The 63,892-nt window shown below is 32.4% G+C and overlaps 9 protein-coding genes and 1 pseudogene across 12 annotated transcripts in view; 5 read left to right on the top strand and 5 right to left on the bottom strand.

The window, feature by feature from the left end:
• LOC11419884 (hydroquinone glucosyltransferase) overlaps positions 1-1,243 on the top strand; it is a 1,740-nt gene extending 497 nt beyond the window's left edge. Inside the window, exon 1 of the mRNA XM_003626736.4 lies at positions 1-1,243. This exon is cut by the window's left edge and continues 497 nt beyond it. Coding sequence (XP_003626784.2) covers positions 1-979 — 979 coding nt within the window. The 3' untranslated portion in view covers positions 980-1,243.
• An 8,259-nt stretch (positions 1,244-9,502) lies between these two features.
• On the top strand, positions 9,503-11,293 carry LOC120577300 (transcription factor bHLH18). Its single transcript, XM_039828423.1, has 3 exons — positions 9,503-9,789; positions 9,905-10,420; positions 10,602-11,293. The coding sequence occupies exons 1-3, from the start codon at positions 9,754-9,756 to the stop codon at positions 10,644-10,646; spliced, it is 597 nt and encodes a 198-aa protein (XP_039684357.1). The 5' UTR covers positions 9,503-9,753; the 3' UTR covers positions 10,647-11,293.
• A 5,597-nt stretch (positions 11,294-16,890) lies between these two features.
• Positions 16,891-20,216, top strand: LOC11424313 (transcription factor bHLH18). The gene is made up of 3 exons (XM_024772326.2): positions 16,891-17,376; positions 19,643-19,906; positions 20,169-20,216. Exons 1-3 carry the CDS (start codon positions 16,891-16,893, stop codon positions 20,214-20,216), a joined length of 798 nt encoding a protein of 265 aa, XP_024628094.2.
• Positions 20,217-24,986: 4,770 nt separating this feature from the next.
• On the top strand, positions 24,987-34,965 carry LOC11431108 (protein ENHANCED DOWNY MILDEW 2). 4 transcript variants are annotated; one of them, XM_024773333.2, is made up of 19 exons: positions 24,987-25,125; positions 26,371-26,793; positions 26,879-26,975; positions 28,110-28,160; positions 28,247-28,662; positions 28,798-28,894; positions 29,014-29,112; positions 29,507-29,754; positions 29,888-29,977; positions 30,089-30,610; positions 30,717-30,864; positions 30,992-31,093; positions 31,943-32,035; positions 32,437-32,478; positions 33,055-33,165; positions 33,617-33,688; positions 33,789-33,907; positions 34,207-34,270; positions 34,363-34,965. In XM_024773333.2, exons 2-19 carry the CDS (start codon positions 26,384-26,386, stop codon positions 34,687-34,689), a joined length of 3,108 nt encoding a protein of 1,035 aa, XP_024629101.1. In that variant the 5' UTR covers positions 24,987-25,125; positions 26,371-26,383; the 3' UTR covers positions 34,690-34,965. The 4 variants fall into 4 exon arrangements, with proteins under 4 accessions (XP_024629101.1, XP_024629099.1, XP_003626780.2 ...); XM_024773331.2 differs by having other exon boundaries at positions 25,002-25,125; positions 26,356-26,793; XM_003626732.4 differs by lacking the exon at positions 24,987-25,125 and adding an exon at positions 25,189-25,974.
• Positions 34,966-35,527: 562 nt separating this feature from the next.
• LOC11428585 (hydroquinone glucosyltransferase) lies at positions 35,528-37,225 on the bottom strand. Its single transcript, XM_003626731.4, has one exon. It carries the CDS (start codon positions 37,051-37,053, stop codon positions 35,635-35,637), a length of 1,419 nt encoding a protein of 472 aa, XP_003626779.1. The 5' UTR covers positions 37,054-37,225; the 3' UTR covers positions 35,528-35,634.
• Positions 37,226-39,395: 2,170 nt separating this feature from the next.
• On the bottom strand, positions 39,396-40,617 carry LOC11431106 (hydroquinone glucosyltransferase-like; annotated as a pseudogene).
• On the bottom strand, positions 39,396-42,836 carry LOC120575783 (hydroquinone glucosyltransferase-like). The gene has a single exon (XM_039828530.1). It carries the CDS (start codon positions 42,648-42,650, stop codon positions 41,226-41,228), a length of 1,425 nt encoding a protein of 474 aa, XP_039684464.1. The 5' UTR covers positions 42,651-42,836; the 3' UTR covers positions 39,396-41,225.
• Positions 42,837-46,687: 3,851 nt separating this feature from the next.
• LOC112417186 (uncharacterized) lies at positions 46,688-48,393 on the bottom strand. The gene is made up of 2 exons (XM_024772389.2): positions 47,269-48,393; positions 46,688-46,757 (listed from the first exon to the last, which is right to left on the bottom strand). Exons 1-2 carry the CDS (start codon positions 48,288-48,290, stop codon positions 46,688-46,690), a joined length of 1,092 nt encoding a protein of 363 aa, XP_024628157.2. The 5' UTR covers positions 48,291-48,393.
• A 649-nt stretch (positions 48,394-49,042) lies between these two features.
• On the bottom strand, positions 49,043-49,957 carry LOC112417166 (glutathione S-transferase T3). Its single transcript, XM_024772319.2, has one exon. The coding sequence runs from the start codon at positions 49,955-49,957 to the stop codon at positions 49,043-49,045; it is 915 nt and encodes a 304-aa protein (XP_024628087.2).
• Positions 49,958-54,157: 4,200 nt separating this feature from the next.
• Positions 54,158-57,443, top strand: LOC11434481 (1-aminocyclopropane-1-carboxylate oxidase homolog 12). The gene is made up of 3 exons (XM_003626727.4): positions 54,158-54,839; positions 56,470-56,791; positions 56,993-57,443. Exons 1-3 carry the CDS (start codon positions 54,316-54,318, stop codon positions 57,242-57,244), a joined length of 1,098 nt encoding a protein of 365 aa, XP_003626775.1. The 5' UTR covers positions 54,158-54,315; the 3' UTR covers positions 57,245-57,443.
• Positions 57,444-63,892: the final 6,449 nt, after the last annotated feature.

The following is a 63,892-nucleotide window of genomic DNA, read 5'->3' as shown; positions in this document are numbered from 1 at the left end:
GATCTTCTATTTGCCTAAGTTGGATGAAGAAACATCATGTGAGTATGGAGATATACCAGTGCCTATAAAAATACCAGGTTGTGTACCAATCCATGGCAGGGATCTCATGAGCCCAACTCAAGATAGGTCAAGTCAAGCTTACAAACAATTCCTCGCACTTCTTAAACTTTTAAGTTTTGCTGATGGTGTTCTTGTTAATAGCTTCCTAGAAATGGAGATGGGTCCTATAAGTGCAATGAAAGATGAAGGAAGTGAAAACCCTCCTGTGTATCCTGTTGGACCCATCATCCCGACGATAGAAAGTTCCGGTGATGCTAATCATGGGTTGGAATGTCTAACATGGTTGGATAAACAGCAACCTTGTTCAGTTTTGTATGTGTCTTTTGGGAGTGGCGGTACACTTTCACAAGAACAAATTGTTGAGCTGGCTTTGGGTTTGGAATTGAGTAATAAGATATTCTTGTGGGTTTTGCGAGCACCAAGTAGTAGTTCATCTAGTGCAGGATATTTTTCAGCACAAAATGATGCTGACACTTGGCAGTTTTTGCCATCCGGGTTCTTGGAGAGAACCAAGGAGAAAGGTTTTGTCATTACATCATGGGTGCCGCAGATTCAAATCCTAAGTCACAACTCAGTCGGCGGGTTCTTGACTCATTGTGGCTGGAATTCAACCCTAGAGAGTGTGGTGCATGGTGTGCCACTAATAACATGGCCTCTATTTGCTGAGCAGAAAATGAATGCGGTTTTGTTGAGTGAAGGACTAAAAGTGGGATTGAGGGCAAGTGTTAATGAAAATGGCATAGTGGAAAGGGTAGAGGTTGCTAAGGTGATCAAGTGTCTCATGGAAGGGGAAGAAGGTGAGAAATTGCGCAATAACATGAAGGAATTAAAAGAATCTGCTTCGAATGCTGTCAAAGAAGATGGTTCTTCTACAAACACTATTTCTCAATTAGCACTCAAGTGGAGAAATTTAGTGTAGGAAAACCTAAAAAAATCCTTGGTGCATATCTTTATGTGTTGTTCCTCTTCAACGCGTTCACATCAAGATTCATGGTGCATCATCTCCTAATAACTTGATAATATAGTCAAATTACAAATCTATAGCAATAATAGCAGAATGAGAGTAGTCAAAATTACAAACTTAATCTTTGTAATTTACAAAGAAGGGATTGTTTGAAAATCAAATCCTAAGTGTATATCTTTCTGTTTCGTTGCTAATTGATACATTTGGGATTTCATCAAATTTGATTTGATTCTTGAAAGGGAAGGCCAACATTGTTTCTTCCCTTTTTACCTCTATTTTGATGTGACTATTATGTAATTCAAATCCTTGTTGTTTTGCCTAATTAGCTTACTTTTTTATGATCTTAAAGCAGAATTAACACTTTTAAGATAATTAAATATAAAATAAGATTCATGAGACTAGCCCATACAGTAACTTGTACAATAAATCTTCTCAAACTCCTTCTGTTCAATCTCACTTGAGCTACGGCTTAGGGACTATTATAATCTGAATTTGACAGCTTAAGACAAGTGACCCTACAAATAGATTTTTTGTTGACCAAAAGGCTCCATATCTTTCATTCACTTAATCTATGTATCTTTAAAGGGATTTCAATCTATTCTATACTCCATACATACTAATAAAGATCATGTACATCATTAATCAAATTATGTTCATAACAGTGTTGATAAGAAAAATTATTCGAGTCATAAATTTTTAGTGTTTGTACCTTCAAGAGAGATTAAAGAAATATAGCAAACAATGATTGATCGGAAGCTTCCATCAACCACGGCAACCACCATGGAACCCTCCCGAGAGCCACCGCAGCAACTTTGGACACGAAATCTAATAAGGCCCAAATGCTTCTCAATCTCATACATATGGGAATTTCTTTTCCCACCTTCCATGTTTTTTACACACCCTTCAAAATTTAAAAATTGCGCTTGAATTTTTGGATTTTTTTATTATCCGAAACAAGGTTTTCTCCTATTTTCAAAGTTGTAAAATGCCCTTAAATGTTGAATAAGATACATAAAATTTTGTTAATGAAACTCTATTTTGTATTAAAGATCAAAGGGAGTACTACGTACTATACTCACATTTTCATCATTTGTTTGTAGAAAGAGTAGTGAATGAACTGTTTGTTTTGCTCAATAATCATAAAGCCATCAATATTTTGATTGGACCTTCTTTACTCACTCATTCAATACGAGGTCTCCCAAAGTAGTGATAGCAGCGTGACATGTTACTTTACAACCATTCTAAGTCCTACCTACAGGGGCAGCAAATTAACGTTCCCACCCACCAATTCAAAGGCACATGACCCCGCACCTTCTGGAACTGTAACATTTCCACCAATTCTTCATTTTAAAGGTCCGAAGGTTAGGAATCCCATTCGAGATCATCTCATAGTCAGATCCTTGTCTCCGCTATAAATATAGAGAAATGCTAACAAATGAATTTTAAAAGAAACTTTTTTAACATAAAATTTATCAATTGTTAGAATAACCTATAAATAAATATATTGTTCAAGCTTAGTGATGAGTACAAGTTTTCTATCCTTAAAACCCCCACTACTTCTAAGTGTTTGCCTCAATAAAGCATTATTTCACTTGCATGTTCCATAGTCTTCTTATGGCATCCTTCTTGATCCACTCTGAATCAAAAATATACCAATTGACATATTTAATTAAAAAATTTACATCTCAAAAACAAGAAATGTAAAATTTAAAAAAAATAAATAAAAAAAAATCATTATTAAAATTAAAAAGACTTCAATTTTTTTGTTCTGGATTCTTTTAAATATTAGATTAGATTGACCCAGCCAACCATATCATAGAAAAGCTAGCTAAGCTATGCCACTGGCCACTGCACTCATAGGTCATGGGGTGTCTGCCATTATGCGCCAACATCTCCTTTCACAACCTCAGCATCACAAAACAAACCATAACACACTTCAAATCACAATAACCAAATTTATTTGAATAATCTCGTAACATTCAATAATTGTGTAACTAAAACATAAGAGAAATTATATTTATGCAACCATTTTATAAAAATTTTGGTACAACTTTATTTATCATACTCTCCTTGTGTTTTTACCTTCTTTCTCTTTATTATTTTGATTTTCATGTTAATATCTACATTTTTTATATATATTTTGTTGAAACAAAAAAGTTCGTTTAAGATTTTGAGAGAAACAATAAAAAAAAATCATTGTTGTATGAGGAGAAAAACAAAGCGTTGTCCATATAGTTTGTGAAAGTTTCTATTTTACTAAAGGAAAATGTTATTTCTCTAGAAAAATAGCATCAAATTTTTTTCAAGACACAGCTGCCAAGTTTTAATTACATGATTTATTTGTTCACTATCTATTTTCCAGCCACACCTCCTTAAATTGTGGCAAATCGTGTATTTGATTGACTGCTCTTTATTCTTGAAGAATTCTTGGGGGGTGTTTATTTCAAGGTTAAGAATGACATTCGCGGGAATATATGGCTAGGGAATGATTATACCCATGTTTGTTACGAGGTTGAGAAAAAAATATTCCTGAATATAAAGGTTCCTAGGAATGGAGTAACTTCTCATAACTTCCATTATTCCCATAAATTTATTCCCATGAAAAGATATGAGAATGTGCATTCTCATGATATTATGCATAGATTTTAAAAAAAATTTGTAACTTTCAATTTTTCTAAGAATGTCAAGTTATTTACCAAACACTTTGTAAAGAAGGTCGACTAGTATAGTAAATATGGCATGGCAGTATTGATATCAGAATTGTGTGTTTTTTTTGTTCTTATTCATGTAAGATCTTATATATACAAGAATACAAGAATATTACCTAATAATGACTAACCTATAATATGATTATAATATAAAAACTATTAAATACATTACATGAGTCAACTGCTGTACAAGGAATATGTCATGATGTGCTTCTTTAATTCCATAATATGCATTTATATGTCAATGATCATTAGTGTTGACCACATTCCATGATATACTCTCAACACCCCCCCTCAAGTTGGAGGTGGGATTGAAATTTCAATGACACCCAACTTGCCGAGTATTCGTTTATAAGCATCACCTCCAAGTGGTTTAGTAAAAATGTCAGCTAGTTGGTCAGAAGAACGGATATAGGAAGGAGCTATGAGACCTGATTTAATTTTCTCACGAACAAAATGACAATCAATTTCAATGTGTTTGGTGCGTTCGTGAAAAACTGGATTTTCGGCAATGTGAATGGCAGCTTGACTATCACAATAAATTGTGATCGGCTGAGGATGATCAATACCGAGATCAGAGAGAAGATATTTTAACCATTGCAACTCAGAAGATAGAGTTGCGAGGGAACGATATTCTGCTTCAGCAGAAGAGCGAGAAATTGTTGGTTGTTTCTTGGTTTTCCATGAGATGGGATTAGAACCTAACATGGTAAAATACCCAGTAGTAGATCGCCGAGTTGTAGGACAACCAGCCCAATCAGAGTCTGCATATCCAACTAAATTAATGGAGCTTGATGCCGAAAGAAATAAACCTTTTCCAACACTACCTTTAAGGTATCGAAGAACCTGTGTGGCCGCATCGAAATGAGAGGAATATGGGGATTGCATGAATTGACTAAGAGTATTAACAGCATATTGAATATCGGGTCGTGTCACTGTTAGATATAGGAGACGACCTACGTGGCGACGATAAACTGTCGGATCAGAAAGAGGGGTTCCGTCATTTGGACGTAGACGAAGATGTTGCTCCATAGGAAAATCTGATGGGCGGCAACCAGTCATACCAGAGTCAGATAAAATGTCAAGTGTATATTTTCTTTGACATAAGAATATTCCCTTTTTAGAACGAGATACTTCAATGCCTAGGATATAGCTAAGATTACCAAGGTCTTTGATAGAAAAAGATTGAGCAAGAAATTTCTTTATTTTTGAAATGGCATTTTCATTGTTGCCGGTGATGATGATATCATCAACATATACAAGGACAAATATGGTTGTTTGATCACAATTATAAGTGAATAAACTATAATCAGAAATTGATTGACGAAAGCCTTTTTGAATAAGAGTGGTGGAGAATTTAGAAAACCATTGGCGAGAAGCTTGTTTAAGACCATAAATTGATTTATTTAGTTTACAGACACATGGTTTCTTTTTATGAGAGAATCCAGGAGGTAATTTCATATAAACTTCTTCACTAAGATCTCCTTGAAGAAATGCATTGTTAACATCAAATTGATATAATGGCCAGTTTTTTATGGCAGCAATGGAGAGAAGAAGCCGAACTGTGACTAGTTTGGCGACAGGTGCAAAGGTATCATGATAATCGATGCCTTGAACTTGAGAATAGCCTTTGGCAACTAAACGAGCCTTATATCTATCAATGGATCCATCAGAGTGATATTTGATTTTGTAAATCCACTTACAACCAATTGCAGATTTACCTTCGGGGAGTGGACATAAAATCCAAGTGTTATTTGACTCAAGGGCTTGAATCTCCTTAGCCATAGCGTCACGCCATTCAACTGATTTCATGGCTTGAGAATAAGACTTTGGTTCTTTATTTTCAATGATATTAATGAGAAAAGCTCTATGGGAATTACTTAGATTGGATAATGATAAATAATTTTCCAAAGGAAAATTAATTTTTGATGTAACATTATTAATTTTACATATATAGTCCTTGAGATGAATTGGAGGATTACGAATACGTTGAGAATGACGATGATTTGGAGGGTTCATTTCTGTAGAAGGAGGATTATTTGAGAGAGATTCTGCAGAAAATGACGGAGGATTAGATGAGGCATCATCTTCAGGAGTGGAAATAGTCACAATTGTATCATTTGAATTATCATTGTGACTATTTTCAGGAGGAATATTAGGATGGGTTGGTGAACCAGTAAATAGGTCATCAAATTCATTATCAAGAATTTGAGTGTTAATGCTTATTGCATTATTAAATGGAGGGGATTGAATATCTTGATAGGGAAAAACAGTTTCATGAAATTGAACATCGCGAGAAACATATATTTGACGAGTTTTCATGTCATATATGCGGTATCCTTTTTGATTAAAAGGGTAACCAACAAAAATACCAGGTTTAGAACGCTCATCGAATTTATGTTGAATATTCATATTTTTAGCAAAACATAGACATCCAAACACGCGAAGTGATGAGTATGAAGGAGGAGAACCAAGTAAAACTTGATGAGGGGATTTAAATTTTAGGATTGGAGTTGGAAGTTTATTTATAAGATAGGCTGCAGTAAGAACACATTCACCCCAAAATAGAAGAGGTAAGTTTGCTTGAAAGCGTAAAGCTCTTGCGACATCAAGAAGATGTCGATGTTTTCGTTCCACAACTCCATTTTGTTGCGGAGTTGCAACGCAACTACGTTGATGAATAATTCCATGATCATGAAACCATGTTTGCATTTGTTTGGACAAAAATTCTAAACCATTGTCAGAACGAACAGTTTGGAGTTGAGGAAGAAAAATGTCTCCATTACCAGAGTTGATTTGATCAATTTTGATATTAAATTGACGATTGATTTGATTAAAAAAATGAACTAACATAGTGAATGTTTCTGATTTATGTTGCATTAGATACAACCAAGTACATCGCGAGTAATCATCGACAATGGTTAGAAAATAGCGTGATCCATTATTAGATGGAATGGAGAATGGACCCCAAATATCAACATGAATTAGTTCGAAACAATGAGATGAATTAGTTGTTCTTAAGGAAAAGGGTAAACGTGGTTGTTTTGCACGTGGACAAACTTCACAAGAAAAATCTTTGTTTGCATTAATTTCTGGTGAATTTTTAACAATGAAATTGAAACGAGACATAGATGGATGACCTAGGCGTAAATGCCATAGGTCAAACTTATTACAATGCTTAGAACTAAACAAGGAACTTAATGGATGACTAAGGCAATAGTGATCCTTGTCATGCTTATTTGAGACTAAATCTTGATTCAGATAGTAGAGTTCGTTGCGAGCACTACCCCGACCAATCATCTTCTTCGTTGCTTGGTCCTGAAATACGCAACCAGAAGATGAGAAAATTGCATCACAATTAAGTGATTCTGTTAATTGTGTAACAGACATTAGATTGAATTTGAAAGTTGGAACGTGATAAACATTCGTGAGTATAAGTGATGGTGAACAATTGATAGTGCCTATGTGTTTCACAAGCGCTTGAGAGCCATCAGGTTGTTGAACTGAGATTTGATTATTAACGGGATAATATGAAGAAAAAAGGGAAAGAGATGTACATATATGGTTAGAAGCACCAGAGTCAATAATCCATGAAAACGGAATACAAGTAAAAGCTGTACCTGCTAAATTCACAGATGATCCCACATTGTCCTCTTTGGCTAAGAGAGTCAGAAGCTTGTGATATTGTGCACTTGACAGTTGATTAGCGGAAGTGGATGGTGATGTTTCTGTTTTCTTTTGTGGCTTACTTGGGTTACTTGGGAAGCCATGAATTTGATAACAAGTAGTGATGGTATGGCCATGTCTGTTGCAATGTTCACAGAAAGGACGCTGACGTTTTCCCGGTGTGCGATATGGCGCTTTAGAAGTTTGGAGTGCAGCAGATTCTACAGCAGGAACAGGTCGAAAATTGATCTCTTGCTGTTTTTCTTCTTGGCGTACAATATTATAGATACGCTGAATCGAAGGGAATGGATCCATCAGGAGGATTTGACTACGAACAGCAGAAAAACGATCATGAACGCCTTGAAGGAATTCCATGGCACGATCTTGATTCTGTTGATCAAGGATGCTTTTAGCATTACCACAGATACAAGGATTGACAAGAGCAATAGAGTTGAGTTCATCCCAAAGAGATTTGAGTTGGGTGAAATAAAGAGAAACATACATGCCTTCTTGTTTGAGGGCAGAAATTGATTGTTTTAATTGATATATTTTAGGAGCATTTGATTGAGAAAATCGATCTTGTAGATCGGACCAGATCTGTTCTGCAGTTTCAGCATACAAAATGCTGGGACGAATCTCAGTTGAAACTGAGTTAAGAATCCAACTTGCAACCAAATCATTGCATCGTTGCCATGTAAGAATGTCTTCTTTCTTCTTTGGAATGGTTAGTGATCCATCAACGAAACCAAATTTGTTTTTTGCACGAAGTGCCATTGTCACTGCTCGACTCCATGAACCATAGTTATCACCTGTAAGTAAAGGGGTGACAAGAACAGTTGAAGGGTTGTCTGAGTGATGAATGACACAAGGGTCTGGATTTGTGGTTGAGTGGACAGTTATGGGTGAGGAGATGGAAGAAAGTGGAGAATTTTCTGATGGTGGTATATCAGACATGATGGCAAACAGAAGCAAAGGGAAAAATATTTGGAGCAAAGTGATGATATAAAGAGGACAAACAACTGATACCATGTAAAGAAGGTCGACTAGTATAGTAAATATGGCATGGCAGTATTGATATCAGAATTGTGTGTTTTTTTTGTTCTTATTCATGTAAGATCTTATATATACAAGAATACAAGAATATTACCTAATAATGACTAACCTATAATATGATTATAATATAAAAACTATTAAATACATTACATGAGTCAACTGCTGTACAAGGAATATGTCATGATGTGCTTCTTTAATTCCATAATATGCATTTATATGTCAATGATCATTAGTGTTGACCACATTCCATGATATACTCTCAACACACTTTTTTTAACAAAACCCAAGAATCAAATTTTCATATTTTCGTTCCCGGATATGTTATTCCTGAGAATAATTTGTGTTTCCCAAAAACAAACGCCCCCTTAATGTTCTTTTTCTAGAGATATAGCATTGCTTTACAAAATTGTTTTTGGAAGTATTACTTTGATTAACATGTTGAAGTTTCAGGTCTATTTATGATCAGATGGACATTTTGAATAAATATATTGTTTATATAAAAAATTTAAGAGATCGTGTTTATACAAGTTGGAATTTAAATTTTATGCATTTTTTTAATAATTCTCTCGTTTAATTTATTCATAAAAAAGGAATATTTTTTATTTTTTATTTGAAAAGTAAATCGCGTTAACACATTTTTAGGGAAAATCAAATTAACATTGACCGAAATTGAGCATAACATAGATTGGTTTCATAATAAATCCTAAAAATCTAAATATTTAAGGATACTCTACAGACACAATATGAGCTAAAATCCTTAACTAACTTCGATTGATTTCTTTAAAGAAATGTTAAAACTCACATGATTTTCTACATTAATATGTTATTGTACTCACGCGATTTCAATCGTCTATTCTTAATCATACAATTCATATTATGAGTTTACATATCATAAATCTAAACATACAAGTCAAAATATACACAATCATATCATATCAAAATTGAATGGTTCATATCAACACCAATATTATAAATGCACAATTGCACATAATTTATTTCCTCAAAGTCATGGTCTCCCACCTTTTTGCTTAAAGCATACTGAAGTGAGCCCCATATATATAAATTATTGAAATCATACATGTTTCTAAAGTAGACAAAGATATATTGATTTGTTTGGGTTTGAATCCCAATGTACATGTTTGGAATATTATCCATCTAACGGTAGAAATTAAAAGTTCCACATTTGAGTGTATGTTTCTTGTCCGGAATTCTTAGATGATTGGTCTAGTTAAAGCTAGAAGCCATCTTTGAATTGGGCAGACACATAACCTCCTAGCTAGAGTTCTCTCAATTTTTCTTTGGATGGAAAATTTGTGGGAAAATTGGATTTCTTCTTTGGTAATGAGACACACATTAGTTTGATTATTTTATACAATCTTATTTTATTGTAAGAATAAGATATGATATAATGATTAATTTGTACATATAATATGTTTACTTTTCCATGTTATAGGAAATGGGTGGTGACAAATCTCCCTCATTGGATGAAGACAAGTTTCAACTAAAGAATATGCAACAATCATGTTTCTCTTTTGAGGGTGATAATTCTATTTCTCAATCTTCAACCATACAATATATCAATAATAATATTTTTGATAATGTTTGTGTCATCCCCACAATTCAAGAGAACATTCTCAAGAGTAGCAATAGTTCCAACTCTCTCATTTCTCAAGAATATAATTGTCCTACTAATTCACAACAAATAGCACCTTCTCAATACATTTTGTCATTTGAAAACTCAATTATGAAACCTTCCCCTAATAGTGCCACATTTTCTTCTATTATGGTCCCAAAAACAACCTTGAACAACAATATTGTGAGTGAATTACCAAAGACAATTAAGAAAAGAACCAAGAATCTTAGAAGCTCTTCAGAGATACAAGATCACATTATGGCTGAGAGAAAAAGGAGACAAGTTCTTAGTGAGAGGTTCATAGCACTATCTGCCACTATACCTGGATTGAAGAAGGTTAGTTAATTTCTTATATTAAACCCACAATATCATAGATAAATCAAAGATTCATCATAATCAAGTCACAAGTGTTCAATAATTTATTTCTTATAAAACTTTTGAAGTTATTTCAATATATTTTAGTAATATTTTCTTCCTTTCAATTAGTTTTATAAACTTTCTTTTTGTTCAATGGTAGCAAGGAGGTGCCAACTATAAATTCATGTTTGAGTGGTTTCTATGAAGTTTTGCTTGATACAACTATAAGGTAAAAATGAAGTTTATAAAACTAATTAAAATAAGAAAATTAGAATAGGTATCGAAAGAATTTAGGAAATTATATAAGAAATAAATTTCAGTTATAAACATTAAATTTGTGAGATTATTAATTCTATGATTTGAAGTTGAATGTTATAGCATTCAATGCATCTAGCTAGCTAGTCATGACTCAAGACAGAGACGTTTAACGAACCGAAATCATGTCACTGAAACCTTGATCAATGAATGTGGTGATAAAATTTACTAATTTTAAATGAATTTTATTTTGAACAAGATAAAATGTAATAATATATTAAAAACCGATAAAGAAATCTTAATATGCGTAAAGATAATTAGTATGCATAAAGTGAGTTAAATGTAAAATTATTTTTTTATTTTTTTTACTGCAAATGTAAAGAGGGGTTTTTTTTTTTTTTGAGAGAAAATGTAAAGTGGTTTATATTTAGATAAATTTATATGTAAGTGAGTTAAACAAAAATTTGGGTTAAATATCAATCGTAGATGTAAAAGTGCTCTAAATTTTAGAAAAGCTTTAAAATCAATTTTGGTTGTGTTTGAAACCACAGCGTCTTGTCACTTGACGCATTTTTTTAACTTTTGAGTTTCTATTAACTTTTTGAGTAGTGATACATAGACCACCTTAGGTGGCATGTATCACTTGTACACCCACACACAATTTTGACAAGTGTCCTTGTGGTCTCCCCACACATAAAAAAAACTCACATGTATTGTCTCTCATACACTCTCACATGAAATGGTACAATGTGTGTATGAAAAAAAGTGTGTACACGAAACATTATCCTAACTTTTTACAGGAAAACAAAAGTTTTCAATGGTACTCTTTTTTTCTTTAAGGATCCAATGGTACATTTTAAAAGCAAAATCAAGTCTACTTAAAAATATTTAAATATGTCAAAATCAATTTCATACATTTAATATTAATCTTACTAATTTCAAAAGTGAAACCAATCAATCATACACAATGTCATTGATGCACTATACACATTACTAATGTGTTAAGAACCACTTTTTTTTTTTTTTCTTTTAAAAAAAGAAAGCACAAAACCTATCCCATTACAAGGGAACTGAGGTCTGGTGTTAGAAAAAGGTTTGCAAAGAACCTCAATTTTAACAAAGCGTCACTTTCATGCACATACACCACACATCACATGTTCTGAAAAAGTTACCAAAAAAAACATATTCTGAAAAGGTCGAAGAATGTACTTACTTCCCTTTCACCATTATGACAAATTGCTAATTGCCATGTGCTAGCATATATTAATATTAATATTGAATATATTTACGTATCTTTATCTCTTTTTGCTTTTCTTTTCTATTAATCATTGTATGCCTTTTCCTTGTTTCTTTATATATATAACTTTAAAATTCAAGTATATATATAATTCAAATATATATTTTCTCATTTACATGTAGACCGATAAGGCCTACATACTTGAAGAAGCTATCAACTATGTGAAACAACTTCAAGAAAGGGTAAATGAGCTAGAGAATCATACCAAAAGGAAAAGAGATTCAATAATATTCATCAAGAAATCTCAACCTTGCATAGTAGACAAGGAAAAAAGTACTTCATGTGAAGAGAATTCTGATAATGATGACCATAGATATTATTCCAAGAAGGAAGTACCTAGGGTTGAAGCAAGAGTCATAGACAAGGAAATTCTCATTGGAATCCATTGTGAGAAACAAAAGAATATTGTGGTCAGATTAATGGCTTTGCTTCAAAATCTTCATCTTTCTCTTGCTAGTAGCAGTGTCTTGCCTTTTGGAAGTTCCACTCTAAAAGTTACAATCATTGCTCAGGTAATAATTAAACAATACATAAACATTTCATTTTCCAAAATAATTTTTTTGAGGGAAACTTATTTTCCAAAATAATTGGAGGTCAACATTTTAATATTGAAACAATTTCTTGCTTTGTATTAGCACTTTTTAACTAATATTAAAATGATTTTTTTGTTCTAGTATTCAAATTATTTTAATACGAGTTTTAATGTTTTTGAAACATAAACTTTTAAAAAAATGTTGTATTATGCAAGACAAAAATGACAAATAATGCGAATGAGTGTGACAAGAGAGAGGGCAAAGCAAGATATGAGAAAAGCTGAAAAGGGGAAAAGTGAAAGAAAGATATTAGAAAAAGAGAGCTTCCATGGTCATCTTGAGATTTGAATCGTCCTTTCTTCTTTTTTTGATGAATGAAAATTTAGGATTATAGAACGAATAATAGGTCCATAAAAAAAAAAAAGAAGTGATATTTGAATAATCAAAATATAATGGTCCTTTCCTCGTAATGATCCTTAAACTTTTTATTGCAATTTGCAAGTACTGTGTTCACGTGATAATTGTTCCTTTTTTATGAAACTCGTACATACACACATAAAGTATAGAATTAAGAGAAATTTAATAAAGACCGCGTTCATTTTCATTTAAGGAATGGACCACGTTCATTATAAGTGGTCTAGCATAAATTAAGTATACGATAATTCATTAATTTGTACCAAAAATAAGTACTATATATATATAGTAATTTGAAATTCTTAATATGGTTTAGCTATATGATGCAGATGGATGATGAATACTGCATGAGTATGAATGATCTAGTTAACAACCTTCGGCAAAATCTCATGGAATCACGTGACAATAATGATAATATTTCTTAGAGGGTACAATTCTTGTTTATGTCGGCTTTGAAGTTTGTAGAAATTTTGTTTGGTTTCTTTCAATAATTCAATGTTTAATGTAAGATGGGTATTTGTTTGTTTGTAATGAAAGGGAGAGTTCTATTAAATCTTAAAAAACAAAAAATGAGGCAGATGAAGGTGAGTTTTGATTTCTATCCAAAAAAATAATAATAAAGGGTGAGATTTGGTGTGATTAATGTATGATAAGATTTGTTGAGCTCAAACATGTAATGGTTATTTTATGATCATGTGTTGGTTGGGTGGAACATATATGTCATGTTTAACTTGACAAACTGTCATATATATAGATTAAAGAAGGTATTTGCAATGTTAATTAAGGATAATTGTGGAGGAAGTATAGAGAATGTGAATGGAAATGGGCACACGCGAAATTGAAAGAGGTGCAGATGGGAAGGAAAGATGAGTGGGAAATTAAAATTACCTTTTCTATTTTCTTTTTTTAAGAAATGAGTTGAAAAACTATTATATGATCACAATGATTTATACAAAATATTTGGACACACACATTAAAATGGATATTATTTGATTATTTTAAAATATATATTATTTAATTCTTTTTTCGTCTTTTTTTTTTTTCATTTCAAATACGTGAGTGTATTCAAATATTATGCTCCTTATATTAATGAAGAAAATGAATCTTCAATGATCTATTCAGAGATGTCGGCATATCAAATTCTAATGAGGAAGGAGAAGAATATAGTGGAGGAGGTGATGAGTCAATAATTAGTAGTTTTAATATAATATTTGATTCCGTTTTATTTAGATTTAAGTTTATTTTATTTAAATATTATTTTCTTTTAGAACTATTTTACTTCAATTGCATATTATTATATTTCATGAATGAATATTTGATAGATTGAGTCTTGGAGCAAAAGAAAGAGGATTAGAAGCTGATTCGGGATGAAAATACGAAATATGGGACAAAATTATGTCACTCCCCAATTCAGAAAGGAGGCACGGCCCGTGCCACCAGCAGCACGGCTGTGCCAAGCTTCAGGGTTCTCTTTTGCTGCTTTTGCTTCGGAAACAAGCTACCTATTTTGACCGAAAAGCCCGTGGTTTCTTGTAGAACATTCTAGTGAATAGTTGCTTAGGTTTTAAGTCAACATAAGACTATGAATAGAGTAGCTAGCTATCATAACAATTCATCTTTTCTTCTTCTTTTTCACACTTATTTTATTGTTATTTACTTTTATGTTCTTCTTCTTCTTCTTCTTCTTCTTCTTCTTCTTCTTCTTCTTCTTCTCTTCTATGTCTACAATGGACGTTAGTGAGTAGACTCTTCTTGTCTTGGGATTATTGGATAAGTCTAATGACGTAATCCTAATCAAACCAAACCATAAACCTTAATTTTATATAAATATACTTTCTAATCTAATTTCACCGTTTTTATAATGAATTAACAATTACCAAACTAAGAAGCGAACACGGAGGGTTTAGTAATTGTTAATTCATCATCTCAAATATCAATTCATAAAGCGAACGCAGAGCTTTGATATTGGAACAAGTGAAATTAGACAAGGGTTGCGAAACATGAGAATAGTCTAGCAAACCTTGAGACATATAAAGTTTCGTTCTTCAAGGATTCTAATAGCAATCAAACATGAGAATAGGCATGATTGCTAGAGGAACACACTCACTGAGACCCAAAGGAGATGTGATAGGCTAAAGAGAAACTTGTCTTTAGAAATTAGGTCTAACATAAAGTTATAGGTTTAAAGGTTTGGTTTGTGAAGGATTTGTCACCATGACGAACCAATAATCCCAAACCTTTGTATTATTATTGTTATTTCTCTTTTAAAACAAAATCGATACTTTTCAACTAAAACTCTTTTCTAATCATTATTGAAAGTTAATTGAATTCATAACTCCTTGTCGGAACGATACTCTTTTATTACTACTTCGGTAGAACCGTGCACTTGCGGTTTTACTCATCAAGTTTTTGGCGCCGCTGCCGGGGAGTTATTGTAATTTGATTAACTTTTTAATAGTGGCTAGACTAATATATATATATATATATATATATATATATATATATATATAAAATAAAAATATAAAAAATTTATATATTATTTCTTTTTCATATAAATATTTGCATTCTTTCACCCTAAACATTTGCACCCTTTCATATATCATATATGATTAAATTCTTTCACATGAGTTATTTTATAAGGGGGAAATCGAAAATGACCTATATTATAAGGGGGTAAAACACTATTAACCCTAAATTAATTATAATAACTAAATTATTTTTACATGTCCACCCTTCCTCTCAAAAGTAGATCTAACAATTTTCTAAGGGTTCAATTGAACCTCCTAAATTTAAAATAAAAAAAAAAAAAAAAAAAAAAACGAATACATCTCAATGTATTTTGAACCTCTAAATTTTGTTTTTTCACCTATACATAGAAGTCAAAGTCTCATAGATTTTTTTAATTTGTGTTTTACATTTGATTCCTCTATTAGATAGAGGTCTTTTGTTGTTGTTTAAGTCCACTTTGATATTAGTTATTTTCTCTTTTATTACACACATCTAATTTATTGGTGTAAGATTTAAGTCCAAATTTACTTAGTCAAAAAAAAAGTTTGAATTCACAACACTTATGGAACATGCTAATGATTCAACAAATAGTAAATAATTATTAAGAAAAATAAATTTTCAAAATTTTAAAATATAAATTAAAACAATTATCAATACATAATTTTTATCTTCGATATACTAATACATCCATCACCGCTCACTATTATAAACAAAAATATATTTTTTAAATTTATTGAATAAATGATGTATGCATGTATAAATCATTTTTTTATGGGTCTTGTTAAGGAATCCAAAAGTAGAAAAATTGTCTTCGAAATATAAACTGTTACTTTTGACTAACTAATTATTACATTACTTTTTAATAAATTCTTACCTCTTTTAACTCCTTAATCAATGCCCTAGAACATTGGTTAACCCTATCCTTTATTCATTCAATAAATTTAAAATGTGAATTTTTGTTTATAAGAGTAACCTTAGAATTGTATATTTGTATGTCTTGTGTCTTAGGCCACATGTTTTAAAACAAAAACAAGACATATTATTTTGTTCGGGTTTGAATCTCCATGCTAATGTCTGGCGAATATATTCTTCATCTAACGGTGGAAATTAAACGTTCCCTTATTTTTTGACAGAAAACGTTCCCTATTAGGGTGTATGATTCATGCATGTATACTTAGATGATTGGTCTAGTTAAAACTAGAAGGAATCTTTGAAATGAGCAGACAGAAAACCTCCTAGCTAGAGTTCTCTCAATTTTTCTTTGGATGGAAGATTTGTGGGAAAAGTGGATTTCTTCTTTGGTAATGAGACACACATGAGTTTCATTAATTATTCTATACAATTTTATTTCATTGTATTAAAATGATATGATATGATATAATATAATATAATGATTACTTCTATATATATAATATATATGTTTTCCCATGTTATAGGAGGAAATGGGTTATGATAAATCTCACTTTTATTTGGATGAAGATAAGTTTCAAAGAGAGATTGTGCAACATCAACCAAGTTTCTCTTTTGAGAGTGGTAATTCTCAATCTTCAACCATACAATATATGAATAATATTGTTGACAATGTTTGTGTCACCAACACAGTTCATGAGAACATTGCTCAAGAATATACTTGTGCTACTAATTCACAACAATTACCACCTTCTCAATACATTTTATCTTTTGAAAACTCAACTATGCAACCTTCTCCTAATAGTGACATTGCAACATGTTCTTCTATCATGGTTCAAGAAACAACAACATTGAATAACAATGTGAGTAGTGAATTACCAAAGATAATTAAGAAAAGAACTAAGAATCTTAGAAGCTCTTGTGAGATGCAAGATCACATTATGGCTGAGAGAAAAAGGAGACAAGTTCTTACTGAAAGGTTCATAGCACTGTCTGCCACTATACCTGGATTGAAGAAGGTCAGTTTCTTATACAAACCCACAATATCATTGATAAAATTATAGATTCATGTTCCGTGAACTTAGCTCAGTGGACATTGTATAATATATGCATGGTCCAGGGTTCGAACCCCGGATACCCTACTTCTCCGCATTTGATCTTAGATTCATAATCAACCCAGATGCATATAATTCTTATCGAATATAATTATTAAAGTTCTTTCATTATCTATTTTAGTATTTTCGTCATTTGAGGTTATGTTTGACATGACACATTTGTGAGTTTATACCAGATAGTTTTCAAGCTCAAACATCTTAGAAAATTGATAATAATTTTTTCTCAAGAACTTATAATTTATTTTATTATTTTATAACACATTTTATAAGATATTTCAAATTCTGTTAAAAAAATATATTTCAAATACTTTTGTATTTATAACATGTCTTTTTGCTCAAATTTACCTCTCACATCTTATTGAAAAATAATCAAATATTAATTACAAATATTATTTCATGTCATTAAAATTTTATATTCATCAACTAATTTAATATCCAATTTTATAAAACACTACCATTTTAAAGTGTTAAATTATCCACTATCAACTTTTTTTTTTTTTGACAAGACTATCAACTTTAAACTCATTTACTAACTTATCAACTATCCGTTGTTTTTTTTTATCAAATAGAGTAAAAAATTATATGTACAATGGTAGCAAGGATGTCCCCGCCGTAAGAAAAACAAGTTGGTAAAATTAATTCAAAGGAAGAAATTTACATACTTAATAGATATTGTGAAAACTTGAAGTTTATTCAAAAAAATATCGTAAAAACTTGAAAAAAAATCATACACCTATAGTAAATATAAATTTCTGTTAAGATGAGATTACTTTATTAACTACCACAAAGAAGTTTTCGCATTATAAACATTTATTTTGTTGAATTTTTTTGTTTAATAATGACCAATCTATGTTGGTGAATTAGCAGGATACAAAAGGTGTGTTCTCCTCTTCCAGTCGAATTTTTTTTTATATGTAAGAGTTAGAGATTAAATTTATGATTATTTGTTTAAGTGGTCCAAATTCCTTGCGATTTAAGTCATTTTATATTGTTGGTATTTTGTGAGGTTTAATGATTCTATGATTTTGAAGTTGAGCATTCGATGTCTTTGAAAGAGCTGATTCATCGGATAATGTCTTTGAAACCTTGGCTGATGAATGAACTAGATGCACCAATGCATTTAGCTGCATTAATATGTTAAGGTTCGATTTTTTTTCAAAAGAGAGCACAAAACTTGTCCCATTACAAGGAAACTGAGGTATAGTGTCAGAAAAAGAATATAAAAAGAAACTCAAATTAAAAAAGCTTCACTTTTTCATGCACACACATAACACCACATGTTCTGAAAAGGTCGACACGAATGTACTTTCTGCCGAATTGTTGCCATGTGCACCTTTCTTTTTCATTTCAACAATTTTCAAACGTGTGTAATATTATACCAACATCAAACTTTATTTTTAATTGGCAATGAGACTCGTTGGAACTTGGAATGACAATGAACTACTGTGATTTTGATAAAAACTTTATTTAGAAGCTTCACAATGATTTTAACTAAATATATAGTATTAAAAAAGTGTTAATGTTAATATTAATCATTAGATTTTTTTATTCTTTTTTTGAGCTTAAATCTGAAATCTCCAATTCCATTAAATCTAAATTCAAATTAGTTGAACTATTAAACTCACATCTTTTATCGAATGAAAACCCATTCGAGATATCTTCGACTATTAGAATTTGTGATAGAATAAGTTGCTTAGTTTGCTTATAGCATATATTAATATTGAATGTATTTATTCTCTTTATCTTTTCTTTTGATTTTCTTTTCTAGGTTTAATTGCACTTTTGGACCCCTATCTTTCCAAAAGTTGCGGTTATGGACCCCTAATTAATTTAAATACAAAACAACCCCCTATGTTTTGATTCTTTGACAGTTTTGAACCCCCAGTCCAGTGTTGACTCGGTCAACGCTGACGTGGCACCCTAAGTGAGGTGCCACGTGTCAATTTTTTTATCTTTATTTTACCTTGGGGGCCAAAACTGCCAAAGAATCAAAACATAGGGGGCTGTTTTATATTTAAATTAGTTAGGGGTCCATAACCGCAACTATTGAAAAGATAGAGGTCCAAAAGTACAATTAAGCCTTTTTTCTATCATATTCACCCATTAGATTTAGCTTTTTCCATTTATTGTTTCTTTATAATTCAAATATATATTTTCTCTTTGCATATAGACTGGTAAGGTCTACATACTTCAAGAAGCTATCAATTATGTGAAACAACTTCAAGAAAGGGTAAAAAAGCTAGAGAAGGAAGTACCTAGGGTTGAAGCAAGGGTCATAGACAAGGAAATTCTCATTGGAATCCATTGTGAGAAACAAAAGGATATTGTGGTCAGATTAATGGCTTTGCTTCAAAATCTTCATCTTTCTGTTGCTAGTCGTAGCAGCGTATTGCCTTTTGGAAGTTCCACTCTAAAAGTTACAATCATTGCTCAGGTAATAAAAAACATTATTGAAGTTATTTGAAGTTTTTTTTTACACTTTGCTTAGATATTCAGGTTGTTTGGTGTATAAATATGTTTATCGTACGCACCCTCTCCATTTGAGATCACTTTTAAAATCATATTCTAACTCATGTATCAAAGTCTGATTAAGGACCGTAATGTGGAAAATGGGTCTAAACTTATGTTAGGTGTGAGGGTGCGTATGTAAAGTTGTTTGTAGTTTGTTAGAAGTCCTACATTGTTATGACTTCTAGGTTGTTGAGTGCATGAATATGTTTGGGCACATTCACCCTTTGAGCTAACTCTTGGGATGAGATTCAAGTTTATTTACATGGTATCATAATCAAGTTAAAGATAACAATGTGAGAATTGGACTCACGCTAGTTATGCGGGTGGTATTGAACATTCCCATTGCTCGGATTTTCGGATTGTTGGGTGTATTAATGTATTTGAACATCCTCACTCTTTGAGTTAGTTTTTGGGATAAAACTCAAGCTCATTTAACAAACATTTCATTTTTCTAAACAATAAACACACGGGGGCGCACACGCGCGCGCACATATATATAGAAAGTCAATTTTTATTGAGAAAAAAAATATTTCTTGTATTAGCTCATTTTTTATTAAATACATTTAATTAGAATGAGTAATATTAAAAAAAAATCTAACATTTAAATAATTTTATAAACATTAGTTTGAATAGAAATGCATTTTTTCATCATAGTGGTTCTTAAATTTTTATTGCAAAGTACTCTGTCTTCACGTGACAATTATTCTTTTTTTGCTGAAACTCGTACATATACATACATATAGTATATAATTTCAGTGTACGGTATTATTATTTTTTTGGAATGAATAGTGTACGATATTTTGAGATTCTTAAAGTGCTTTAATTGTTATGCAGATGGATGATGAATTCTGCATGAGCATCAATGATCTAATTAAAGTCCTGAGGAACATCTCTTGGAGTCACGTGAGAATCAAAAGAATATTTCTTAACCAATTATTGTTTATGTCGGCTTTGAAGCTTGTAGAAAATTTTGTTTGGTGGGTATTTGTTTGTTTGCAACGAAAGATTCTACCAAAAAAACAATCAAAGGGAGAGATCATATTATGATGTTTTGGTTGGGGTGGAGTTCAACATGATCACGAAAAAGATCAACTTATTTCCCATTTCTTCCTCTAATCCCTAGTTTTGAATTAAAGTCTTCAAATGGTATTCACACCTTATAAGCTTGATGTTAATTAACGACGTAACTTGTGAATAACTACTTATACTTATACACTATTTATTTATTTTGGTCAAGACACTGTTATACTAGCAAAGTAGACAATATTTTGGACTTTGGAGATAACATTCTACCAATAATAATTAAGTAACGATCAAGATTTTATTAAAATTTATTATTTATATTAAAAAAGTATGTAAAACTTTTTTTCGTATTTTATTATGTTAAAATTGATTTTTATTTTTTTATTGTTGTAAAAAAGTTATGACTTTTTTATCTTATTATTTATTAAAATGTACGGTTAGAACTTATGGATTGACACATTAAGTGTGTGTATATATATGAGTTTTACTGGAAGACACATTTTATGAAGGTGTCTTTTAACAAATTATTCTATAAAAATTTGTTAAAAAATATCAACTAATTTTTATGAAAGTGTCTTTTAGCAAAGCTATAACTAAAATGTGAAAATCACACATTGATGTGTAGATTGCTAAAAAACATGTTCATATATGACTAAGATGAATTTGCCATTAAACAATGCGTATAAAATTGGAAATTCAGTGTGCAATGCTTAATCATCCAATCATATATCTTTCCAAAATAAAATAGTTTCCCATTTTCAATTTGTCTTCCGACTTATTTTTCCAACCAATTTGGTTCAACCTCATTATCCCTTCCAATCACACATAAATCTCGACACTAGATTAAGTCTATATTCCGAATACATCCCTCATTTAAGCTGATTAACTTTGACGCAACATGACTCACTTATATTTAATTTAATGGTTTAAATATGATTTTTGTCCCTGTAATTTAGATCAGCTTTGATTTTCGTTCCTATAAAAAAAACTTTGAAAAACATCCCAGTAAAAATTATTTTGTTTGAAAAAGGTCTCTGGCCCCACTTCCGATCTGATTTGGTATTGTTTTTGCCATGTGGCGCTGGAGTGGCATGCCACATAATTAAAAAAAAATTCAAAATTCTGAAAATTCTTTTTTTAAATTAAAAAAAATCTGAAAAAATTTAAATATCATAAAAAAACTGTTAAAATTAAAATTTTTGAAATAAAAAAGTGAAAATTAAACTTTCAAAAATTAATTCTTTTTTTAATTTGAATATTATATATTACATTTTTTTTCGAAAATACCGAGAATTATTTTTCAAAAGTTATAAATTTTGAGATTATATAATTTTAAATTTTAATTTTCAATCATTTATTTCCATATGTAAAAAAAAAGTAATTTCCAATTTTTTTTTTCATATTTAAAAAAATATTGGAATTTTTTTCAGTTTTTTTAATTTTAAAAAATAAATTTCAGAATTTAAAATTTTTTTTTTAATAACATGGACTGCCATGTGGCAAAAGTTGCACAGTCAGCAACTGCCACGTGGCCAAAACCATATCATGTCAGCAAAAAAGTAGGGTTAGGGACCTTTTTCAAACAAATTTTTTTTTACAGGGATATTTTTCAAAGTTTTTTTTTTGCAGAGACGAAAATCATATTTAAGCCTAATTTAATTTGTCCAAATTGCATTTTCATGTAAAAGACATCTCCAAATTCAATTACTGCCCAAAAGATAAATTAAGCAAATGTAAATCTCTTACTCAAAGACCCTCCCTCTTCCTTTTCCATCAACGAGTTTCCTATCTTTTTGTTGATTCTTTTTGCTGTCAAAAGCCTTATGGTTGTGTAGCCGGTGTGTATATGTTTGATCTCTTTGTAGTTTATAATAACTATTTTGATTAATGAAAGTTATCTCTATTTATCCAAAAAAAAAAAATATCTTCTTTCTTCCCCTGTAACATTCCTTTTGTTTTGTTCTCATCAGTGCTTCGTTGTGGCCTTTTCTCCTACATTAGTTCTTTGAAACCATGGAGGATTTACAAAATCGTGTCTCTCCTGGTTATTATATTGTCAAGTTGACAACCAGTTTAACCATAGCCAAAGCCAACCATTCCACATGATCATGTCTATTCCAGCAAAGGACATGTTCCACATTCCATTCCTAGAAGGAACAGGGTGGCTGGAATACTCAGGCCCGTTCCTAGAGTTTTACGGGCCTTAGACATAATATGAAAAAAGGGTCCTTATATAATGCATCATAATTTTTTTTATCTCATTGTTGTGTTTTTTTGCTTTTCATTTCGCTTTTCACTACAAAATAAATGTTTTTTTTAGACAACATCTGAAAATAAATTAAATATTCTATACACACCAAAACAAAATAAAAATATCGTAGAAGTAGAGAAAAATAGCATATGTGAAGTAGACTGAAATTTTAGCACCCTATTTTCAACTAAAATAGAATTTGCTTTGTTATGAAAATTATCCCAATTTCTTGGATAATAAATATCGTCAATATTTTTAATATTAATGAAGCACATTATTAGGAACAAAGAGCCCAAAAAAATATCACCAATTTCTTCGATAATACATTTTTTTTGAGCATATAATCAAGAACAACCAAATTTTTTTATAGGAGGGTGTATATAGAAATATTTGTGTTACATGGGATATATATATAGCAAATCTCACTAAAAGGGCCAAAAATACTAACAGATGTCAGCCCATTCCTTTATCATGTCAAAGTTTGGGCCTTTGCAGAGAATGTTTCTATATATATTCCCAGAAATCCAAATATTTCTATATACACCCCCTTACCTTAAAAAAAATTTGAGCCCCCTACCGGCATGGGCCCTAGGCCGTCGCACTCGCGGCCTATGCCCTAGGGCCGGCCCTGGGAGTACTTAATAAGAAACCATTTCTAAGAAGATAATTTAACCTTATCCCTAAGAATTTTCCAGAGGTAACCCTCATAGAAAATATTATATCATTGTAGGACATCCAAACAACATTTCAAATTAACCCCAAACACCTGAAAAGGATTAAAAAGACCCTAAAAATATTCCAAATCCAAGAATCTCCCACCCAGTTACACAACCCTCAAACAACACAATTATTCTTGATAATCCATACATACTACTACTACTAATTAAACCTTTTTCGTTCATGATTGGAATGACAACAAATTCTCCACATTCACCGACAACTTAAATAAAATGTATATATCACATATTCACATGTAAAAATAGATAACATTGTTGTCATATTTTTTTTAACTCTTCGTTGCTATTTAATACATCGAGAAAACTTATGAAAACCAACGTATTTAATGGTGAATCAGATTAAGCTTTAGATTTAGGCAAATAAAGGAGGTAAATATTGTCAAAGTAAATGTCACGTCTATCTTAAATTTTCATTTCGTCACAAAAAGCATTTCTTTTTTGAAATTACCAGGACAATGGACTGTATCACATGTTGAAATTAGACACGGTCCATTTCAATTTTCAATATTGTGTTGGAGTTTAGTTATATATATTTTTTAACCGTTTATCTTTTCTTTTCCAAATCAACTATTTAGGATCAAAATCATAAACCCTATAAAAAATTGATAACAACTACAAAAATAAACTTTAAAATCAGGGTTAAATAATTTTTTATCCCTGCATTTAAAATGACTTTCAACAATAGTTATCCGTCTTTTTGTCAAAAAAAAAAAACAATAATCACTCAATAATATCATCAATAGTCATTAAATTTTTTGAATAATTTAAATACCGGTTTATAATAAAACCACTTACGAAGTTTGTCCAAATTATGTTCTAAAAAAAAGTAATCAAATATATAATTAAATTTTATCATGAAAGTAAAACTCAAATTACATTTTTACATTCTCTAATTTTATGATTTGCATGTATGTAACCACAACATCATAAACATACCATGTCATGTCCATGTGAAATTTATGACACATTACCATAAATCATAAATCAATCATGATAAAACCTTCACCAAAATATCATTAGAAAACAAAAACTCAACAACTTCAAAGAAATATAAAAAATGTATATGAAAATAGAAAGCTGCGTGTAATGCAAGCTTCAAATCAATCACTCACACTTTTCATCTTAACAAAGGTAAAATCTTCTTCTTCTTCTTCTTCACATTTTTCATTTTTTGTACTTTCTCATTATTTTTCTAATTTTGTTTCTATTTTTTTTATTTTATCATTGTTGTTTGTTTGAACTTGAAAAGAATCATAGTAAGAAGCAAAATGTGTGTGTGATTTAGGTTTTTTTGTGTTGTGTTTCTGTTTTTCTAGTTTCTGAGTGTGATTGTTTATAAGGAAGCAAATTGGGTTTGTAAATTTAGGTTGTTTTGTTTGGATTCCGAGAAAGTGTAGGAAAATTTTGGTTGAGTTGCATAGTTTGTGCAAAGTCACGTGCTTTGCACGAGGATGTTGAGCTGAGACAAGGGTTTGGAGAGTAAATGGTGGTACTTCAATTTCAACATTTGGGTTTTGAAGGGTTTTTTTTGTTTGTTTGTATTGAAGAGAGAAAATAGGGCTAGCATATTGTTAATTTTCTTTTATTTTGAGAAAAGGGGAAATGCATTTGTTAGTGTAGCACCCATACCTCTGATCAAAGGCGTGTCCGGTGTCTGACATTGACACTATGTGATTACATTTAATTAATTAATTTTCTCAAATTATTACCGGTGTTGACTTGTTAGTGGCGTGTCTGGTGTCCGTGCTTCATGTAAGAGCTTGACTTTGTACGACATAGTTCGAATCTGAACAGGGACAGTTGTAAATATGGTCATTAGTGCATCGTTATTAATGATAATCTCCCCTTCCTCTATTTTTTAAAATGACAAAAGTAGACTTATGTGGCAATGCGAGGAGTTCTCATTGGATGTCAGTGTAAATCTAATTTACATCAACATTACATTTCCATTGAACTCGTTTTTGTTTTCTTCTAACAGAGGTATTGTTCATTTTCTAGTAAGTTAAATAACATGAATGAAATGTTCATCTTTTTTTCTTAGCTGCTAGATAGAATAATTTGTTCTGTGACTCCTGCAATTACTTGACCTGGTATTTCTTGTTTGTTAACTGTGAGTTTTTGTTTCTAAGTATGAGCACTTCACTTGTGTTAAATCAGCTTTTGTTCATAATTAGAATTGTAATGTGTGTTTATACTTCTCTTGCAATGCTCAAAGTCCATGCCATGTTTATTTATTTATTTATTGGGAAATTAATTAAAACGACATGATTGATTGAAAGCTTGTGTGCATTTTTATTTTGAGATAGAAACTCTTTGACCGCGTATGATGCAAAAACTTATATATGTCATATTATTACAAAGATTTTCTGAACATAGATTTTAGCAACTAATGGCGTCATCAGATGAAGAGGGGGAGATTGTTCCGGATTCTGTTGATGGTTATTGGTTTGAAAATGATAAGGCTGAATTTGTGTCACTTTCTAGTTTGACATTATTGTGGAGCGTTAATGATGTCACATGTAACTCAGAAGCCAAAGTGTTTTTACGTGGTACCACCGATAATGGTCTCCAGAAAATTCACAAACAGATTATAGGATGGAGATTTGAGCTTTCCTTTGAGCAGCCTGAAATTTCAGTGCTTTTGAGGGAGAAATACTGGATGACTCTTCTAAAACCGAGCAAATGCTTTGAAAATACTATTAGGTCAGTCTTGGTTACAGTTTATTGGTTGCACTGTGTGAAATGGAAACCAGAGGAATCAAGAGCATCTATTCTTGTCAAAGTGTTGAAGGAATTTAGGTGAACACTTTCTTTTATCCTTCATAGATTTCTTTTGTTTGCGTATTCCGAGCCATTTTCAATTAAATTATTGTCTGTTTTGCAGCTCATTTGATATTACACCATCTGAGAACGATGTTCTATGTCATATGGCATTGATTAGTGAAGCTGTTAAAAGGGACACAGATTTAACAAAATCCAAGGTTCATAGTTCTATTAATATTTTGGATTTGTATGTATGTTTGAATTTCCTTGATAGAAAGAAACCCTCTCAGCCTCATGTAGTTATATTTATTTTCAGAAATATATTCGTATGCATCAAGTGAATATTCAAGTTCTTTTTTCTTTCAAAAAAAAAAAAAGTTCTTTCTTTTTCTAATGTTACGAGATATCAACCAAATAGAATAATATCAACACTCCACTAGTCCCCCCTATGCAAATGCATATATGTTACATGCATCAAGTTTGCTTTCGTATGCATATTTTTAGGTAAGATGTTTACTAATTTATCATTAGAAGTCACAAACAAGGTAACAATTTCTCCAAAACAAAATTTTCTTACATGAAATCAGTCAATCTCCGTATCTTAGTCTCTTCAGAAAAGACTGGTTTTTATACAATGTGCTAAACAGCTTAAGAATCACAAATCAGTTTCCTAGAGCTTATTTAGCAATCTTGAAGTAATTGTATATAGAAAGATCTATTATGGGTTGGTACTTCCATTCTACGCTAGATCTTTCAATTACATTTGCCTTTTGCTTTTACATGAAATGATTTTATTTCCTTTTTTCCTTATTAATATCAATAGGGACTCATGTACAATAGTTTACACATTAGAAACAGTAACTTGTAACTCATCAAATGACCTTTTAAGTTGGTATTAGAGCTTTCGATCCGGGAGACTTTCCTTCCATTTCAAAACCATAGTCATCTTCATTGCGCCACCATCACCTTCATTATGTCCTCAGACTACTTTTTGTCCAATAATTAGAAGAGGAATGCTAGCAATACTCACTTTTTAACACTCTCTCTAGCACTCACTCTTCTGTTGGATGAAATCAATGTATGTCCAACCACTTTGTGTGGGTTCAATTTTCAAAGTGTAGATCCACAATGATTTAAACCAATAAAAGAGTGAGTATTAGAGAGTGTGTTCAAAAGAGTGTGTTACTAGCATTACTCTAATTAGAATATCTTAAAAATTAAATCAAGTATAATTCATTTGAGCTGTCCTGTTCCTTATTTTTTAGTAAAATAAATGGAACCCCTGAGCCTGGTATTTTAGAATTTATGGTAACTATGGCATTTTCCTAATTTTTGTTTATTTCATTGGGCAGTATTTGCTTAATTTCATTGGAAAGACATGTTCAAATGGAGACTTCCATGCGGTGAGCATAATTTTTTTTTCTTTTCGTTTTTAGTATGCAATATTTCATGTTCTTTCTTATTCATTATCATGCTGGTTGATTAGCAGGATGTTCACACGACAAAGAAATTAAAAGTGATAGTTGAGTCAGAGGAGAATCCGGAGCAGGAGAATGACATTGTTGAATCAGAGGAGGAGGATCCGGAGGAGGAAAATGACATAGTTGAATCAGAGGAGGATCCGGAGCAGGAGAATGACATTGTTGAATCAGAGGAGGAGGATCTGGAGAAGGAGAATGACATGGTTGAATCAGCGGAGGAGGATCCGGAGGAGGAGAATGACATGGTTGAATCAGCAGAGGAGGATCCAGAGGAGGAGAATGACATGGTTGAATCAGCGGAGGAGGATCCGGAGGAGGAGAATGATAAATCTGACGGTGAAGGCGTACTCAATTTAGATGAAGAGCAAGATATCGGATACGATACTGTTTGTGCAATTTGTGATAACGGTGGTGAAATACTTCCGTATGTATTCACCCACCATATAAGTCTCTAACCATAAAGACTTATTATTGTCCTTTGCTTATCATCTTTCATCAAAAAGTAAATAACCTTTCTCTTTTTTTTGCTTAACTGTTTATTTTAATTTTAATGATCCAGTTGTGAAGGAAGATGTTTGAGATCCTTCCATGCAACCTTAGAGGATGGTAGAGATTCATTGTGTGCATCTCTTGGTTACACTCGTACTGAAGTCAATGTAAGTAATGTCCCAATTTTCCTTTACTATATTTTTTCAATAAATTCCCCAACTCAGAGTTAGCATTATTTTTCTTTGATTCCAACTGAATTTAATAAAACCAAATCTTAACTTTGCAGGCTTTTCCAAACTTCTATTGTGAAAATTGTAAACATAAGAAGCATCAATGCTTTGCATGTGGCAAATTGGGTTCATCTGATGAATCATCTAATCCAGAGGTATATTTCAGATCATGTTTAGCTTTCACATACAATGCATCTGGCCTTTCTCAGCCTTGACAGAATTTCAAATGAATTACCTCCAAGGATATGTCATTAGTTTTTTCTCTCCCACAGGTTTTCACTGATTAGTTAAGTGTCCAGAAGAGTTTCTTTATTATTTTGTGCAAAAAACCGGGGGTTGGAAATGTGTAGAACCTTTCTTTTATTTGTTTTCTGGCCTTTTGATTTTGGACTTCAATCCAAACCTCAATTTATTTAGTTATTATGCCATTAATCTTACCGTCTAACTAATTGCTGCATGATTATATATCATTTCATTTATTGACGTAAGTAAATTTAAATGTAGCCAACGATCAATGTGTAATTAAACATTTCTTTTGTTTTTTCTTAGGTATTTCCTTGTGTTACTGCAAATTGTGGTCACTATTACCACCCTGAATGTGTTGCAAGACTACTCTACCCTGGCATTGACATTGGACAAGAGGAAATGAGAAAGCGCATTATCATCGAAAAAACATTTGTCTGTCCTCTTCATATATGTTCTTTATGCAGAAAAGGTGAAAATAGAAATGTTCATGATCTGCAATTTGCAATGTGTAGACGCTGCCCTAAAGCTTACCACAGGAAATGCTTGCCTAAGTAGGTTTTTTCTTGTTTTCATTTCTTCTTGTATTCCCTATAAACAGTTTTGTGTCCTATGTTGAACACCCTTCTATTACTATACATATCATGTGTGCTTTCTCATTATCTCGAACTTTACTACTTTCTTCAGGGAAATTTCCTTCACATATGATTATTATACGGGCATTGAGATGAGGGCTTGGGACAATCTCCTTGACAAACGAATTTTGATGTATTGCATGTAAGTTGTTAGTGTTTGGTAATTGGATATTAAAATGTGTTTTGATACACTGTCCTCAAAGTAGTAGTCATATGAGGCCTTACACTGTGTTCTTTACCCATTGTTGTTTAGGAATCACAAAATAGTTTTGGAACTCGGAACTCCTGCTAGAGACCATCTGATATTTCCGAATAAGGAAGTCAAAAGGAAGATAATCAGTACCGAATCATTACACAGAGAGAAGGATGCTATACCATTGAAGAAATTTTTTGAAGATCTTCTTCCTAATAAGACATTGAAGCCAAAAATGACTATAAAGGAAAGAGTTGGTCTTCAAATGGGTGGTTCTTCCAAAGTTATGGAGAAAATATGTTCTAAGCAAGATACACATATGTCAACTGGACCAGTTTATTTTGACAGGGCTAGAAAATATTTGAAAGTTGAAACCATGTCTGGGTCAAATAGGTCGTTACCAAATTATGAAAACAAAGTGCCTTTAAAAAATGTTAACTTGTCCTGTAATCCAAGGTTGGATGAAGCTAGATACCAACAGAAAAGATCTGTTGGTAGAATTGAAGAAACAAGCTGGAAGAAGCCTCCGGTAAAGAAAGTCAAAACATCACTTGAGGATAGAAAAGCAGATATGGAAAAACGGTATTTTATGTGCATTATCATATGATTTCTCTTTTTATCAGGATCAATTGAAGAAAAAGATTGATTGTAAATTCACTTGTTTACATTTGGACATTATGATATGCAGAATTTTGGCTTTAATGGAAGAAGCCACTTCTACATTGAACATGGAAAAATTTAAAAAGGACAATCATGCCGTCAATACAAGTTCGAGTCTCACAGAAACTGTATTTCGTAAGACCCTTACTCTAGGAAAAGTTGAGGGTTCGGTTAAGGTTTGTCTTCTTCATTCACTTCAATGTAGCTGTCAGAATTTGATGTCAAATAGAATCTGAGCATGTTAAGTTAAATGGTTAATTATCCATTTTGCTTCTGATGATAGGATCTCTGACTCTTTTGTAGGCTGTTCAAATAGCTTTACAGAAGCTAGATGAAGGATGTGGTATTGAGGAAGCAAAAGCTATTTGTGAGCCAGAAATCATTCGTCAGCTTTTTACTTGGCAGGTTGAAACATGTTATCCTACATAATCTTTTGTAGTACTTTTTAGATTCATAGAGGTGTAATTTACAAACAATCGTATGTCTCTCTCTAACTGCTCAAGCTATTTCCGTGAACAATTACGCTGAAAGCTCTAGCTGTTAGGTGAAGAGTGAAGACACGTGAATGATTTTCTGTTACATCTGCAATATGAATCCTAACATGTGGGCTTGAAGTGTGGATACTCCACAAGCCCCTATGCCTTGTAGTGAAATTCATTTTTTTTTTCTTAGCAGAATGAAGTGGCAGGGATCAAATCAAACTCTAGACCGCTTGGTTATAGAGGCTCCGATGCCATGTCATCAATCACATATCGTTAACTCTTTAATTTGTTGGATGAAAACATGGATACTTTGATATTGAAAATCTAAATCATGATTTTTAATTATGTGTTTACTGAACTTGAGTGTAAGCTAATGCAAACAACTACCAGTCTTGCTGAGCTGGGCTCACGCTTTTTGTTAACTTATGATAAACTAGTACATGACCTATATTGTTTGTATACATAGTTTTTCACAGGTATTTGTATCATACACACATTCAGAAAATTATGCAGACCTTCTTTCCAATCTTTCTCACCCTTTTGTCATGACTTTAATATTTATAAATATTGCATTGAACACACATACACGCACAAGCAAACACAATATTTGATTTCGATGCCATTATAAGTTCAATTATACCTGCATGAGAGTGTTTGTTATAATTTTCAACTTCATGCATAAGCTTATCAGTTAGTATTAGTGTAGATATATGAATGAAGTGCTTGTTTGAAGAAAACACTTAACTCTGATCTGATTATAATTAACTTGCAGAAGCAGCTCAAGATATATCTTGCACCTTTTCTTCATGGAAGGCGATATACTTCATTTGGTCGTCATTTCACTAAAATAGATAAGTTGAAGGAGGTAAATACTTTCTTTTAGAATATTGTTTTCAAGCATTGGTTATCAAGAAGCTGAAATTGTATTACATTTCTCATGATCTTTTGCTTGAACTATGCTGGATATATGGTCATCAAAATTTATTCTTGTATGACCTTGTCTTGATGAAAATGAAAGCTGCACACTAGACAAAACTATCCTATAGTTATTAACTTATTATACAAGCATGATATTGTTCGTATTACATCACTAACTTAGATGCTTATATTTTAAACTAGATTGTTTTACTTTGCTCTTAGCCTCAGGGATAACTGATTGTAATTAACGATTTTATGATTGCTCATTAATGTATAAACTCATTAATGTTTTATATTTTCTTGAATTCTTGCTCATTACTATAGCTAATGTAGAGCTTTCTAATGCAGATTGTTGATAGGCTTCATTGGTATGTGCAGAGTGGTGACACGGTATGTAGTTGTCTTTTATGCATATCTATTTTTTATATCTAAATTTAAAGATGGTTCTGGCTCAGTATCTTAGGATACATGAACAGATCTCATATTTCTAAACCTTTAGCCATTAGATATTGAGATAATTGGAAAATGAACTTCTCAAATTGATAAGAGTGAAGTTACAAGCATTGATACTCAGTGAAGTGTTGAAATAACCATGGTTACTAGACTAACATAATTACTAACTAGCTATAAATAATTGATCCAAATATTAGACAATAATCAGAAATAAGTAATCTAAACAAACCCATAAAATACTCAGCTTTAGTGCATGAAGTTTCTGGATAATTTCCTTGTCCATTAGATTGGAGGAAATCGGTTTTTAATTTCCTGGTCCTTTAAATGATTGGAAGATGATATTGGAATCAAAAATTTGTAATATTTTATTGTTATTGAACTTCTCACATTGACAACATTTTCTTGAGGGATGAAAAATTCTTATATGAATGATCGATGTTAATAGTTTCAATTTAACTTAATTGTTATTTCAACTAATTTGCATCCTTCATATTAATGTGGTACCTTCTCCAGGTTTTGGACTTCTGCTGTGGTGCAAATGACTTCAGCTGTCTAATGAAATCAAAGCTTGAGCAGACTGGGAAGTTATGTTCCTTTAAGAACTATGATTTATTCCAAGCTAAGGTACATTACTGGATCTATCTACCAATACATAACCTAGTTTCTAAATTTGGTTATTACTTATCAATGACATAGGTAAATTATTTCTCAACTTTTTGAGCATTTTTTGGATGCCAGCAACTAATATAGATACTGTAGATTTAGTTATAACTTATAACCTTAACGCAAATGCAGATTCATGGTCATTCTTTGGTTCAGCTTGCATTTACTTGCTTAAGGTGTTAAAAACTCATGTGCAATAAAATATATTGGTGCTTGTTGTATTGACTTGTCTAGTAAATCTATGCATGTAATAGTTATTTTTGCATCACACCTATCTATGGTTGCTTCCTGCTTCAAATTTAAATTTGTAAGATGCTTGAATTCCAACAGTAGTTTTATGATCTTCCTTTCTTTTCACACTTTTCCCTGCCAAAACTTCCTTTTATCGCTAATTGTGCTCTTCTGCCTGTAGAATGATTTCAACTTCGAAAAGAGAGATTGGATGAGTGTCCAGGCTGAGGAATTACCCCATGGTTCTAATCTTGTAAGGCCTTAAAGCTTTTGCTCCAATTAGTTTACAAAAACATATAAATATTTCAATGTTGTTGTTAATATGATCTTCTTTCACTTTGGTACTTGACTAGATCATAGGGCTGAATCCTCCTTTTGGGGTCAGGGGTTCTCTTGCTAACAAATTTATCGACAAGGCACTGACATTTAAGCCAAAACTCCTTATACTTATTGTGCCAAAAGTAACTAGAAGGTTAGTATCATTTTTTTCTTTAACCTCAATATTTATGCCATCAATTTTGGCCTGACATATTTCTGTACAAATTTGTCATCAACAGCACAATTTTTTTCAATTTTTAATTTAAGAACATGCAACATGAATATTGAAACTGAAGATATTATAAAATTTGATAAAATACATTAAATTGAAACATTATATATACACCAAAGCACGGTAGAAAAACAGGCTGGAATATACATTAGTATATGTCTTTCTGCTAGTAATATTAATCAGGAAAATACTAATGTCTCCACTAATTTCTACTTAGCCAGACTTGACAGAAAGAAAGCTGGATATAATTTAATTTGGGCGGATGAGGAAATATGTTCAGGAAAGGTGAGTTTGTTAAAATTTCGATGATTTTAATCCAAGATTGTGTGACTAAACCAAGGGCTTATATATGTCTTTCGTTTTGTTTATTCCTCCAGTCGTTTTATCTGCCTGGTTCTGTCGATACTCGAGATAAGCAATTGGAAGACTGGAACCTGAAGCCGCCGCCTCTTTACCTTTGGAGTCGCCCTGACTGGACTGCTTGGCACATGCAAATTGCTCGAATGCATCGCCACATCAAATATGATGCGTATAATAATAATAAAGGAAAAAAAGTGACAAATTATCTTATGGAGGAGAATCATGATTGTTATCAGAATTACCCTGGGTTACATGCACCTAATAATTTTTTAAGCATATTTGATGGTGTTCCAGATGATAATGGTGACATTATAACAGAGAATGGAGCAACTAGGTTTCCTTGATGAAGAGAACTAGAATGGGAGGATGGATTACCTATGATGAAGCTGAGGAAATGTTTTTTTATATGGATTTATCATCTCTAGAATGAGGATGATTGGGTTGAAACATTACAATGAAAAACATGTAAAAAAAAATATTGGACAAAGTATCCAGTAGTATAGTGCAATACTTGATGTATAGTCTAACTAATGTGGTTTGGTTATAGTATATATTGATAACTAGGTGCCAATTATGTCACCATAAACATGCAAGCCATGGAATCAAGTTTTTTTTCAATAGATTCAAACACACAGGTAAACTTTCATTCTAAGGATTGAAGTAAAAATGCTGAAAAGGAATATCAAGTAAAAAGTACATCACCTATTTTGGCATTCCAATTCCAACTCAATCTTCTTACATATCATGTTTTATTGTATAATACTTATTGTACAAGTTACTGTGTGTGCTAGTCTCATGAATCTTATTTTATATTTAGGAGATATAATCAAGAGAGTTGTTGGTGGCTATATCATTGTACATGGGATGGCTGATGAGTGATGACACTAAAACTAAAAGGTATTTCAATGAATCTAAGACTAGTGAAAATTATCAAGCAGGGAGGTTGCAAAAGAACATAATTGGATTAGTAAAGAAAAAATGGAAAGATAATGGAGAGTTTCTGTGTATTTGAATTTCATTCATTAATTTAGGACCAGCTTCATATTTTTAAATGCTGTAACAGAAATTACAAGAAGTGAGTACCATGTCACCATATATTCATTCTAGTTATTAATGAAAAATGATTATACAATTCAACAACAACCTCTCTTGGTAGTGTAATATAAATCTATGATTATCATCTGCTTTAAAATGGCTATGATTACTTTCATTGATGTGGACTCAACAACACTGCTAAATAGGAAGAGCAACAACGCAGAAACTAACACACTAAGGATTTTTAAGTTTTCCTACACCAAATTTCTCCACTTGAGTGCTATTTGAGAAATAGTTTTTGTAGAAGAACCATCTTCTTTGATTGCATTTGAAGCAGCTTCTTTTAATTCCTTCATGTTATTGCGCAACTTCTCACCTTCTTCTCCTTCCATGAGACGCTTGATCACCTTAACAACCTCTTCTCTTTCCACAATGCCGTTTTCATTAACTCTTGGCCTCAGTCCCACTTTTAGGCCTTCACTCAGCAAAACGGCATTCATTTTCTGCTCAGCAAACAAAGGCCATGTGATTAGTGGCACACCATGCAACACACTCTCAAGGGTTGAATTCCAGCCACAATGAGTCAAGAATCCACCAATTGAGTTGTGACTTAGGATTTGAATCTGCGGCGCCCATGATGTAATAACAAAACCTTTCTCCTTGGTTCTCTCCAAGAACCCAGATCCAGATGGTAAAAACTGCAAAGTGTCAATATCATTTTCTGCTGAAAGATATCCTGCACTAGATGAACTGCTACTCGGTGCTCGCAAAACCCACGAGAATTTTTTATTACTCAATTCCAAACCTAAAGCCAGCTCCACAATTTGTTCGTGTGAAAGTGTACCACCACTCCCGAAAGATACATACAAAACTGAGCAAGGCTGCTGTTTATCCAACCAGGCCAGACACTCCAAGCCATTAGCATCATCACCTGAACTTGTTTCTGTTTGGATAATTGGTCCAACAGGATACACTGGAGGGTTGTCACTTCCCTCCTCTTTCATTGCACTTATAGGTCCCATCTCCAATTCCAGGAAGCTATTAACAAAAACACCATCAGCAAAACTTAAAAGTTTAAAAAGTGGGAGGAAGTGTTTGTAAACTTGACTTGATCTATCTTGAGCTACGCTCAAGAGATCCCTGCCATGGATTGGTACACAGCCTGGTATTTTTATAGGCTCTGGTATATCTCTATACTCACATGATGTTTCCTCATCCAGCTTAGGCAAATAGATGCTCCAAGCAAGTGTAGTAGCAGCTGCAGGGAAGTATACATAAGACAACATGTTGAGTTCCTTACCAATATTTAGTACTTCAACAGCAAAAGAATCAACCACCAAGGCCACAAGAGGACTTTCTATAGCCAAAGACTTCAAAGCGTCGTGTAAATATGGGAGAGAGTTATTCAGTGTGAGGAACATTTGGCTTTCCATGGTAGTCCCTTGTGGTAGGTCATTGGGATTCACAGGTGGAAGAAAAGTGTGGTTGATGTTTGATGGAAGAGTTTGAAGGATAGATTTTGTGGCATTTGAGGGAGATCCAAGTGTGGGAATGAAACATGTGACATGAAAGTCTGGATGAAGTTGAACAAGTCTCTTGGAGAATTGAAGAATAGGGACCAAATGACTATATCCAACACCTGGAACAACTGCAATATGAACTGTTTTCTCCATGGAAATTTGAGGTCAAGTTCACAATGTATCAGTTAAGATATTTGCTTTTGTTTTGTGAGTTGTGAAGGGAAGTAATAATGAGAGAATTCTCCTAACTATGCAGCAAGTTGATTTATTTTATGCATCTTTCTATTTCATTATTAAAATTATAGATGTATTGATTGATGGAGTAATGAACATTTGAAAACTGGGCCATGATTGTATTATATCTTGATGTTGAAGATTTAGGATCAACATAGTAACAATTTATCCCAAATATCATATTATATGATAGTAACATATCCTTAAATAATAATGTCATTATTTGTCAAGTTGCTTTTTGTTTTTTCAAAAGAAATAGGTAGCTCCATTTAGGAGAGAAATATATACAAATGGAAGATTGATGGAATCTATTTATAACAATAATTTAAAAAATGTCTCATTAGCATTTTACTTGTGTTTATCTCTCACATTAGAAAAATGGAGAACATCTCATTTCCATTATTGTGTGTGTCTATATATATATATATATATATATATATATATATATATATATATATATACTTTAAAATACTTTAAAGTATATCCCTAAAGGAAGACAAAATACTTTAAAATAAAAAAAACTCTAATTACTTTGGAATGAGGTCAGAGTTATTGTCCGATATGTTGATCTCATATTTATGTCTGAATGTGGATAAAAAAACCAATTTATAGGATATATCATGGGAGTATTCATGACATTGGAAGGTTTTGGAAAGGTGAGTAAATTTATTTTAGTTTTATTTGAGGAATGTATTTATGTGTTTGGGCACCACCATCTTATGAGCTAGTTTTCACCAGTCAGATACAAACAATATATTATATGAGCTAAATTGCGAGTAAATTGAAGTTATTACTGATTGAGGTGTTTCTAAAATGATATTTAAAAGTGGTATTTATAGACATATGTTAAGAACATAATTCCTACTAGCCGTGACTTCAGTAGACTAAAGATACGCTCCAACTGTCGTCGCTCAACTAAACTCGCATGGTTGTGTTTGAGTTTGTGGCCTGTCTTTTTCTATCCTGGCATTCTCATGTTATCCGACTGTTTCGGTTGTGCTCATACGCCTCCTCTCTCTTGACCCCGCTCCCTTGAAACTAGTTATCGCGTCCAACCGAAAGATGAAATATAATCAATGATGCCGAATAATCAATGTGTTTTGACATCAAAACGGCTAAATAGCCCCAGTTACAGCTAACAAAGATTCAATTAGACCAAGTTTGGCTGCTCTGGAATCGGCTCACACTTTACTCAGTTGGAGACTGTTTTCGCCTAACAACTTAGAATATTTTTGGTGCAAGCAATTCTCCCCTGCGCCATTTTAGAGATTCATGCAACTAGAGATAGTGTGACAAGCGACAATTAAATGTCAGTGCCGCTGCGCAATCATTGGGAGTAAAAAATTAGTTGTTAGATTGTTTGTCTTTCTCGACCAACGGCTTATCCATTTACCTCAGTTCCTTTTGTTATATGCTATCTTTTTGCTTTTCAACATACTACTGTTAACAAATGTTTGTGCATTCTTATCTTCCATTCTTTGGAAATAATCATGTCTCCTGCTTCTCAAAATCGCTCTCACAGTTACATTGATAATTCAGTCGACAATTCCGCGACTAAGTTCGTGCGACCTCTTCCCCCTACTCAGGGAGGTTCATCTATTCTCCAACCTTCAACTTCCACAATTAAAGATGTGCAAATGCACTTCAAAGAATGCATCAGTCCACATGGCTGGGTGACTAAGGCTATCAAAGTTGATACATCCCTTTGGATTTGGAGCTTCTCTACAGATTCCTCGACTACTCGTAACTAAGTACAAATACTATCATTTTTCGTCGGAGCATGGTTACTCCCACTCCACTTGATGTAGCAGCAATTCTTGGTCTTTCTCTGCTCAAGGAATAAGTTCCATCAGATTACGACATCAGTAAATTTGATCTATTAGAATCTTCATCCAACATTTATGACTGGTCAAAACATAAAAAGATAAATTTACAATCAGGAAGAGGAATGCCATAAATATAAAAAATACAAGTTTATGACTATTTTAGAGCAATAACCATTGATTGTTCAACTAAATAAAGATATCCTTAGGCATCAATACTGACAAAATAGTTCACAACAGAATATACACAAAATGACAATAAATTAAATGGAAGTCGCCAAATTGCTATGAAAAACCAATATTGGAAATTATGATGATTATGTTATTTGTAGAAAGAAATAGGGTGAATTGTTATACTTTATTCATCAGTCAAGAGACTGCTTATATAGAGCGATTACAAATAATAATAATAATGATGATGATAATTCTGAATGACAATTTTAGGGAAACAAAAATAAAGAGACAATAAATAGGAAGAAGATATGCATTATAAGAATCATGTGGATTCTCCTAGAAGACACACACTATTCCAACATTATTCCAATGAAAAAACAGAATGACTATAATGGTTAAAAAAGAAAAATATTAGCAAAAGCATTCGTTAAATCTAGTTTTCCTGCACCAAATTTCTCCACTTGAGTGTTAATTGAGATATAGTCTTTGTAGAAGATCCATCTTCTTTGAGTGCATTGGAAGCAACTCCTTTTAACTCCTTCATATTATTGTGCAATTTCTCACACTCTTCTCCTTCCATGAGACACTTGATCACCTTAGCAACCTCCACCCTTTCGACAATACCGTTTTCGTTAACTCTTGGTCTCAGTCCCACTTTAAGGCCCCCAGTCACCAAAACTGCATTCATTCCCTGTTCAGCAAACATAGGCCATGTGATTAGTGGCACTCCATGCACCACACTTTCAAGGGTTGAGTTCCAACCACAGTGACTCAAGAACCCTCCAATTGAACTATGACTAAGGATTTGAATCTGAGGTGCCCATGATGTAATGACAAAACCTTTCTCCTTCGTTCTCTCCAAAAACCCAGATGGTAAAAATTTCAAAGGGTCACCGTCATTTTGTGCTGAAAGATATGCTGCACTAGATGAACTACTACTTGGTGCTCACACAACCCATAGGAATTTCTGATTACTCAATTCTAACCCCAGAGCCAGCTGAACAATTTGTTCGTGTGAAAGTGTACCACCACTCCCGAAAGACACATACAAAACTGAACAAGATTGTTGTTTGTCTAACCATGACAGACACTCCAAACCATTAGCATCACGGTCAGAACATGTTACTGTATCGATGATGGGTCCAACAGGATACACAGAAGGGTTGCCACTTCCTTCCTCTGTCGGTGCTTTTATAGGTCCCATTTCCATTTCTAAGAAGCTATTAACAAGAACACCATCAGCAAAACTTAAACTTTTAACATGTTGAAGGAAGTGTTTGTAATCTTGACTTGATCCCGAAATGGATCCGTTGCTTGTTTTGCTGATAATCGCTTTTCCAAAATATTCAGCATTGACAGAAAACCCCTCTTTCGAGTTCTTAATTTGCTTGAAAAACCCAGCATTTAGAATTGAAGAATAGAGACTAAATGGATATATACCCAACACCTGGAACAACTGCAATGTGAATGGTTTTCTCCATGGAAATTAGAGACCAAGTTCATGAAAGTCACCTAGCCCAAGACCTATATAGATTTTATAGCAAATTTTGAAACAGCGTTATAGCAAAATTGTTCCAAGAGAAATTCCTAAATAAACAAATGCATGAGAGTACTAGAAGCAATGACAGCCCTGATGTTCAACCAGGAAAGTTGGTGAAAAAAATTAGAGGGAAGTCCCATTACAAAGTTTGATAAAAATAAATAAATATCATAAAAAAGAATAGGATGATAATAAGATGATTTTAGGTTAATGACTGTTTTTCTCTTGGAAGTTGGAGAGCCCAAGTATTCTCATCAAGATGGCCATTCATACGGCTTCTGGTAATATGCGTTTCTGGAAGAAAAAACTAACATTTTTTATGAATAACCTTCAAGGTACAAACTTTACGCTGGTCTATATCTAGTAAGTATAAAACTTCAGGTCTCAAATTTGTGTCAAGGTAGACTCCTTACCAAAGTATAGACAATTCCTAGGCTAAGAGCATTTCGTATTTAACAAAAAAAAATCACCATAACGGATGACCAAACACATATTGAAGATACGTAAACTGTGAAATATAAGGCCAAATAAGGTGATCTTAATAATACATATTGTCATAAAACTTGTTTTTCTATACCAAAGTTACTCCACTTGAGTGCTAATTGAGAAAGAGTCTTTGTAGTAGAACCATCTTCTTTATGTACACTACTAGCAGCTTCTTTAAATTCCTTCATATTATTACGCAGTTTCCCACCTTCTTCCCCTTCCATGAGACACTTGATCAACTCAGCAATTTCTACCCTTTCCACAATGCCATTCTCGTTAACTCTTGGCCTCAGTCCCACTTTTAGGCCTTCACAGAGCAAAACTGCATTTGTTCTCTGCTCAGCATACAGAGGCCAAGTGATTAGTGGCACACCATACACCACACTCTCAAGGGTTGAATTCCAACCACAATGAGACAAAAACCCACCAATGGAACTGTGACTAAGGATTTGAATCTGTGGTGCCCATGATGGAACAACCATCCCTTGTTCCTTGGTTCTCTCCAAAAACCCAGATGGTAAAAACTGTAAAGGATCAACATCAGATGCTGAAAGATATGCAGCATTTGCTGTACTACTTGGAGCTCTTACAACCCATAAGAATTTATGATTACTCAATTCCAAACCCAAAGCCAACTCATCAATTTGTTCTTGCGAAAGTGTGCCACCACTACCAAAAGAAACATACAAAACTGAACAAGGACATTGTTTGTCCAACCATGTCAGACACTCAAACTTATTAGCATCATCACCAGATGTTGTTAGTGTTTGGATAATGGGTCCAACAGCATACACAAGAAGGTTTTCACTTCCTTCATCTGTCATTGCTTCTATAGGACCCTTTTCAATTTCCAGGAAGCTATTAATAAGAACACCATCAAAAAGACGGAATTTTTCAACACATTGGAGAAAGAACTTGTAAGATTGACTTGATCTATCTTGAGCTAGGTCAAGAAAATCCCGACCATGAATCGGGACACAACCTGGTATTTGAATAGGCTCTGGAAGATCTCTGTACTCACATGAAGTTTCCTTATCCAACTTGAGCAAATGGAAGTATGAAGACAAAGAGGTGACAGAAGCAGGGTAGTAAACATAGGACAACAAGTTGAATTCCTTAGCAAAATCTAGTGCATCAATTGCTAATGCATCAACCACCAAGGCAACAAAGGGTGCCCTTAAAGTTAAGGACTTCAAGGCCTGATGTATAGATGGCAGTGAGTGAGTTAGTGTGAGCTGAAGTTGAAGGGCTAAAGCAACCCCTTGTGGTAGGTCATTAGAGTTCACTGGTGGAAGAAAAGTACAGCTGATGTTTGATGGAAGAGTTTCAAGTATTGTTTTTGAATCAGTTGGGAGAGAACCAAGTGAGGGAATGAAGCATGTGACATGAAAGTATGGATGAAGCTGAACAAGTAGTTTGGAGAATTGAAGAATTGGGAATAAGTGGCTATATCCAACACCAGGAACAACTGCAATATGAACTGTTTTCTCCATGAAAATTTGTTCTTAGTTTACAGCTTATAAGTTAATATTTTTTTATGCTTGTGAAAGGAAAACCAAAAACAGAACTCAACTACCTATACATGTTCTGCAAAATCAACATTATGTATATGTTTGAGAAGTTTCAAAACGAATGAATAAGAGCCACACATGTTGGGAAGAACAAAACAGGCACCAAGTGTATCTTTGTGTCCAGCACACAGAATTGGGTAAAAACCACAAACAGGTCAGACTTTCACCCCAACCATTGACCAAACAGCGCAGCCTTGACTTCTGAATTTTATTACTTGCCACATTCTGGTTATTTATTGGTATGGAAAAAAAAAAAGACTTTTATTTAGTGATCATTATCATTTTTATATTAGGAATACAATTATTGGATAAATATAATTTTTAATTCTACTATTCATTTGCCAGGTTACTTTATTTTGGGAGTTTGATCAAACATGACATTTTCAAATGTTCTTGGAAGCCAAGGGTTTGTATTAGATTTGACAATATAGAGACAACTTATCAATTTTGGCTCGCCTTATAGATTGAGAGTGCACATGTTGCCTTTGGAATTAGAAGGGCTGCAAAAGAAGGCAAGAAAGATGCTTTAATTAGCAACCACAGAGCCAAGACTAGAACTCATTGCAAAGCAAGGATTTCAGATGTATTAGAGAATGAAAAGTTTGTCATCCATGAATTTGTTGATTACCTTAACCACTTAATACTCTACAACTTTTAGAGACAACATTGTCATTTTGCTGTAATTTTGGGATGCATGATAGCAGTGTAATACCTATTTAACCGTTATCATCAAGTTGCTTTGTGGATTTTCCAATGTAGCTAGCAATGGTATTGATTATAACAATTAAATGTGCATCTTTGTATTCCTATTTCTCTTGTTTACTAAGAGCCGATTAGTTGATACCTGTTTGTTTGATTCCAATATGATATAATGATCAAGCAGGTTATTATAATAATAAAAAATATCAAAACAAGCTTGATTCTCTATTGAAGCAGGTTATTGCTAAGAGTAATGCTAGCAACACTCTCTTTTGAACACTCTCTCTAATTATTGTTGGTCTACACTTTGAAAATTGAACCCACGCAAAGTGGTGGGACGTACCTTGATTTTATCCAATAAAAGATTAAGTGGTAGAGAGAGCATCGAAAAGTGAGTTGCTATAGCATTCCTCTATTACTAATGTACTTCAATATTGCAATAATTATAAATGGCACAAAAATTACAAAATCATCAATCACACAATGCTCATTTATAAATAGTATCACAAATTGTATTACATAGAAAATACTTGAACTTACAAGTCACTTGCTACTTGATACAACTATTTATTACAATGTCACCTACATTACATTGAACATTCACTCATTGAACTACACTTTGTAATGACCACAGTCTAAATATCTAAAACAGCCAGAAACAAAATCAAAATACAAGGGGAATAATATAGTCCCCCAGTAGAAAGTACAGAGAAGTATGCAATATCCAAAAATGGGTGCGCAGCACATACTGAAGATTAAGACAAATTAGAGTAAACTGAGAAATAAAATGTCAAATAAACATGCTACAAGATGTTCTTAATAGTGCACACTATCATGATGATCTCATTCCATATTAGAAAATCACATATAGTAAGCACACTCTTGGTGCCAAGAATTCTAATATACATCTAGTCCTTTTTGGTTATAACTTTTCTACTGTATCGATACTATTGCTTTTAATGGAGCTCCATTTCAAGTATCTCCCCAGCAGGACTTCTTCAATCAGGATAAGGATGAGATAAATTAATATTTATAAACCTGCTTTTAATGGGTGCATTTTGTAAGAAGAAAATAAATAAATAAAGCTTAGCTGCATATATGCAACCATCTTTCCATTGTTTGTAAATTCTTAGATGCTTCGGCTTTAAAAACCAGTCTTATCTGCTATCGGTGTCAATTGTATGAAAATATCATCACACTTTTGCGAAAATTGTTCATAACTAAACCATAGTCTTTTCCACTATCCCTGTTTATTGTATGGAAATCATCATACTTTTCTTTATGTTGTTAGTAATGTAAAAATATCAGAAAACATGAAAACAGTGATTTGTTATATGCAATGGAAACAAGATGAACAGACAGACAAATACATAAGTTATCAAATAAAGTTAAGAATAATATCAAACCAACCTGATAATATTCTTATCGTCCTCAATCATCTTTGATTCCTGCTCAAGCTTCCGAGCAATGTAATCCTTTATCACAGAAAATGTGAGGCAAGGATTGTTTGACAGAGTTTGAAGGAGAATGATGGGGGAAAAAAGATTATCCCTCTCAATGCAATTCAAAACTTCTTTTACTTCTTTGGAGCAATCTTATCAAAGCACACCAAAATATAGATCCCCGCCTTTAACAGAATCACCATCTTTTGCAACATGCAATCAATCCCTCGTGATCATTTGAAGTGTTTGTGCTTGAGCACAGAGTGGTAGCAAATCATGTCGGTCCAAGAGTATCAGTTGCAAGCTTTTATAGCACAAGTTTTCAGCCATCAACAAAACTTTATGGTCCTATAAAGGAATTAGTATCAGAAGATAATCCTCCAAAGTATAGGGAAACAACAGTGCATGATTATGTTTCTTTCTCCATGGCAAGAGGCCTTGATGGAACTTCTCTTTTGCCATATTTCAAGATTGGAAATTTCTGATACACACAACAAAGGTGGTTTAACATGTATACAATATAATTCAAATAACTTTGTAGCATTCCATCAAGTAAGAGGACAGCAGTGATTAAGATTATAGGGATACAAACCTATTTTCTTGTGGACTACGAGAACCTTGTGAACCTCATGTTTTGCCTGATTATAGGTAAGACCGATTCCCAATTCGACCAATCTAGTATAGTTTTGACTACTTGTTTACATAGGACGCCTTATTCTTTCTTCAAAGTCAAAATGATAGACCATTTCTATGTCTAAAATCAAAATCTGAAGGATAGCAATAGAGATGATGAACGGTAAAGAAGATGAAGTGATGGTTATACCTAGAGACAGAGAAAACGTCAATCAAAGTTAGCTTTGAAGAAACTATATGCACTTTGAGAGCCCATTGTACGCACTTTTTATCGAAATGCCTTTGTAAAAGCATATAATTTCTTCGCAGCTAGCTTTAATTATTGTTTACTCTCTCTGGATATCAACATCACTTTCTTTTCTTTACATTTCTTCATCACTTTCACTAACCCTGAGGTATAGAGTTTGATTTCAAACGCAGAAATGTTCAACCATTTTTATGGCACATGAAATCAACAAAGATAACAAATGACATTAATCCATTTAGAAAGAAAGAGAAAAGTGGCAGTGGCAGTGGCCGTGTGAAGGATAACACAAGCCATGACAAAATAAATACACAAAGAAAATGTGAGAAAGAATGTGTGTATGTGTGTGAAGATAAATTTAAAATATATGTTGATACTTTTCTCATATTTATTATACTAGTACAAATTTAAGGTTATGTTATGTCACTTTCTATTGCCTTTTATGTGTACACATTATCTTTCTGCTATTGTTGATAGCTTTTCCTTGTTGCAGCTTTTTTACATTTAAGGTATACTTAGGGAAGGGTTATAAGTTTATAATCAGACTCTTTGTTTTTTCATTCTTTTGTGTTAACTTCCTTAGCAAGCCTAATATGTAGTGTAGAGACTCAGGCTCAAAAAAGGAAAAAACAAGTCAAAGTACCAAGCTGTCCTTGTCCTTTTTCGTATTATTTTTATCATAATGAATGCAAGATATAGGAATAATATTATTAATAAAAATGGGTCAAACTGATCAATTGGATCAAAACTACAAATTCAACATGGATTGCACTTCTATGATAATATAATTTTTTTTAACATAAAAATATGTGAAAAAGAGAGAGAAAATATTTGCATTGATTTATATATTAAAATTAAATTGGTCAATATCAATGATATTGGTCAATGTCAATGATATTGATCAATTCAATTGTAACACATAAACCAATGCAAAAGGAGAGTCATCCATCCAATGATTCAAATGTTTGTGACATGTTTGAGATGTTTTTTTCGCTAGGATTAGCACAGCTCCTATAGAAGTTAAATATAACAAAACATTGTGTTCGTGATCTATTTGTAAGATTGTCTCTCGAGTTATATAAGACCATTTACAATGGTAAAATACATTCAATAACCTTCAACACCCACTTTTTCAATTCCCAACACTCCACATCATTTTCTCTCTCTTAATTCAACACCCATTCAATTTTTACCTCTCCAATGGTTTTTTATTCAACACCCTACCCCACCACCTTTTATTTCTTATTCTTATTTAATTTTATATTTTTGTTTTTATAATTACATAAAATTACAATTATCGATTATAATTAAATTAAAATGAAGAAACACTTAACAATTTTTTTTTTTTTGTAAAAATAAAATGCAATACAACAAACTAAGTACGGGTCACACAAATAGCTTAAAATGCAAGACAACAAACAAGCACACAACACACAAGTAATTTACTTAGTTCGATACAAATCATCTTCAATCGTGAAACATTCCAAACTTTGTCCATATGTGCTTCACTAGATCTGCTTGCAATTCGTGATGAACATTTGGATCACGCAACTCGGATCTAGCACGCGCATGATTTGCAAAAGTGGGTAACACCTCGGTCGAGTATGGTTGTGCTGTACTAGATCCACTTCCCTCGGATTGCTCAAAATCGGTCCAACGTTGAGCATATGTATCTCGTTCATCCTCAACAATCATATTATGCAATATGATGCATGACCTCATGATGATACCCAAATCGGCTATGTCCCACAAGCGAGCTGGTTCACGGATGATTTTAAATCGAGCTTGAAGCACTCCAAAAGCACGTTCGATGTCCTTCCGACAGCTCTCCTGATGTTTTGCGAATAACTTATCAGGTTCACTTTGAGGAAGTCTAATTGATTTGACGAAAGTTGGATAAGAAGGGTAGATACCATCAGCTAGATAGTATGCCATATTATAGGGACGTTGATTCACAAAGAAATTCACCCGTGGAGCCTTTCCCTGTTCCACATCATCAAACACCGGTGACCGGTCTAGAACATTGATATCGTTCAACGTTCCTGGACATCCAAAAAAGGCATGCCAGATCCATAGATCATGAGATGCAACTGCTTCAAGAATAACTGTGGTGGTTCCCTTATCCCCCCTGGTGAATTGACCTTCCCATGCTTTAGGACAATTTTTCCACTCCCAGTGCATGCAGTCAATACTCCCGATCATCCCTGGGAACCCCCGCATTTCACTAACATGTAGTATTCTTTGAAGGTCATCTTGGTTTGGTGCTCTCAGGTACACTTCCTCATACAATCGTATGATTCCTTTACAGAATCTACGTAAGCACTCCAATGCTGTAGTACCTCCTATTTTGATGTATTCATCGACCGCATCTGCTGCCACGCCATATGCTAACATTCGCATTGCTGTGGTACATTTTGCTAACGGTGATATACCTTCTTTGTTGGCGGCATCAACTCGCTGGGTGAAGTAGTTATCAGTAATTGAAAGGTCTCCAACGATTCGAAGGAAAACATGCTTTTGCATCCGGTACCGACGACGAAACATTGCATCGCCATATGTAGGCTCATTGGCAAAGTAGTCGTCAATGAGTCTTTGGTTTGCCGCTGCATGATCTCTATTTAAATATTTTCTACTACGAGATCCACTACCTTCCTCTAATTCTTTTCGACGCTGAATAAATCGGTTGACGATATAAGTGTCTTCAATATCACGTTTTTGTTTGTAGGCTTCGATATCAAAAGGATCCATTGATAGTCTTTGGTGATATTGGAAATAGATAGGAATGAGATTTGTGATATTGGAAGTAGACATGAGTCCCTATATATAAGTACATTGTGTGGTGGACACGGACGGATTCGAAATAAGTTATTGTATTGTATTAAAGCAAACACTGATAATTATTAAAGCAAACAGTGACGACTAGACAACACTCTGATAATTATTAAAGCAAACAGTGACGAGTAGACAACACTCTGATAATTATTAAAGCAAACAGTGACGAGTAAACAACACTCTGATAATTATTAAAGCAAACAGTGACGAGTAAACAACACTCTGATAATTATTAAAGCAAACAGTGACGAGTAAACAACACTCTGATAATTATTAAAGCAAACAGTGACGAGTAGACAGCACTCTGATAATTATTAAAGCAAACAGTGACGACTAGACAACACTCTGATAATTATTAAAGCAAACACTACGGACTAGACAACACTGACAAATATTAAAGCAAACAGTCGGGACTAGACAACACTGATAATGTTGACTGAATACAAACAAATATTTGATTAAAATTAATTTTCAAACAGCTCACGCTCCAACTTCCCCAACAGCTCATTCTTCCGGTCATCGAGATGCTCTTCGTCCCTTAACTTTAGATACATTTTCATTTTTTTAGCTTGAGTCTTTTCTTGCAGCAACTTGTTTTTCTGTTGTTTCACCAAAGTTAACTCTTTCAATTGTTCAATCTCTTGCTCTTTTAATTCTTTGAATTGAACCCATTCCTTTTCCACCTTCTCCAATGTCTCGCCCTTGCTTTTCTTCTTACCTTTTTTTTTAGCTGCATCCCTACCCATTGGACGAGCACTAGATCCTACAGAGTCCTCGTAAGATCTCTTAGATCCACTACTTCCTGAGTCAACATTTCCTCCCACTTGACTACCATACCGTGGTTGATCTCGGAGAGCGCGCCATTCTTCCATTAAAGTAAATTGAACATTCTTCCCACATCCATATAATTCTTGAGCTTTTTTGAAAACATCATCTTCCGACCAACCGCTTCCTTGCATACGCTTAGCGCTATCATAAGCACCAACCCATTTATTTATTAATTTGTTCATATAATTAAAACGGTTTCGGCATGCAACTACATCGCGCGGAGAATCGAATGAGCAATGCTCGTTACAATACTCAGCAATTTTACCCCAATATGATTCACTTGTCTGGTTTCTTCCGACAACACTGCATGTTCCATATTTTATCCACCCACTAATTAACACCAAATTTTGTTCAGTGTTCCATGATGGTTGTTGGTTTCTCTTGCTCTTTGGAGTTGTATCCTCTGGAGTTGGAGCAACTTCATTATCTCGTGTCATTCCACCAAGATTTATTTGTGATGAAAATTCAGGATATTCACCAACACTCTGAAAATTTTCATTCACCATTGGCATATAACCATTAAATGGGGGTGTTTGAGATGAATATCCCATCATAGATCTAAAATATGGATTAAAGTTGTTTGGAACAAAGGATGGGTGATTGAAATTTGAGGCAAAACCAAAATTAGACATGTTTTGAGGATTTTGGTTGGGGAATTGATTTGGGTTTTGAGGATGTTGGTTGAGGAATTGATTTGGGTTTTGAGGATATTGGTTGGGAAATTGATTTGGGTTTTGAGGATATTGGTTGGGAAATTGATTTGGGTTTTGAGGATGTGAGTTGGGAAATTGATTTTGGTAGCTAAAAGGGTAATCAGAAGAATTTTGGGTGTTGGATTGATTGTTAGTGGGATCCATTTCACTAATTAAAGACTAAAACTTCAAAAGAAATGCTAATAATAAGATTAAGAGAGTGAAAATTATGGTTTTTTTTTTCTGTGTCCAAATCAAATGATCCAAGTCTCTATTTATTTATAGAGAAAAAAAAATCACGAATTTTGGTGAAAAAAAAAAATTATTTGCAATGAAATAATTGAGTCCAAAGTATTAAGAAGATAAAAATCCAGGCCAGCCAACCAGAAAGCGACGCGTGGCAGCATCTATCCAAAACAGTTTCTCTCTCCGCGTCCCTCTGTCACAGACGCGCCTTGTCGGCGCGTGTAACGCACGCGCCAAAAAAAGCCCAATCCGAGCGCGCCACGTGGCTTCCGGCGTCAGGATTCAACCTATTGAATGTATTCATCATCTCTTTCCTCCAGCTCACTTTCAACACCCCCCTCTCCAATGGTTTGCTTGTTGAATATGGCTTTCAACACCCTCATTGTAGTTGGTCTAACACCACTCTTATTTTTGTGGCATTTATCTTCAAAATTTTGTAAATTTTTATGGGCTATTATTACCTAACATTTTTCCCTATCAATGAAAGCCTCGATTATTTTTTTGACGTATGATATACAATCCTCAATGTATATAAAGTGTCAAAGTTTGTATTTGTATTTTGTGTATTCTTTGGTGTTACATATAACATAATGGAGTGAATGTAGAACATTTGATAGATATATTATGAGTAAATCATCAATTTGCCCTTCAAAATTGTAGGCGTCGGACATTTACACCTTAAATTTTGTCTATAGGTAGATCATAATTTTGAATAATATTAGGCAAGACTATCCTTTTATTCGCTCACTTCATTAGATGATGTGACTTGCACGTTAACTGTTTACTTTTTGGAAAATTCTATGGTGAAGTTATGATAATGACTTTTCTTGTACACCCTACTATTTGGACAGTGGCATCAAAAGTTCAGCCCTCATAGTATCTATCAATTCATCAGATTAATATGACTACACTAAATCTAATTTTATCATACCTTGTTTTAAGTGTAACATCCCCACAAAGTGTAACACTTAAGACTATCACATAACATCATCAACTCTGTTTGCATGTTAAAGTTGTCAACGATAAAATAGTACCTGTAAATCCAAGATTTTGCAAGCATTATTAGATGAATTACTATTGATCATTAATCAATAATCAACAATTTTAAAATGAATCAAACATTAAGATCAAAATTAATTTTTTCAAAAAAATCAGTTTCCTGACTGCACCGTAGAAACTCTCTTACTTTTTATATCAATTTTAAACGAGTCTCTTTTTTTGCCTAATCACAAAATCTATGAGAGTAAATGCTCGACCCCTACACTACAATTATGAGGACGAATTGTTGATTTAACCGATATATTAAGGTTCTTAATATACAATTTTAATTATTTGTTAAAATCTTAAGATAAAAATCTATCATGAAATACAGTATATAATACTCCCTCCGTCCCAAATTATATGATGTTTTGGCTATTTCACACTTATTAAGAAATGTAATTAATATTGTGTGAGGAAGAGAAATTATGAATTGTTTTACAAAATTATCCTTAATAAATGGTATGGAAAAGATAAATGAAATAATTGAAAGAAGATAGAGTAATTAATAGTTAAGGATATAATAGGAAAAGTAACATTAATATTTCATTGGTATTGTAAAGCGACATATAATTTGGGACAAATTTTTTTTCCAAAACGATATACAATTTGGGACAGAGGGAGTATATAAAAAATAAAAATAAAAAAATCCTTGCATGTATCATCCGTAAACACTATTATTAAACTATTAATGGGTTTTAATCTGTCCTACAAATACATCCTACTTCTGATGCTTTGCAAATTCATAAGGATATTTAAGCTAGAAAATTTACAACCACATCAAATCAAATGATAAGGAAAAAGAGTAAATAGTCACTTTAGTCCCTGATTCTGCAGCTCGTTGTCATATAGATCTCTGACTAGGATTACATACAAATAAGTCTATGACTCTGTACTTCCGTTATCACTTTAGTCTCTGACGTTAAATAAATCTGTTAAGTGATGATGTGGCGCATATGAGGTGTCATAGGGACCAAAGTGAAAGTAGAAAATGGTCACTTTGGTCCCTGAACCAAAAATCAATATGCCCAAATTGAATATCAAATCCCTAAATCTTAAATCCTTAAATGTCATCTAATTATCTCTTTTGTTCAAAATCAATCTTCCATTAAACAACAACCTATTGTCTGACTGTGCATATTTACTATCAGTTAGGTCCCTGACAGTATACACGAAATTTCACTAAAGTCCCTGGCTATTAGGGACCTTTTTGGCTAGAAAGTTGATATTGAGACAATGGTATGTTGGGCAAAGGTTTGGAGTTTTATAGTAGTGTCATAGTGTTGTGGTTCTGTTATACCTCTTTCTCCCTTTAGTATATAATGACATCAGGATTACATATATAGATAAATGAATTATGAACGGTATGTTTAATTATAATCCATGTAAGTATTTTAAATCATAGCTTGATTTTTTATGTGTCTTTCAACAACGATATCCAATTTGTGGTGGAGAGATTTGAATAATTAATGCATAAATTCACTTACTAAAATACACAGGCTTGAAGTTGTCTGTTGTGATTATTATTACCGTAGTTTAAGACATTGTGCATAGACAATGACATTCAGATTTGTACAAAAAGGCGTTGATTCAATAGTATCAAATATCATATTCATGCTATTAAGTTACATGAAAGAACTTATGCTTTAGTTGTTTTAACCTCTCATGAAAGAAAAAATTAAAGTGAGAAATTTGATAATAAACTTGAAAACATAAACAATTTATGTTAGATGTAGCACTAATACCTACTTAGAACAAATTTTAAGTTAGAAATTATGTTAAAAGAAATTCAACAGAAATGAATTATCATTTGAATATATTTTGAGCTCTTGATTACTGTATGCTCAGACTCGTGATAATGAAAATGCAGAGTCAGAAACTTATTTGTATTTAATCCTGAGTCAGGATCTATGTAATAGCAAGGTGCATAATTAGAGATCAAAGTGACTATTTGTTCTAAAGGAAAAATGAAAAGTTCGACATCAAAGCTTGACTATGGGGGGCGGCTGTTATTTGATCTTTGATTTTTCTCTTCCCATGGAAGTCCCAATTTTTTAGTGGATCAGCTGTAACAATCCAGAAAATATCACTTTGACTAATCATGAATTGAGACGTATGCAAACATTTGAAGGGTCTAACCAGGGCCAACATCAAATGATAAGGGAAAAAATGCCAATGAATATTGACTTTTTCTGGTAAAAAATTGAATCATCGGTAAAGTCGTGAATTTAACTTTCGTCATTGATGTGAAAACCTTTTTAATTAGTGATTTGTAAGTACCTTTGTAAACGTCATTTAAGTCTTAAGGCATGTACTGATTTTGGTGAGCTTGGAGTCCAACTCACATAATTTTTTTTAAAATGATAAGAAAAATGAAAAGTTCTACAAAGAGTGACATCAAAGCTTGACTATGGGAACGACTGTTATTTGATTTCCATGGAATTATTAGTCCCAATTTTTTAGTTGATGAACCGTTCCAATCCATAAAGTATCACTTTCACTAATCAATTTAACTTTTCTCATTTGGAAAAATTGGTCTAGCTAATTTTTCACATGCCTTACTTTTTTCATAACACTTTGATTCTCGATAAAAATAAATAAATAAATAAAAACTACGATAATTTGAAGTTCCACAAAGGCTATAGTAAAGTGTGGACAAAAATTATTTTAGTCAATGTCCGACACCGACGCGCGTAGATTCAAATATTTCATCTTTTCAAATTATGTGATGTAGTATAAGTACCGTATTTGGGATCTGTGCTTCATATCTATAGATCAATTCAATCTAAAGTGTAGTTTATTAACCATTTGAATCCAATTACTTGTTTTGTACGTTATCTCTAGTGTGTCACAGAATATAAATTCAAGCTTCTTCTGCTCACTTTTCTAGTTACAATATCTAGCTATTCAGAACCACTACAAACAAAAGTGAAATGGGAACCACTAATACAACCAAGCCTAACCTTGATTCTACATTCAATGAACGTAAAGCATTTGATGAAACAAAAGCTGGTGTAAAAGGACTTGTTGATGGAGGAGTTGAGAAGATACCAAGTTTATTCCATCATCAACCTGACAAATATGAGATAGCCTACAACACAAGCCATGTTATTCCTGTCATAGACCTTAAAGATATTGATAACAAAGATCCAAGTATTCATCAAGGGATTGTTGGCAAAATCAAGGAAGCATGTGAAACTTGGGGGTTTTTTCAGGTTGTTAATCATGGAATCCCTTTGAGTGTTCTTGAGGAGATGAAGGATGGTGTGAAGAGGTTTCATGAGATGGATACAGATGCTAAAAAGGAGTACTTTTACACAAAAGATAGAAATAAATCATTTATTTACAAAAGCAATTTTGATTTGTATAGCTCACCAGCACTCAATTGGAGGGATACTTGTGCTTGTTACTTGGCTCCTGATACTCCCAAACCACAAGATTTTCCTGTTGTATGCAGGTATGTATATGTATATGTGTAAAATTTATTTGCTCCTTGAAATTTGGTTATTATCACCGGTACGACCGACACTTTAGATTAAAGACGTATTCAATATTATTTTTATTACTTGTTTTAAATTATTACTTGTGTCGACGTTTTGGTAGCGCCTCTGATGTCCTTATACATATAAACCAACTTATATAAAGGTTGTGTTTGATGTACAAGATAATTAAAAAACAAGATAGGTTGTGTTTGGTTGTGTTTGATGAGACGACATGATAAGATATGTTAATTCTGAAGCTTATTTTTATCTTGTCCCTCTAGATAATTTTTTTATCCTAATTATGAACCGAGTTAGAAATCAGCAGGATAAGATAATAAAATAATGGGTTAATGCCTCTTTTGGTCCCTGTAATATGAGCGAATTCCGGATTTGAACAAAGTTGACATGGAGATAAAGATGTAAGAAGAAGGGGATGGATGAGAGGAATGATGAAGAATGGGAAGACACTCAGAGAGAGGGAGAAAGATGAGAGGAATGATGAGAATGTTGATTTTTGTTTTTTAATTTGTTTTTTATATTTATGTTTTTGAATTTTAAATAATGAAATAATATTTATGGTGGATTAAAAAAATATTAAAATTGCACAGTCAACGTGACATGTGGTTAGATTCTGCTGACTGGCTTAAGTGAGGGACCAATAGTGGAATAATCTGAAATGTTGGGGATAGAATCTAAACTTTTTTTTTACAGGCACTAAAACCGGAATTCGATCATATTACAGGGACCAAAAGAGGTATTAACCCTAAAATAATTTACTTATTTACCTCAATACAATATAATTTAAATTGAAATCTTATAAAATGTAAAAAAGAATAATTGATATTAAACTAAAAATAAAAATATTAACTGGTTTAAAAATTATGTATGATTTTGTCATGAGGGAAATTTTGTAATTTTTTATAATTCAAAAAATTACAAGAATTAATTTGAGGTTTTTTTTATCAAATAAAATATAGTTCTTGCAAGGATAATTTCTCATTTTCATTATACATGCATGCGCGCGCGCGCACACACAGATATATATATATATATATATTACTTATCTAACATATATAACAAAATTATTTTGTTGCTCATTATTATTTTTTTAAATTAAATTGTTTATTTAGCAGTGTGAATTATTATTTTTTTAATTATTGACTTGTAAAATTTTAAAATATTAACTTTGAAAAAAAATGCAATTGTAACACATGGATAATTTTGTCATTTAAATATAAATATGAGAAAATAACATTATCATGTTTGTTGCATTATCTAGTATCTTGTCTGCATAAAATATATTATCGGATAATTACTTATCTTGTCTATATTATATTAGTCAACTAACCAAGTAATTTGATTCAAATGGTTAATGAGCTTCAACAAAGGACGAATTGTTTAGAAGAACCTCAGTTCGATTTCTAGATCGAACAATTTTTTGTCGGGCTTTTCTTACCTTTCGATCGAAGATATTATTAGTAAAAAGAAATCATATCATATCTTTATCATGCTTTATATTATATCATATCTCTTGTAGTATCATGTGCTTCGAACTGACCGAAACATTTTAAAATTAATTTAATTCTCATTTACTTATTCTTACAGAGATATAACCCTAGAATATGGGAAACACGTGATGAATCTAGGGACTATGTTGTTTGAATTTTTGTCAGAAGCATTAGGTTTGAAACCAAACCATCTAAAAGATATGGGTTGTACTGAAGGGCTGATTGCTGTTTGCCATTATTATCCTTCTTGTCCTGAACCAGAACTGACTATGGGAACAACTAAGCATTCAGACCATAGTTTTCTCACAGTGCTTCTACAAGACCATATTGGTGGTCTCCAAGTTCTTTATGAAGATAAATGGATTGATATAACACCTGCAACTGGAGCTCTCATAGTTAATATTGGTGATCTTTTGCAGGCAAGTTTTATGTATTCTTATGTTAATATTCTACTAAATATATATAGATACAAAATTATAACATATATATTTACATACAAAATGCCTTGTTTATGTGATTAGCTAAATGAGATAAGTACTGTTTTTTAATTTGTTTTTGTTTGAAGGATCAATATAGTAGATGCAAACATATAGCTAATTATTTTCTTGTTTGATTTGTAGCTTATAACAAATGACAAATTCAAGAGTGTTGAACATAGAGTAGTTGCAAATCAAGTTGGTCCAAGAATATCTGTTGCATGCTTTTTTTCAACAGGTCTTAGGCCATCGTCAAAGCTCTATGGACCTATGAAGGAACTATTATCAGAAAAGAATCCTTCCAAATATAGAGAAACCACAGTTGCTGATTATGCAGCCTACTTTAAAGCAAAAGGACTAGATGGTACTTCTGCTCTTACACATTACAAGATTTGAACTAGGCAGTGTGGAAGAAAAAATAGTAGATCATTTTCCTAATACAAATAATTGAATAAACTTGGTGAGTTGATGGTGATGTAGTTATTCAACAATTCCACATGATGATGATGATATAAACTTGAAATATGGTGTGCACATATTTTCTTCAATTCCACATGATTAGAAATGTATTTTGGTGCTTTTTTTTTTCCTTTCTAATATTGAACTATTCTTAATGTCACATTTATACCTTAATCGCAAACACTTGGGGGCATGCTTGGTTTTGAAACCAATAAAATTAATTTTACTTAAAATGAGTTGAACGTAAAGTTTTTATTTTTCAAGTGAAGTTCATCGATGTTGGTATTTTCTCATAATCATATCATATATCACATTATTTTAAACATTTCATATCACCAATTTTCTAATCCAAAAATATGATGAGGGGCCAAAATTGTCGGATTTTGTAATAGGATGACTAAATCCACAAAATAGTGGAAATAAAAGAACCAAAATTGCAATTGACAAATAGCTAATTGTTTGTTTGAATTGTAAGTTATAACAGATGACTAATAGAGTGTCCAAAATTGCAATTTTATTTTCTTTCGTATATATATAATTATATATAAAAGAACTAAAATTGTGATGTTTGATATTGCTATTAACTTGTTAACTTGATACAAAGTTCAAATTCCTTCAAAGACATATCTAAAATGATAATTGATCATGTCAATTTAAATATAAAAAAAAATGAAAAATAGGTTGCTTTAAGTGTGAATTCTTAAAACCAGTCACCAACTTACCCCTTCCACTCCAACAACACTCGATCTTCTTCTTCTTCTGATTGAATTGTGCATTTTGCAAAGTACTTCTCATCGAAGATTTCAAACTTTCGCCATTGATACATCGTGATCGATCGGATCGGAATGTTTCATGAAATTAGGGTTTCGATGATGTCCTTCACCTCCATCCAAACCCTAATTTCTTGAAAAATCTGATTTCGAAAGAAAAGTACCGAGTCGATACAGTGAGTGAGAAACAACGTCGCTTTTGTATTTCATCAAGTTGACAGCAATGTACTAATAAGGGTCGAACTGAGAATGCAAAAACCAAATTTACTAATTTAACTTCGATAATTTTTTATTTTAATTAGTCTCATAATTTTTTTTTTTGAAAGATAATTAGTCTCATAATGTAGAGTTCATTATTCACTAACCACAATCATTTGGTTTTTCATTTTATCACCATTGATTATTCTATTTTCATTTTTTTATACTTCTTCCATCTTTTTGATAAGACCGTATAACAAAAAACGTGTGTATTATCTTTCAAAAAAAAAACGTGTGTATTAAAAAAAAATGTTAGAGAAATAATTTTTTCAATGTGTGTGATTATTATAAAATTAGCCTTTGTTATATATATTGAATGTTGATTTTTCATTTTTCAAGACAAATTAATAGTATCAATAAGAAGTATATTTAAAAAAAAAAATAGTAATACTAGCATTTAGAAATTTGTGGAGGGTGGCTCGAGGATGCCTACCAACACAACACCGTTTGCAAAAAAGAGGTGTTCAATCTAGCGATGTGTGATGAATCGGAGGTAATATGAACATGATTGATTGCAACTGGCAGAGTGTGATGCAATATATTCAAAGGCAACGCAATGGGAACAATGGTACTCATCAAATGAGTAGAATGGTCTTGAGTATCACGCAGTATATGATTTGGAAGGAAAGGAATGCCAGAAGATTTCAGGACATACATCAATCGGTTCAGGAGCTCCTTAATCAAATTAAGAAGATTGTTTACATTAGTGGGTTGAAATCTAAAAAGATGAAGAGTCTAATGTTAAGCTTGTGAGACCTTTGACTTTTGTTTGCTGTTGTGTGAGATTAACTTTTGCTTCTTTGTCTTTGTGGCTTCTTGTTGCCATGTAGTTTGTAATAATTGTTTTGGTTAATGAAAGTTATCGCTCTTTACCAAAAAAAAAAAAAACAACTTCTCACTTTTGTCATGACTTTATGGTGTGTATGGAAGCGAAGAAATGACAAGATTTGGAGCGACATTGACACTAACCCTCGTATGTCTCTCCATATGGCGTGTGAACCCCTATTACAATGGCAACAAGCTCGGACAAAGGAGGGCCATAGCGAAGGAGAATGGTTACTCCCACTCCACTTTGACGTAGCAGCCATTCTTGGCCTTTCCCTGGGGAAGAATCTGATTTGTAGGAATCTTCATCCAACATTTTGAATTGTCAACTGTAGTTTGCTAGAGGAATGTCATAAATATAAAAAAACACAAGTTTTTTTTTTAAGAAATATATAAAATAAAAAAATAATAAAAATAAAAACACACAAGTTTATGACTATTTTAGAGCAATAACCATTGATTGTACATCTTTATAAAGATATCCTTAGGCAGCAATATCAACAAAATAGTTCACAACAAAAAATACACAAAATTACAATAAATTAAATGAAAATCACCAAGTTAGTATGAAAACCCAATAAAGTAATCACATATTATACACCAATTCTACTCAACTGTTAAATTATGAAGATTATCTTATTTGTAGAAAGAAATAGGGTAATATTGTTATACTTTATTCATCAGGTAATATACTACTTATAAAGAGACAATAAATAGGAAGAAGATATGCATTAACTAAAAGTTATTTGGACATTGTTATACAAATGAATTGACACTTTCTGCTCATTCTCATAGATGATCTTGATTCACACTAAAGTTCTTTGGATCTTTAGTTCGTGAGTTTACAAGCTACTTTCATTATAACTTGCAACTCCAATTTTCTTCAAATACTAGTTACAAACCCGTGCTTTGCACGGGTTGAATAACGTATTTTTTTTAAATTTAGTTTTGAAGGAGAAATCTTATAAATTACAGAAAATTGTTGTCATTTATAAATGTGAAAATCAAAGCTGCGTAAACCAAAAATTTGCAACACAGAGTCTAAAGCACTACATAAAAAATAACATAATAACTATTGCAATCTCTTATTCCTTAAAGTTAACCCGAAAGCAAAATTTTTCCCTAGATTTAACCTAACTTATTTGCTTAATTTTACTGTATTAACCCTATTTAATTTAATCAAAATGTTAACGTTAATTGTTAGGGAAATCAAAATAAAAAATCGTTCCTAATTTTTCTCCTTAATTTTACTAAACAAATTATATTAATCCTAGATTTAATTTATGCAAAATGTCAGCTCATTTATAAACATTAACCCGTGACGCAATATTAACCCTAGATTTACCCTAATTTTTTCGTGTGACTTTACTAAATTAACCCTAGATTTAATTTCTGCAAAATGTCATCTCTTATCTCTTATTTTTAAATGTAACCCGTGACGCAATATTAACCCTAGATTTAACCTAATTTTTTGTGTGACTTTACTATATTAACCCTAGATTTAATTTATGCAAAATGTCATCTCTTATTTCTAAATGTTAACCCGTGATGCAATATTAACCCTAGATTTAACCTATTTTTTCGGGTGACTTTACTATATTAATCCTAGATTTAATTTATGCAAAATATCATCTCTAATTTTAACCTAATTTTTCCCTCCACACTTTTGCATTTAATGTTTATCTAAAGTAAAATAAAAGTATGTACCTAATTATATGTTGTTTTTTTGGAAAGGAATAATCGTTAACCCGTCTCGCTATACTTAATTTAATCTCTTACTTATAAATGTTAACCCGTCTTGCCATACTTAACCTATTTTATTTCTTAAAGTTAACCCGAACGCAAAATTTTGCCCTAGATTTAACCTTATTTCTTTGCTTAATTTTACTGTATTAACCCTATTTAATTAACCCTATTTAATTTAATCAAAATGTTAACGTTAATTGTTAGGGAAATCAAAATAAACAAATCGCTCTTAATTTTTCTCTTTAATTTTATTAAACATATTATATTAACCCTAGATTTAATTTATGCAAAATGGCATATCTTATTTCTAAATGTTAACATGTGACGCAATATTAACCCTAGATTTAACCTAATTTTTTCGTGTGACTTTACTATATTAACCCTTGATTTAATTTATGCAAAATGTCATCTCTTATTTCTAAATTTTAACCCTTGACGCAATATTAACCCTAGATTTAACCTAATTTTTTCGTGTGACTTTACTATATTAACCCTAGATTTAATTTATGCAAAATGTCATCTGTTATTTCTAACTGTTAACCCGTGATGCAATATGAACCCTAGATTTAACCTATTTTTCGCGTGACTTTACTATATTAACCCTAGATTTAATTTATGCAAAAAGTCATCTCTAATTTTAACCTAATTTTTCCATCCACACTTTTGCATTTAATGTTTATCTAAAGTAAAATAAAAGTATGTTCCCAATTATATGCTGTTTTTTTGGAAAGGAATAACCGATAACCCGCCTCCCTATGCTTAACTTAATCTCTTATTTATAAATGTTAACCCGTCTTGCTATACTTAGCCTATTTTATTTCTTAAAGTTAACCCGAACGTAAAATTTTGCCCTAGATTTAACCTAACTTCTTTGCTTAATCTTACTGTATTAACCATATTTAATTAACACTGTTTAATTTAATCAAAATGTTAACGTTAATTGTTAGGGAAATCAAAATAAACAAATCGCTCCTAATTTTTCTCTTTAATTTTACTAAACAAATTATATTAACCCTAGATTTAATTTATGCAAAATGACATCTCTTATTTCTAAATGTTAACCTATGACGCAATATTAACCCTAGATTTAACCTAATTTTTTCGTGTGACTTTACTATACTAACCCTAGATTGAATTTAAGCAAAATGTCATCTCTTATTTCTAAATGTTAACCCGTGACGCAATATTAACCCTAGATTTAACCTATTTTTTCGCGTGACTTTACTATAGTAACTCTAGATTTAATTTATGCAAAATGTCAGCTCTAATTTTAACCTAATTTTTTCCTCCACACTTTTACATTTAATGTTTATCTACGGTAAAATAATAACCTTAGATAATCACTGCATAAAAAAAATTCTTCGAAAGAATGTAGAAGCAACTGAATTTGGAAGAAAAAATTGAAAAATAATTAAAAGTTAATTAGAAAATAATTAAAAAAATTGGTTAGGGGCAAAAATGGAAATTCATAGGCCATGGTTCAAAAAAAAAAAAAACTTAACCAATAAGTAGATTACCAAATTGCCCCTTATAGAGGCAAAATGGTAAATTCATGGGACATTAACTTTCCTATATAGTATAGTAGATACATGCTATATATTAGCCGTTTCATAAAAAATTAAAAATAAAACGTCTTTTAATTTTTTTTTCCAATAACCATGATATAGATACAAACATTGATTGAACTAGCAGATAATTAATTTGCATTGCAAACATTCATAGAAATTTTTTTATGAATGTTACAGGAAAAAATATCTACCATATTTAGTGGTGAATATGTCATATGACTTTATTTTCAATACTTTGTCTAATATTCACTTTTTCATTTGATGGAATCAAGGCATAGGCCGCGGGTGTGGAGACCTAGGACCCATGCCGGTAGGGGTTCCAAAATATTTTATTGGGGGTGTATATACATAACTATTGATTATATGGAGATTTATATAGCAAAAGTTAGAAAGTAAGAGGGTTCAACTGTTATCAGAAATAATAGTCCAGGCAGTTAGAAAGAGGGCCCATCTGCGTATTATTTTCACACACCCCCAGCCAGTCAGTATAACGCGAATTTAAAGAGAAAAAACGCATAAACGATCAAAATCAAAACTCAAAAGCAGCAAAAGGTAAAATCCTAAGGCTTTGTTTAGGAGTTTGGAGGGGAAGGGAGGGGAGGGTTTTGAAAAAAGGAAGGATCAAGTGGAAGAAATAGAAGACATTGGGAGGAGAGGGCTTTGGAGGTTAATTTTTTACTCGTTTGGGGAACTCAAAAATTGTATTGGGGGAGGGTTTTGGGGGGTTATGGAGGGTTTATATGAATTTTTCAAATTCAATCTATGTTGTTATAATATTCTTAAAATTAAAAGTATATTAATCATAAGTATTATTAGTTTATCATTCTCTAAAAAACTGTTCTTTCAACAAATGTGAATTTTTTGTCCATTTTTCTATAAATTTCAAACCCTCCAAAGTCCTCCCCTCCCTTCCCCTCCAAACTCCCAAACAAAGCCTAAAGGAAGAAAACGAAAAAGATACAAAACAAAAAGGAAGGAAAAGTGTAAAACTATTGCTGATTGCTGATTTTGTTGCCCAATGGCCAATTGTTTGGAAAATTGAATAGAATTACTTAATTAGAAGGAATGAAAAAGATCAAAGGATATAATTAGAATTCATATTATTTTATGGTGATGAAATAATTTCATATGATAAAAGAATGAGTATTAAAGAGTGTAGAGAAGAGAGTATTCATAATCTTGTTTTTAAAACATATGAGTGGAGGATCACCGATCATTTGAAATTGAAATCCAACTTCACCAAATAGTTTAGTGGTTAGAAATTCAAATTTTTATGATGAATAAGTGGGTGTCTGAAATTTAAACCTCGATTTCTGCTTATATTATATAATATCTCTAGCAAATAATATATTCTTTCTTCCTTCAAAAAAATCTAATATATTATTTTATTGGTTAGTGAAAGGAATGTATCAAAACAA

Source organism: Medicago truncatula, chromosome 8, assembly GCF_003473485.1.
Source record: "Medicago truncatula cultivar Jemalong A17 chromosome 8, MtrunA17r5.0-ANR, whole genome shotgun sequence".
Lineage (NCBI taxonomy): Eukaryota > Viridiplantae > Streptophyta > Magnoliopsida > Fabales > Fabaceae > Medicago > Medicago truncatula.
Note: the sequence above shows the minus strand (reverse complement) of the source record. Positions and strands in the feature narration are given on the sequence as shown.

Coding starts and splice junctions, on each gene's coding strand:
- LOC120577300 (XM_039828423.1), top strand. CDS start 9,754: ATGGAAAATTTGTGGGAAAATTGGATTTCTTCTTTG. Junction 9,790..9,904: donor AAAATTGGATTTCTTCTTTG/GTAATGAGACAC, acceptor TCCATGTTATAG/GAAATGGGTGGTGACAAATC. Junction 10,421..10,601: donor CTATACCTGGATTGAAGAAG/GTTAGTTAATTT, acceptor GTTCAATGGTAG/CAAGGAGGTGCCAACTATAA.
- LOC11424313 (XM_024772326.2), top strand. CDS start 16,891: ATGGGTTATGATAAATCTCACTTTTATTTGGATGAAGATAAGTTTCAA. Junction 17,377..19,642: donor CTATACCTGGATTGAAGAAG/GTCAGTTTCTTA, acceptor CTTTGCATATAG/ACTGGTAAGGTCTACATACT. Junction 19,907..20,168: donor AAGTTACAATCATTGCTCAG/GTAATAAAAAAC, acceptor TATGACTTCTAG/GTTGTTGAGTGCATGAATAT.
- LOC11431108 (XM_024773333.2), top strand. CDS start 26,384: ATGGCGTCATCAGATGAAGAGGGGGAGATTGTTCCGGATTCTGTTGAT. Junction 29,113..29,506: donor ATGAATCATCTAATCCAGAG/GTATATTTCAGA, acceptor GTTTTTTCTTAG/GTATTTCCTTGTGTTACTGC. Junction 30,611..30,716: donor AAAGCAGATATGGAAAAACG/GTATTTTATGTG, acceptor TATGATATGCAG/AATTTTGGCTTTAATGGAAG.
- LOC11428585 (XM_003626731.4), bottom strand. CDS start 37,053: ATGGAGAAAACAGTTCATATTGCAGTTGTTCCAGGTGTTGGATATAGT.
- LOC120575783 (XM_039828530.1), bottom strand. CDS start 42,650: ATGGAGAAAACAGTTCATATTGCAGTTGTTCCTGGTGTTGGATATAGC.
- LOC112417186 (XM_024772389.2), bottom strand. CDS start 48,290: ATGTTTCGTCGTCGGTACCGGATGCAAAAGCATGTTTTCCTTCGAATC. Junction 46,758..47,268: donor CCAAATGTTCATCACGAATT/GCAAGCAGATCT, acceptor TAACTTCTATAG/GAGCTGTGCTAATCCTAGCG.
- LOC112417166 (XM_024772319.2), bottom strand. CDS start 49,957: ATGGGATATTCATCTCAAACACCCCCATTTAATGGTTATATGCCAATG.
- LOC11434481 (XM_003626727.4), top strand. CDS start 54,316: ATGGGAACCACTAATACAACCAAGCCTAACCTTGATTCTACATTCAAT. Junction 54,840..56,469: donor GATTTTCCTGTTGTATGCAG/GTATGTATATGT, acceptor TTATTCTTACAG/AGATATAACCCTAGAATATG. Junction 56,792..56,992: donor ATATTGGTGATCTTTTGCAG/GCAAGTTTTATG, acceptor TTTGATTTGTAG/CTTATAACAAATGACAAATT.